This window comes from Gossypium arboreum, chromosome 12, assembly GCF_025698485.1.
Source record: "Gossypium arboreum isolate Shixiya-1 chromosome 12, ASM2569848v2, whole genome shotgun sequence".
NCBI lineage: Eukaryota > Viridiplantae > Streptophyta > Magnoliopsida > Malvales > Malvaceae > Gossypium > Gossypium arboreum.
Genome location: NC_069081.1, coordinates 80,042,044 through 80,114,132, shown reverse-complemented (window position 1 = coordinate 80,114,132; position 72,089 = coordinate 80,042,044). Strand labels below are relative to the sequence as shown.

General features: G+C 36.4%; 2 non-coding genes across 2 annotated transcripts; both read right to left on the bottom strand.

The window, feature by feature from the left end:
* Positions 1 to 12,796: 12,796 nt before the first annotated feature.
* Positions 12,797 to 12,903, bottom strand: LOC128285831 (small nucleolar RNA R71). Its single transcript, XR_008276379.1, has one exon. It is a non-coding gene; the product is annotated as a small nucleolar RNA R71 (small nucleolar RNA).
* A 12,794-nt stretch (positions 12,904 to 25,697) lies between these two features.
* On the bottom strand, positions 25,698 to 25,804 carry LOC128286017 (small nucleolar RNA R71). Its single transcript, XR_008276564.1, has one exon. It is a non-coding gene; the product is annotated as a small nucleolar RNA R71 (small nucleolar RNA).
* Positions 25,805 to 72,089: the final 46,285 nt, after the last annotated feature.

Genomic DNA, 72,089 nt, shown 5'->3' with positions numbered 1-72,089 from the left:
TCATCTAGGGTGACCTGTGCAACCTCAATAGTCAAATAGTGAAAATAGGCCCAAGGCCCATAATGCAAGCCCATGTGGGCCCACACGCCCGTGTGGCCCACAAGCCCAAATTTGGCCTTGGCCGTGTGAACTACACAGCCTAGCCCAATATTTTTCATTCGTTCGTGTGGTTTACCTGTGTGGGGCTTGTCGAAACCATTTTAAATCAAGTTTTGGAAAATGGGAATCGACTTTAAGAAAAATGAAAACGGGAGTCACCATCAATCTTTTTAGGTGTGATTGGATCACCTTATAAAATGTTTTGTTTTAAAACATTAATTTTTATCTACGAAAGTCGAGAAAACGGATTCGGGAGTCGGTTACATACGAGGAAGGGTTAGCACCCTCGTAACGCCCAAAAATTGGTACCTAATTGATTATCAAGTGTCTTTAATGTCAAAAATATGAAAGTTTTAAGATGCAAAACTCTTTTAATTAGAAGTATCAATTTTGAAAATTAAGGCTCACTTATTTCAAACCAGTCAAAACATCACATCCAGTAAGTTAGGATGCAACATTTTAAAACCTTCGAAACTACGCTCGTCTTTCGAAAATTTCTATCTCGAAACAACAAAACGCCATATCAGTAAGTTAGGACACTATGTTTTGAAATCTCGAAATAATTGTTTAAGTTTTGAAAACTCAAAATCACTTAGAAGGGTGCTTAACTATTCGAATTCAACGAGTAAAGTTGCAACCCAGTAAGTTAGGGCACTACCTTTCTCGAAGTTTTCAAACATCAAGAATTGCCTTTTAATTTTTTTTAAAAAAACCTTGGAATATTATTTTTAAATGACGTTTTAGGATGACATATTAATGCATCATGAAGCATAGATGTACAAAATATTCTAACATTTGCATACAAACATAAATAATATCATTATGACAAAACAAAGTAACATGAACATACGTTTAATGAAAAAATCATACTAGGGTAAATATAAGATAATAAACAAATAAAAACATGAGTAAACTAAAAGAAAAACATAATACATGCAAAATTATACAACAATATATATCATAAAATAGCACATAAAAGAAATAATTAAACATAGCATATAAAAAATGAAACTATGCACAAATAAGATAAATGACATACACAAAAAAAAAAGAATAAATAGAACATTTACAAATTATAAAAATATAATGCAATAGTTCAAAATACATGAAATGATAATATAATATATAATGCATAGAAAATATATATTTGAAAATAAACTATATAAAAGGTTAAATATTATAATATATAAAATACATAATCAAATGTATAAAAGATAGGAATAAATATACATATTTGAAAAATAAAGAAATTAAAATAAAAAAAGGTTGAAAAACTAAGATAGACGAAGAATAAAATAAGAACAAACTACAAAGAGTAAGAACGCAAGAGGGAGAGAAATTTGAGTGAATGCTGTCAAGAATTCTTATCGCTTCCGAAAACTCAAGTGATTTAGAATGAAGGGAGGGGCCTCTATTTATAGTTGAGCCTGCCTAAATCCAACGGTACAGATCAATTACATCAACAGTTAAGATTAAAAGATATCTACAAATTAAATCTCCAAGATTACAAGATCATATCTTCAAGATTGCATATCATATCTAAGATTGTATCATAACTAAGATTGCATATCATATCTAAGATTGCATATCCTTAAATATTATATTTCCATACGAGTCAAGCTCATAGATGGACCTTTAATCTTTTCAAGTAATGGGCCATTTCAATTGGGCCAAATTATATGTTTGTAATTTTGTACTAGACTTGGACTTTGTTTTTTTTTTTTTGAACTTATTTATGGGCCCGGGAAAAATTGAGTGTCTACAGCTGCCCCTCTTTGCTCATTGCTGTGTAACAGGAATAGAGCAAATACTAAAAAGGACCAATTTTGCCCGAGCTCGCCGAGTCTTGAGTTCTTGATCCTTGATCTTCTTTAAATGGCCTCTTGACGGCTTCAATCTGCTTCACTGCAACTCAGGAAGGTGATATCTGCTATCTTTGATCTACTCCCAGTCTAATATAGAGACGCTAAATCTGTTATCTTCAATCTGTTTTCTGACAATGCAAAGATGCCAAATCATCTTAGATCTGCTTTAGCGTAAACACGTAAAAGCCAAATCTGCTATATCTTCGATTTGCTCTTTATGAACACAAAGATGCCAAATCATCTTGGATCTACTTCAGTAAAATCATATGAAGGTTAGAACTGCTATGTATCTGCTCTCCGTCGAAATGGAGATGCCAAATCTGTTATCTTGGATCTGCTTTGGTGTGAGAACATCTGAAAGCCAAATCTGCTATGTCTTTGATTTGCTCTCCGTCAAATATAGAGACGCCCGATCTGCTATCTTCGACTTGTTCCCTGTCATTACAGAGATATCAAATCATTTTGGACCCTACTGCTTAGAGGGTTAAGGTGCATCGTCTTCGATCTGCTCCGCTACTGCTTGGGGATAAGATCTGCAAATTTAACCTGTTACCCTACTGCTTAGGGGATTAAGGCGGGTCTTCGATCTGCTCCACTCTGCTTAGGAGATAAGATCTGCAAATTTAACTGTTACCCTCTTGCTAGGGATTAAGGTGAGTCGTCGTTGATCTACTCCGCTCTTGCTTGAGCAGATAAGATCTGCGAACCTGTTACCCTACTGCTTAGGGGATTAAGGCGAGTCTTCGATCTGCTCCACTACTTCTTAGGGAGATAAGATCTGCAAATTTAACCTGTTACCCTACCGCTTAGGGGATTAAGGCGAGTCTTCGATCTGCTCCACTACTGCTTAGGGAGATAAGATCTACAAATTTAACCTGTTACCCTACTGCTTAGGGGATTAAGGCGTTGAATTTTGTAATTTTCAATCAACCTTGCTACATTGTCCATTGGGGAATCCACCTGTAGAATTGATTTCCTGGAATTTATGCTTATGCCAAATAATTAAGATGCCATGATCGAAATGAGTCAAATGCTCCTAATTAGACATATTATGATGCAAAATGTTTATGAAGATAACTCCTATTTCGGACGTCATCACTCATTCATCTATCGAGCTTTCCACCTCGTTCTTCTTGACATATCAATCATACTCTGCTCGTATGCCTCGAATCTTCTCCATCAATTTGGTCTACAGTACCATTCCTCGAATGTTATGACCCACTGAAGATGTTTATGAAATGACCATTTCTTAATATCAATATTGCTTAAAACGTCCAACCATCTTTTGGACTGAAGAAGAAAATCTCTTGAGTATCTCTAACCCATACATATGGGAATTCCTTAAACAATTGTCTTGTTTCAGTTTCTTGTATTATCTAGAAATTTCCAGAGTAATATGCAAAACTTCATTTGTGAAGATATTTTAGTTCATCTATCATTATTTCAATGCAACATGCTTTATGAATAATGAATAATGGGAGACAAATAAATTGATCCTGAGGATAATTAGATTTGGACAAATTATTGGAAGGAATGCAAAAAGATTAACCTGAGAACATATCTTTGCGAAGAAAAAGAATCCAAAGATAGTAAATAGGACAGAAATCAGATGCCCCAGATATCACCGCTTGAGCGTCTATACACCAGCTCTATGAAGACTTTCTTAAGTTCAACATGTGTTTAAAATATCCAAAATAATTCATTGATGCCTCGATATGTAACATACTTCACTTCTCGTCGAATCCGGAATAGCAAGGTCACTGCATGACTTTCCAAATTTGAGCTGCCCTTTCGGATTTTCAACTCAAAACCCTTTTGGTCTCAAGGCGCCCTTTGCGGGTTTTCACCTTGGCCTCTCCATTTTTTTTTCTTTTTTCTTTTTTTTTTTCCTTTTCTTTTCTTTTTTTCCTTTTTTTTTGAAATAGAAGTCCCAAAGTGCCCTTTGCGGGTTTTCACCTTGGCTTCCCTTCTCCTTTAGACAAAGTACTCCTTGACCAAGTCCGAATTCACTGGATCAGATAAATTCTTCCTATCCATTTCTTGTCAAAATCAGTGCACCTCTAGAGAAAGCCCTCTTCGCAACATATGGCCCTTCCCAATTCGGCATCCTTTTGCATGGGAAGGATCCCTTTCAGCACAAGGTTTCCTTTATGAAATTCTTTTGGATGAACCTTCTTTGTCATAAGTCTGTGTCATCCATTCTTGGTACATTTGGTTAGGATGAAAACTTTCAAGTTAAGTTTACTAGAGGTATTCAATTCTTGACTCCATCAAAGCTTAGAGGAAAAATCTTGATTCATAAACCCATGAGAAAGAGATTGCCCCTGCAGTAGTCCTGGCTGTTGTTTGTCAAACCCTACAAAAAGATGGTTCAATGATTCTCAGTACATAAGAATGAAGTTGCTGACTTTATCCTTCAATTTGGAAAGTTGAGGTACTGAGATTACTCTCGGAGCATACATCCCACCATGACTCAATGATGTTTCTGAAGCATCCCTAATCTTCATAAATTGCCCCCAATTGTGAAGCTGCCAAATGAGCATAGCAAATAGGATCCACAACAAATATGGCTGTGGTGATACATATAGGATAGAGAATGAACAAACTCTTGCAGATCATCAGCTGAAAACCCAGCCTGGTCTAAGAGAACATGATAGTGGGTCTGCCTCGTGATTCCAATCATTCCAGCATCGGTACCAAGGTAAAAATCATTGTTCTTTGGATGGCATACTTTGTTGTCAATGACAATACCATGTAGCACATTGTCAGGAGATCCCTACTGAAAAAACTTGGTATGATGGTTTTTTCGTACAACAATAACCACAATCTTTAGGGTTCCACTTCTCGTCAAGGAACTTGCAAGCCTTGACAACTTGATCAAAACTTGATTGAATTGAAACTCGCTAACCCCATCCCTGAAAATAATGATTTGATTAGGTTTCCTCTTCCCTGAACTTGTATAGAAGTCTAAGAGAGCTTCCTTCATGATACCGTCATCCACTTTATCAGAAACTGGTTTTGATGAAAGAATCTATCATTTTAAGCTTCAGAGACTGTGTACGGCCTGATGTCCCATAGCTGGAAATCAATGGCCACCGCCTAGAGCTAACCATTGACGGCACATCAGATTGCTCAGGAAAGCCAAACAATGCACCCATTCCAAGGATGATGGTTGGAACCTTTGAAATAACTGGAATTGAAGGTGTTTGCCCCAGCGTAAGCATAGAGAGTAGGCGGTAGTTTCTTATGCCAATTTTTACCAGTCTCGGTCATCTTCTGTAATTTGTTTTTTTCTTCTTTTTCTTTTCTTTTGGAAATCTTTGTTGTACTGTGGTATGGCGCATTATCTTTGAAAAGACTGCAAACTTTTGGCATTGTGCAGTTATATAATCTTTTTTTTTGAAATGAATGACTTTTGACTTTGTAATATTCGCATATGAAGCTATCTCCCCCTCTTAATGGAGTAGTTGACGTCCATAAATATAAGTCATTGTCAGCTTAAAACTTTTGACGAGCTCGGGCCCATAACATACATGCCCCATAAGTCTTGACTCCTTTAAATTTGGCATTCATTGTACAACTGATGCGATCCCTTTCCATGGTGGACTAACAATACCCCAAAACCTCATGTTTATCCTGGCAATTGTAAATCCTCCTGCATGCGTCTTTGGACCACATTTTTGAATTCACATAATAGTCTCAACAAGGTCTTGTTTTGTCTCCTCAGCTAATTAATTTTGCAATCTTTCCTTCCTCTAAGGCTATATTTCCTACCACCACTTCATGGGGTAAAAACCATTTTCAACAAATTCAGAAACAAGTCATAATTTCTGTCACCTTCAAAGTACTAAGATTCCTCTAAACACATATCGCACTCAAAAGGAACTCTGAATCTGTAGTATCGTTACCCGTGTCATTGATATCTAAGGATCTATGATAGGCACACAAAAGAATATACAAGGAATAAATTAATTCAAGAATGATTATTTACATGAAATGAAAATTTATAAAGAATGTCAAAGGTCAAAAGAATCAGAATGAAAGAATATTTACTTGGATAAATAATAAAAGTATGTTTTATTGAAAATAAAAATGTATGAACATGAGCCCACTTCTTAAAAGAAATCTCATTACACCTAGGCTTTAGAGCAATAAGAGTGTTTTGAATATTACTCCGTAAAATTCCTAAAGATTATAGGAAGTTCTTCTACAGTCCAATTGTTTAAAGAACTTCCCGGTTCGTAAGGGCGAATGCCCTCAAGGTTTCTTTGTTCAGTCCCTTCCTCATGTATGACATTGATGGGATGATTTTCATTTACAAACACCCCCTTCTCTAGGTAAGCTATCCCTCCTAACACAAAAGTCGGGGATATGTAAGGGAATGTCGTTAAATCCCATTCAACTTCTTTTTCACTCAGCCGTGACCCTCTTCTTTCTCTCTCTTTTTCTTTCTCTTTTTAATAACTTTAACTAATTAGGGTCTTTCTATAATTTTGAATGCAAATGATGCAATGAAATGCTATAAGATGCAAATGAATGCAAAAGGTATCGATCTCGATTCAATCTCATTTAGAAAACTTTATTAAAAAAAAGAATACCTTTAAATATAAATGGATTACAAATACACTTTCGCCCTAATGCCTAAAGTTTTAACAACAAAACAAACTCTTGGCCACGATCAGATTGTAGCTCATATTGGTGCTCAATATGTCAGCCTGTGTCGCCAATGTCTATAAATAATCAGCTGCCTCTTGAGTTTGAGCTACGACCTCACCTGTGGGGTAATCCATGTAGCTAAGGGCACCTCCTCCAATACCTGTGAAGTTGTTCTGATTATTTTGAGATAGATTAGCGAACAAGTAGGTATCCCGTTCTACAGTGTGCTACCTTAAAATAATATCCTACATCCTCAATGTTTCTTGAGAGCTTTTAGATTTCTACCCACGCAGAGCATCCTGCCTCGGTACCTTCGCAGGATAGCTAATCTCTAAAGGTCTTTGTGTGATACGGTCTTTTTTAATCGCTTTCTTTCACGCTTACTTGAGCTATCTAGGCCATCGGGGCTTGCATTTCCATTGTTTCTGATAAGTACAACAGTAAACTCAATCTTGTTGTTTGGTAGTGGTCCTATAGTAAACGAGCTTTTTACCATCATAAGCAAAATTCTTTCCATCCAACTCATTTTTGTAGGTCTTATGCACTCTATCAATCACTTTCCTTCCAATACCCTTACCATCCACATGGCAACCGTCTTCATATGAAAGAGAAATGCTATAATGGTAGAAGTGTCTATCGATACTCCTACACTCACTTTGAATTGCTCATCTATCCTCCTTTCAAGCAAATACTGCAAGTCCCCTTAGTTATTGTAGAACAACGGCTTGGCTTCATTACTCCATTGATCCCATATTTCCTTTAACTCCTGGAGATTATTTTGCGCCACGCTGATGCGAGTGTAACCCTATAATTCTGATGTGTATCCTTCAGCGTTTCCTTTGACCATTTATGGACGTTAACGTTTCCCTCCATTCTATCAAGAAGTCAGTTCTCCATAATAAAACTTTCTAACTTAAAAACTGACCGTGAATCGATACCTTTAAAATGCAAAATGACATGCACAAAAGAAAGAAAACAGTCAGTATCATATGATATTAATGAACACAAAGATAACCTAAGTATAATTCTATCTATATTGAGCTCTTACTGTTTTTCTATATGTAATTTGTTTCTAAAGTTTGAGGTACCTGAACCAGCAGATTCCTCGATCCTCACCCATTATAGGCTCATTTGAATCGAGTTCAATTCAGGGGAATAAATTTCCCTATGGCTACACGGAGATGAAAATCTCACGAAACCCTAGGTACGGATGTATCCCGAAAGTGATCCACTATCCTACACGGAGGCGAAAACCTCACGAAGGCGTAGTTTCTCACTCCCACTTAAGGGTGTGACCACAACGGTCATGCAAATGCAATGCGTATCAGAATATAGCAACACATGTAATAATACAAACACATGTAATGCAAAGAGGATTAAATTTTAAAATTTTTAATTTCCGACATTAAGACAAAAGGTAATCAATTACACGGCTTGACTCTCTTATTAGTCCCCAGCGGAGTCGCCAAGCTATCGAAACCATTTTTAAATCGAGTTTTGGAAAATGGGAATCGACTTTAAGAAAAACGAAAACGGGAGTCGCCGCCAATCTTTTTAGGTGTGATTGGATCACCTTATAAAATGTTTTGTTTTAAAACATTAATTTTGGTCTACGAAAGTCGAGAAAATGGATTCGGAAGTCGGTTACATACGATGAAGGGTTAGCACCCTCGTAACGCCCAAAACTTGGTACCTAATTGATTATCAAGTGTCTTTAATGTTGGAAATTTGAAAGTTTTAAGATGCAAACCTCTTTTAATTAGAATTTCTCAATTTTGAAAATTAAGGCTCACTTATTTCAAACGAGTCAAAACATCACATCCAGCAAGTTAGGACGCAACATTTTAAAACCTTCGAAACTAAGCTCGTCTTTCGAAAATTTCTATCCCGAAGCAACAAAACGCCATATCCAGTAAGTTAGGACACTATGTTTTGAAATCTCGAAATAATTGTTTAAGTTTTGAAAACTCAAAATCACTTAGAAGGGTGCTTGATTATTCGAATTCAACGAGAAAAGTCGCAACCTAGTAAGTTAGGGCACTACCTTTCTCGAAGTTTCCAAACATCAAGCATTGCCTTTTAATTTTTTTAAAAAAACCTTGGAATATTATTTTTAAATGACATTTTAGGATGACATATTAATGCATCATGAAGCATAGATGTACAAAATATTCTAACATTTGCATACAAACATAAATAATATCATTATGACAAAACTAAATAACATGAACATACGTTTAATGAAAAAATCATACTAGGGTAAATATAAGATAATAAACAAATAAAAACATGAGTAAACTAAAACAAAAACATAATACATGCAAAAATTATACAACAATATATATCATAAAATAGCACATAAAAGAAATAATTAAACATAGCATATTAAAAGAAAATGAAACTATGCACAAATAAGATAAATGACATACACAAAAAATAAATAAATAGAACATTTACAAATTATAAAAATATAATGCAATAGTTCAAAATACATGAAATGATAATATAATATATATATGCATAGAAAATATATATTTGAAAATAAACTATATGAAAAGGTTAAATATTATAATATATAAAATACATAATCAAATGTATAAAAGATAGGAATAAATATACATATTTGAAAAATGAAGAAATTAAAATAAAAAAGGTTGAAAAACTAAGATAGACAAAGAATAAAATAAGAACAAACCACAGAGAGTAAGAACGCAAGAGGAGAGAAATTTGAGTGAATCTTCACAAGAATTCTTATTGCTTCCCAAAACTCAAGTGATTTAGAATGAAGGGAGAGGCCTCTATTTATAGTTGAGCCTCCCTAAATCCCACGGTACAGATCAATTACATCAACGGTTAAGATTAAAGGATATCTACAAATTAAATCTCCAAGATTACAAGATCATATCTTCAAGATTGCATATCATATCTAAGACTGCATATCATATCTAAGATTGTATCATATCTAAGATTGCATATCATATCTAAGATTGCATATCCTTAAAGATTATATTTCTATGTGAGTCAAGCTCATAGATGGACCTTCAATCTTTTCAAGTAATGGGCCATTTCGATTGGGCCAAATTATATGTTTGTAATTTTGTACTGGACTTGGACTTTGTTTTTTTTTTTAAACTTGTTTCTGGGCCCAGGAAAAATTGAGTGTCTACAGGGCTCATGAACCCGTGGGGCCTACACGGCCCATTTTGGCCCAACGTGGCCCAAAATGGCCTAAGCTCATGAAATCACTCATGGTGGCCTCTACGATCAAACGCCCACGTTTATGCATTCGATTTACCTCACGAGTAAGTGTATGCCCGTGTAGCGATAATAGTCACAATTGCTGGCTTTTGCTGATTTATGAGTAGAGGCAGTGTTTCGCACACCTTGTCTACGAAAATGTGTGAAAGGACCACAAGCACTTCAAACCTAGATTTAAACACAATACACCATTAGTTCCCTAGACAACAAGATTCAACCATCCCTTCTATAACATTCATTAACATGGTTTCTTAACACTTGCCCAGATCGATCGACTGAGGATCACCCACTTAATCCATTACAAAAGGCTGATTGCAAATCCCTTTTTGAGGTATCCTGCCATACAACCAAGTCTTAAAAACCCGAACCATTAATGATCATAACTAACACATTGTACTAACCACATAACACTTACCGAATGCGCCACACTAGGAAAGGAGTAATCGGCTTTTACCCCAATGCCAATTGAACACAAACACTACTACCGAGACAAAGGCTAGTGCCAACACAACCTTAGCCATGAACGGCAGCAAGAAGAATGTTAGCATGAATATTACAACATAGAGAAAAAGAGAACAAAGAAGAAACATGCACCCACCGACTAGTCAAGAACAATCGCAACAATTGGAAACAAGATGAAAAGAGGGAGAGATACCTTAATTGGCCCAAGATCAAGATGGAAGGATAATAAGAAGAGAGTTGAGAGAGATGCAGTAAATGGTTAAAGTATTAAGATGAAGGAATGTTAAGAGGAAAGTGTCGAGAGAAAGGAGAAGAGAAGGGTAATCAGTAGTGAACACAAGGAGAAGAAATGGTAAATGAAACGATTGGGAAGGGAAAGGGCAGAGAAAGTGATAAACCGTAATTTATACATATTTTTGTCCCATGCTTAGCATATTTATGGATGGTTTCTCCTTAGATTTAGTGAATTTGATGCTCCTAATCCTTTAATTTCATGTTTTATACTTAGGTGAGCATAGGAGAGTAAAAAGAGTGAGAAACCGGCCGAAAACGGAGAAAATGGACCCACATGAGAAATCAACACGGCCTGGACTTCCTCACACGGGCGTGTCAAACGGTCGTGTCCATTTGGCAGGATCGAAGCACGACTTACATGGGTAGACTACACACTCGTGCCTATTCAACAGCCTTGACCACGGGCTAGAGTAATCGCACACGGGCGTGTCCCTGCCAAGCCCAAGTATAGTCCTATTCAGAAAAGGTCAATTTTGAGGCCTCTGAGGCATTCTAAAGCCTATTTAAACACCTGGGGAGGCACTTAGGAGAGAGACGCAGATTAGGAGGCAAGGAATTACTCAAGAAAAGTCGATTGGTCCATCTCATAAGTCGGATTCATCATCAAGACTGAAGATCTCCCTTCAATTTCCATCCAGGGGTTTTGGGTTTTCTTTATGTTTTGTATTCATTATTCTTCTGAGATGTTTTCTTCTATAATTATGAACTAAACTCCCTGAATACCTAAGGGGAATGAAACCTAAAATGGATCTTGTTATTATTATCTGAATTGTATGATAAATATTTGACTTGTTCTTAATTCTTATTTTAATATTCCAGGATAGTGATTCGAGTTAATGCTCTTATCAGAAGAGGAATAGACCCTGTCTAAGAGTAAATTTGTCATAATTAAGCAGAGTTTATTGCACGCCTAGAGATAGGGTGATAAGATTTTACCAGATTAAGGTGAAACCTAATAAGGGGATCCATAGATCGAGTTAATGCAACACTAGGGCGTTAATTAGAAAGAGATTTCAATTAATCAACCTAGGGTTAGATGTTATTAGTCTCGAGAGAGATAATAATTTAACTTAGGGATTTCTACGGATCAAGTCAAATGAATAAATCGTCTGATTCAGAGTCAAATAACAAGTGAAGTCTAGATGGATTTTTCCTTGGGTATTGTCTTAATCAATCGAGATTTCCCAAAAGCTTTTTTCCAATTTTCTCTCTGTGCACTCTTAGTTTAGTTAATTATTTTAGATAAACAAATCCCTTAATATTTAAGCTAGATAATAAAAATAAAGTAATTACTAGTACTCTTGGTTCCTTTGGGTTTGGCAATCCAGTCTTGCTAAAGCTATACTATTGTTCGATAGGTACACTTGCCTTCATCGTGATAATAGTTAGTTTCAAGAACGATTAATTATAAGTTTTTAAAACTTGTCGCGAATATCATGTATCAAGTTTTTGGCACCGTTGTTGGGGAACTAGGATATTAGGAATACTCAATTTTTATTACTTTAGCCATTCTACTTTATTTGCAATGTAAATTTTTAGTTTCTTTTCTAATTCTTCATGTATTTTCTTCTGACATTTTTTTTTAGTTTATGACCAGCTGAAACCCGTCAGGACCACTACTTTTTGACGGTGAGATCGATCGCACAGTTTGCAAAAACTAAACAGAAAAAAGGTGAAGCCTAAGATACACAGAAGAAGAGCAAGAGGATGATACTTCAACAACAACCGAAGAGATGGCTAAAAACCAAGAAAATCCGCTACCTCCTGCGATTACTACTAATCAAAATCTTGCTCCACGTACTATGTATGATTATGCTAAACCTTATTTAACAGGAACTGAATGGAGCATAATTAGGCCTGCTGTTGTTGCAAATTCTTTTGAACTGAAACCTAACATAATTCAAATGATACAGCAATTTTTTCAGTTTGATGGTTTGTAGGACGAAGACCCCAACGCTCACTTGGCAAACTTTTTGGAACTATGTGATACATTTAAAATTAATGGTGTTTCTGATGATGCCATTCGCCTTCGGTTATTCCCTTTTTCGTTGAGGAATAAGGCTAAACAGTGGTTGAACTCGTTACCACGAGGGTCAATCACTACTTGGGAACAAATGACCAAAAAGTTTTTATTAAAATATTTTTCACCGGCTAAAACAACCAAATTACGTAATGATATCTCCTCTTTTGTGTGGATGGATTTAGAAACACTCTATGATGCATGGGAGAGATACAAGGATCTGTTGAGAAGGTGCCCTCACAATGGGTTACCACTCTGGATATAGGTTCAAACGTTCCACAATAGCCTAAATTCTTCGACTCGACAGATGATCGACACAGCCGCTGGCGGAACTATCAATAATAAGACACCTGAGGATGCTTATGAATTTATAGAAGAGATGTCACTGAATAATTATCAGTGGCAAGTCATGAGGACAAAGCCAACGAAAGCAGCCGGCATTTTAATGTCGATTCAGTCACCATGCTCTCCAATCAGGTAGAACTTTTGAATAAAAAAATTGACGGTTTTCTTGGTTCTTCACAGGTTTACCTAGTAATGCAGTGAGAAGCAAGTGGAGGTGGATCAAGCAATTCAAAATACCGACCCTATGGCCACAACATGGAGAATAAGCAGTTAAATTACACGGGTAATAATCCTCGATCTCAAAATAATCCTAGTAATACTTACAATGCAGGTTGGAGGAACCACCCAAATTTCTCATGGGGAGGCTAAGGGAACCAGGGACCACCACCACCTCCTGGCTTCCAACAACCACCCTACTAACAAGAGAAAAAGTCGAATCTTGAGGAGATGCTAATAAAATTCATCTCGGTGTTAGAAACTCATTTTCAGAATGCCGAGACAACACTTAAAAATCAACAAGCATCGATCCAAGGGCTCGAAACTCAGATAGTTCAACTCGCTAAATTGATAACTGAACGACCACAAGGTAGCCTGCCGAGTAACACTGAATCTAACCCAAGGGAGCAAATCAATTCAATTACCATTCAAGATGAGGAAGGGTTAGTTGCACCTAAACCAGAACTGAGGTAAGAAGCAGTGGTAAGTAAAGGTAAGGGTGAGGTGGACCACAATGACCAGAAATCGGTAAGTAAAGAATACAAACCTCGTGTGCCATACCCAAACGCGACAAGGAAAGATCACATAGAAGAACAATTCGGTAACTTCCTTAAATTATTTAAGAAGTTACGTATTAACTTACCATTCATTGAAGCTCTTTCACAGATGCCAAACAGAGTCAAATTCTTAAAGGAGCTTTTAACAAATAAGCGGAAGTTGGATGAGGCACCGCATGTGGAACGAAATGCGGTTTGCTCAGCCATACTATAGAATAAGCTGGCCAACAAATTAAAAGATCCAGGGAGTTTTATGATTACCTGTTTAATTGGTAGCCTTGATGTAAATAATGCTTTGGCTGATTTAGGGGCTAGTATCAATTTCATGCCTTACAAAATGTTTAAGCGACTAGGTCTTGGGAAACCCAAACAAACTAGGATGAGTATTCAATTAGCCGATAAAATATTCAGATTTCCTAGGGGGATTATTGAAGATGTACCCGTTAAAATTGACAAATTTATATTCCTAGTTGATTTCGTTTTTTTAGACATAGAAGAGGATAGTAACGTTACTTTAATTTTAGGGAGGCCCTTTTTAGGAACCGCTAGAAAAATAATTGATGTTGGCACAGGTGAACTCACACTTCGTGTGGGAGATGAAACAATCACCCTTTAAGATCGTAATTCGAGTAACACATCAGAAATTGAAGGTGGTTGTATAAATCATTCTACTAAAACTGACCATGTGTTGCAACCTACTTTGCAGGAAATAAGTTTGAAAAACCTACACGAGCCATGTTCAAGCAACAACAAAGGACCTATCTGTGAAGAATGAAGGCTACAAATCGAGGAACTAGATGAATGGCGGATACAGAAACTGAGAACATCCGATAAACTGAAACTGAGCCAAGACGAGCTCAATACATCACCAAATCAACTTAAGGTTGGAGACAAAGTACTACTAGATGTAGTAGATCCTCGCATTACCACTTCTGAACCTAATGAAGAAATTCCTCTCACGATACTCAGTATTTTCCCATATGGTACAGTCGAGATAATTCACCCCAAAATTCAAAACTTTTAAGGTAAACAATACTCGTCTTAAACTTTATATTGATAAAGTTGATAGCAGGGATGAGGAGTGTAAACTCCTCGAGCCACCATGATCACACACTTGAGAGGTAAGTCAAGCTTAGACTATAAATAAACGCTTCTCGGGAGGCAACCCCAGTACTAACAGTAATGATTTATTTAAATTCTAGTTTTTCACATCTAACCTACTAACTGAGTCTTGAAACACATGGTTTTCCCATCCACATGGCCGTGCGATACGGCTGTGTGAAAATAGGGCAAATTTTTTTCCCCAACACGGGATGCGATAAGTCACCACGGCCGTGTGATAAGGCCGTAGGAGAAACTGCCAAACCAACACGGGCGTGCGACATGCCTGTGTCTTGAAATCATGGGCGAACCTGTCAATTTAGCATAGGCGTTCGACACGCCCGTGCCCAACCCTCGTGGTCGACATTGTCAAACTAACACGGGCGTGGGAGAAGCGAACGAAGCAAGACACGGCCGTGTGCACCCACACGCCCAAGGAACACTGGCGTGGGGCAAATGTTAGACGCGCCTAAATTCAAAAATCGTGAAACACACGGGCACGGCCGTGTGACACTACCGTGTGTACCCACACGCCCAAGGAACACTACCGTGGGGCGAATGTTAGACGCGCCTAAATTTAAAAATCGTGAAACACACGGGCACGGCCATGTGCCCCAAAATCTATATAAACCCCTCACTATTCATCATCCCCTTCCCTAAAAATCCCTAACCCTAGCCGCTGCAACTCCACATGCCCTACCTGTCACGCCCGTGCGCTGCCTACAACACTGTTTCCGGTAACCCAATCTTCTTCCTTTTGCGTTTGTTTACTTTTTTCACTCTATTTTCTTTAAATATTTTGCCTATTTCATGATTTCTCTAATCCATTTGACTATCTTAAGTGAATATTCATAGTAGAATAATAATACCCATGCTTGTCATTAAAGAATATTTCCATTTTTCATACTACATTCATCCATTTTTCTCGTTTCCATGGATTTTATGCTTACCCACATGTAGTTATGTATTAGATATTCCCATAGCATTATTCTCATAGTCCTATTTTAATAACTTAATATATTTGCTTTAGTTGTTTTAGTTTTGTTTACTTCATCTAGTATTTGAGTCTCATGAAATATTCCTATTTAGTTTTGTTTTTCGATGCTATTCTTGGGACATATTGGTTGAACTTCGACTTTTCAATGCAGATATACAATGTCATCCTCACGTGGTAAGAAGACCGTTGTCCCTACCTCGAAGAAGAGGAAATGAGCAGCGTCATCCTTAGGTCCTACCGCTGAAATCTGTCACCCTTTCCTCGAGTTCCCTTCGGGACCCCAAGAGGAGCTATTTTAGACATTACGGGCCTGACCTCTAGGTGTGGCCCGCTGCATTGATTGGGCCACACTTGAATAGATTCAATTAGCTGATGCGGTCCGAGCCCTCCTGACAACTGACCTGTGTGGGCTCTTATTTGAGATCGTCGAGCCGACGTATCTCGAGTTCACATTGGAACTCTGCTCGACGTTCTATCTTCAAACCGTCATGACCAACTTCGACCATCCTGGAATGGTCCAGTTCCGCCTTGGTGGTCTAGTACGCCATTTGAGCGTACCCGAGTTAGGGATTGCACTAGGGCTGTACGCGGAGGAGTTCATGGACGACAATGAACTCGACACCCCCCACCGCCATATCCACTACTCTCCCTCAAAGTGCTGGAAGGACCTCGTCCCTACCTCAGCCACCTATGATCCTAGCTGCTCTAAAGCATCAGCCCTTGCCCCATCCCTGCGATACCTACATGCCATCTTAGATACACTCTGACGGGACGGCGGGAGAGCACCAGCGTCATCAACACTCATGATGCCTATTTCTTGTAGAGCATGGCGAACAGGCACGTCTTCGACCTTGCCTACTTCATCGCCCTCGCCATCTGCCATTAGACAGAGCGACATAGGAGAGGGGTCATCTCTACCGGGCCCTATGTGACTCGATTGGCTCAACACTTTGGGCTCTTCAACACAGCAGCACAATCATCCTCCCTCACTCTCATCGGCCAAATGTCCCCATAGGGCATGTCGAGCATGCTAAACATGAGGATGATCAAGAAACGACGTGGCACCTACCCTTCTCAATACCGCCTCGTCTAGTCCACCGAGGAGGAGGATCCAGAGGACATTACTGATGTTGTCCCTCCACGTCATGAGAACCCACCGTTTCAGCCACCACCCATCTATCGTCTAGTTCATGCGGCGGCTTCATACTTTGACATCTCTGAGTGCCTTACTCGATTTGAGCAGCAATGTTTTCAGCATTTTGATCACATTGATGCTATAATTCACCAGATTTGTCAGCACCTTCACATCTCATCGCCACCACCACCTCGCGAACCATTCGGCGATGACGATGTTTAAAAACTTTTTATTTATTATTTTTATTTTCACTTCTATCTTTATTTATCTTATTTAAGTACTTTTTATTTCATTTTTCTTTAATATTATTTTAATTTTAGTTTTTATCATTTTTATTGAAAAATTTATAGTTTTGGCTATTTCATTACGAGTAATTATGCTTCCTTGTATTCCCTAAAAAGTTCCTGATCCTATCACAGTTATAAAGAGCTCTAAAGCTCATCATCACATAGGAACTGAAAACTCTACTGGGAAAGGTTCTCCACGACTGCCATTTCTTGCTCGACCACGACCATAGCTACTACTAGATATAATATTTTTTTGGCACAGGACTTATGGACTAATGAACTTCTACCACCACCGGAATATCCTCATCCACTCTCATCATTGCCTTGGCCGATTATTCTCCATAACTCCAATTCAAGGAGTTCATTCATCATTCAGGAAGTTTCACTTCTCTCCCTATCTTATGATTATTTATCTATACTTTTCACTATATTTATATTTGTACATTGAGGGAAGTGTACATCTTAAGTGTGGGGGGGTTCTTATATCATCATTGGAAATCCTTGAATTTTGTCTTATTCTCACGTGAATTACTCATATCACTATTAGAATGAATTTTAATTAATTTATGATTTTTATTAATATGTCTTAAATTAAAACATAGGCATTTATGCATTGATTGTTTAGACTTTAAGACATTAGGGAATCAAGCATGATAAGTTGATGTTTGAATAATTAAAAAACTTTTAGGTTGCTTCCCTAAGTTTAGGTATTATCTTGAGTTGAAATTCACAAGTTTAAACATCAAAAAGCCATAATTTTTTGTGAGATCTTGAACCTTTAGAGCATATTTTATTTCTTTCATGCTCACTTTTATTATGATTGCGTCAATATTGATTTGTTATTCTAGAACTTGTTCGATTATGCATGTCAAGACCACACCATTTGATTTGATATGTCAAGATGATAAAGGCACTTAGGTTTAACCCACTCACTCCACAAACGCCTACCTTCATAATTAACCTTATTGAACCCCTTTGAGCCTAACAAGCCATTAATTGATTTACCCTCAATATTAATCCATAACCTATTATTGTTGATATCCCCTAATTTGATCCCTATTTTTGTCGAGATATGATTTGAACTAATTGCTTAGGTATGTTTTGTTCTTCTATGTATTTGACTTGTTCTTAAAAAAAAAATTTACTTCAATACATATTAGTAGTAATTTGTCGTTTTTGAGCTTAAGTGTTAATTCCATATTTTGAGAAGAAGCTCACTTGTATTCAACTAATGACTAGTTTTTTTTTAGCTAGGTAATTTTTCAATTCATTCTCGATTCTAACCTTTTCCTTTAGCTTGTGACTACACTCCCTAACCAAAGCCACGTTACAACCCTCTAAAGACCTTTTTGATTGATGTATCATCCCAATATATAGTGGTGGAGATTTGATTTTCAAGTAAGCTTATGGCATATTGACTAATGAGTGCTTTAATTGATGTCCTTAAACACCTTAAGTGATTTGAGTGAATCTTTAGTGAGGATGTTAAACTCTGTGATATTTTTATCAAAGGTAATCACTTAGATGAGGGGAGACACCTATGTTTCCGTGATAAAATGCTCAACTTGGAATATTTGAAGCTTTGATGTACTTTTAGTTGAATGTTCAATGTATGAATACTTATGGATTATTTTTAGATATTATTGGTAGGGATTATAAATTGAGAAGAATTTATTTTAATTGTGAGTTGAGGATTTTGTTTGAGGACAAGCAAACGCTTAAGTGTAGGGGTATTCGATAAACCGTAATTTATACATATTTTTTCCCATGCTTAGCACATTTATGGATGGTTTCTCCTTAGATTTGGTGAATTCGATGTTCTTAATCCTTTAATTTCATGTTTTATACTTAGGTGCGCATAGGAGAGTAAAAAGAGCGAGAAACGGGCCGAAAACAGAGAAAATGGACCCATATGGGAGATCAACATGGCCTGGACTTCCTCAAACGGGTGTGTCAAACGGCCGTGTCCATTTGGCAGGATCGAACCACGACTTACACGGGTAGACTACACGCCCATGCCTATTCAACAGCCTTGACCACAGGCTGGAGTAATCGCACACGGGCGTTTCACACGGGCATGTCCCTGCGAAGCCCAAGTATAGTCCTATTCGGAAAAGGCCAATTTTGAGGGCTCTGAGGCATTCTAAAGCCTATTTAAACACCTGAAGAGGCACTTAGGAGAGAGACACAGAGTAGGAGGCAAGGAATTACTCAAGGAAAGCCAATTGGTCCATATCAGAAGCCAGATTCATCATCAAAACTAAAGATCTCCCTTCAATTTTCGTTTAGGGGTTTTGGGTTTTCTTTATGTTTTGTATTCATTATTCTTCTGAGATGTTTTCTTCTATAATTATGAACTAAACCCCCTAAATACCTAAGGGGAATGAAACCTAAGACGGATCTTGTTATTATTATCTGAATTGTATGATGAATATTTGACTTGTTCTTAATTATGTGTTCTTAATTCTTATTTTAATATTTCAGGATATTGATTCGAGTTAATGCTCTTATTCAGAGGAGGAATAGACCCTGACTAAGAGTAAATTTGTCATAATTAAGTCGATTTGATTGCACACCTAGAGATAGGGTGATAAGATTTTGCCGGATTAGGGTGAAACCTAAGAAGGGGATCCATAGATCGAGTTCATACAACACTAGTGTAACACCCCTATCCCCTATCCGTCGCCGGAATAGGTAAAGGGGCATTACCAGACTTGAAACTCATATCAGAACAGTAAAATTTTTTTTCATTTTCTTGAAGTAAAGATCATTCAATTAGAAAATTGCTAGACACAACCAGGGATAAAATTTTAAAAAAAAAACTTATAAAAGTAAACATTAAAAAGATGTCATATTCTCATAGCTTATATACATTAACCAAAATATCCTCCCACTACTAGTCTATTCAATACATGCCATAAGATAATCCAAAACATAGCAAGACCAAACAAAGGATAGTGATAGTGTGACTAGTCACGACGATCCCAGAGTCAGTAGCTTCCAAATGAGATCTATAAAACAGAGGAAACAAAGTAAACAGAGTAAGCATTACAATGCTTAGTAAGTTTTAAGCAGTGTCAACAAATAACAATCAAATTATAACATAGTTGTTCGTATTTTTATTTCACTCTTCCTTCGGGCATACCATCCCTTTACCGAATATGCACATCTCATCATATATAATAGGCAGAAAAATTCTCACTTGATAGTGATCTCTTATAAACATAGGTACATTACATATTTTCACCTAACTTTCCACATTGACCAAATGCACAATAATCATAGAACAGTCTTATTGCTTTACTCACATATGCATCACATAACGACCTTGTGATTTAGTCCAAATCAAGCTTAAATATAATCTCAAAATACATACCTGACCAACTTAACGCATTGAACGTATTTATTACCAATTGTTACTGTGAAGTCGTATAATCTTATGCTTTACTCGAATCTTCAGCGAAACCTTTAGCTCGAATAGTCCCCACACTTAGTTATCGGGTCTTACCCGGACAAAATCTCCACACGTAGTCATCGGGTCTTACCCGGACATAATCTCCACACGTAGTCATCGGGTCTTACCCGAAATATATTTCCAAGTTTCATGTACATTTAATCACATGTTACAACATTCACATCGACTGTCATATTTGTAATTCATTTGCCTCATCAAATATCTAATAATACACACCTTTCACATTTGGTCATTCGGCCACAATATACACACATCTCCTACATATTTCACATTAGCCATTCGGCTTTACCAAATATACATATCTCATACATATTTCACACTAGCCATTCGGCTTTACCACATATACATATCTCATACATATTTCACACTAGCCATTCGGCTTTACCACATATACATATCTCATATATATTTCACATTAGCCATTCGGCTTTACCACATATATATATCTCATACATATTTCATATTAGCCATTCGGCTTTACCACATATACATATCTCATACATATTTCACACTAGCCATTCGGCTTTACCACACACATATATATTTATCTTGTACATCAATTTCATCAATAGCTTATAAGCAACTCAAATAGTTTCATCAATGTTTACAACAAAATCACGTATTCACTACAAGCTGTTTTCCTGAGCAATATTCACTAAATTATTTATAACTGGAGCTACAAAACTTAAAATCTTTTGCCGTTAATATTCCCTGAATATAGACTCATATATCTTCCATCCATAAAATTTTCAGAATTTTAGGTTTGGCCAATAAATACCAGATTTTTCTTAAATTTCCCCTGTTTCACTGTTTGACTAATCTGACCAGTCTTCACTACGAATCAAATTTCTCATTGTACAGAATTCAAAATATGTTCTATTTGATTTAATTTGAAATTAGACTCATTAAGGAGTCTAAGCATATAAATTTTATCTTATAACCATTTTTGTACAAATTATAATGATTTTCTAAAAACAGAATAGGGGATTTCGGAGTCATTCTGACACTGTCTCACACAAATTTAAATATCTCTTTATAGGAAATTTCTTTGCTTACACAGTCTCTTTTATAAGAAACTAGACTAATTAAGCTTTGATTACATACTTTATTCAGCCTATAATTCCACACCAACAATTTATAGTGATTTTCTAAAATCATGTTACTGCTGCTGTCCTAAGCAAATTATTACAATTTGCTCTTAAATTTCCAAGTCTAAACACTTATGAACTTACCATTTGAGTTTAAGACATATCATGGCCACATCATATCTTATTAAATCAACTCATTATGTCCTATTATGATTGAATTTACTCAACGTTTAATCACTTAAAACTTACCTCGAAGTGGTCGACGATTTGGATATCCACGGCTATTCGCTTTACTTTCTCTTTTCCCTATCCGACTTTGATCCTCTTTGCTCTTAAGCTTAAGTAAAACAATAGATTTGCTTAAGTACTTAACTAATATTATTCACTTAACAATCACATTTGGCAATCACATATCATTTAATCTATATCTAAAACAATATATTTCAATATGTATCATATTTAATAAAACATGCCATGACTCGATTTCATGGTTATTTAATTTATATCTAATTCACATTCACAAGCAAGGAGTCACTTAATTTATCATGCTTCCTTATACATGAATTTAACCATATTGTCGAATGTCCTTATGTGTACATGGTACATACATAAGGCATATATATATATATATATATATATACCTATATATGACCATTACAATTTAAACATTTAATCATAATCGGCAAGCTTTATTTCAACTATTTAAGGTGCAAACATCAATTAACAAACAAACATTATCAACCCATTTTTATTACACGTTTTCCCCAACTTAACACCCCCAAATTATCAAACTTTAACAAGTTTAAAACTCATCTAATGACCATTTATAAACTAAGGCATCAACCATTCAAATTCAACTCATCACAACATGGTGGAATACACATTTCTCCTACTTCCATTCTAAATAAAAGTTTATCAAGCTTCCATCTTCATTTAACTATGTACCATTTAGAACTATCAATACTTTACACCCTTTAACAAATTATAATCAATTGCCAAATGCATCTTTGACAATTTAAACCACGCAACTCAAATTCTTACAATTTAAGCTTAGAAATTTCTATTCATGTAAATTTTAGCAACATGGAGTCCATTAAACACTCCAAAATTCCATTTGAACAACAATTGTTCAACCTTCTAGCATAATTTCAATCTGGACAGCAAGCATTATTTAACATTTAGGCTGTTTTATTAGACCATCCGAATAGCTTAATTAACACCAATTTATAGCCCCTTGAACAATGAATTAAACCCATTCAATTAGCAACAAAAACTAATATTTAACAACCATTGTTTTCTTTTATTTCAAACATGCAGCAGACCAATTCCTCCACATATTACAGCACATTCAAATCAGCATTTACATGCTGGAACAATTTGTTTTCAAGTTACAGTTTCCAGCGGTCATTTATGCATTTAATTGTCAAATTGTTACGTCACTACTAACAACTGAAACTTAGTAAGAATAACATAATATTTTAGCTATTAGACTCAATTTATCAACCCCTAATCGGCATGAAAATAGAACCATTAATTTGTTCAAATTTTGGACAGACATAACGAAGGCACAAAATTGGACAAGAGTAATTTTACAACTAATCAAAGAGCTTTTCTTTTCTACAACCCGCATTCATGCCTTCCAACCACAATCCATCATCATTTTTCTTTACAACAAAGTTAAAGATAGAGGGGAGTTTAGAAAGCTTACCAACTTAGGATACAACTCTTAAACAAGCTAAATCCTTAGTTTTCTTCAACATGCAAACTGTCTCCATTTTTCTTTTTGTTGCAGCCCTCTTCTTCTTCTTCGATGGATTACCGAGTTACTTGAAATTTCTGCTACCTAACTAGCTAAAATCATAGTTTTTCCTCCTTCTAGCCATCTTCTAAGCCAAAAATTAAAGCAACCCAACTTTCTTCTTCCTCCCTCAAGTCACGGCAATGGAGGAGCAAGGGTGAGACAACTTTGGTTTCTCCTCCCATTAACTAGTATTTTATTATTTCTCACACAACTTTCTAACACAAAATGTTTATAATATGTTTTAACCCATAGCATGGCCGGCCACTACCTAACATTTTGGGTAATTTGACATGCAAGTACAAGCATTTCCTAACATGCATTAATAGATCCTTATAGATTAACCTATCACATTTCAAAAGTGTCACACATAAGTCCTATTTAATAAAATTCACTTTCAATTAACAAAATTCAAACATGCAATTTTCACACATGCATATATACATATAATAAGCATTAAGTATGATGGTTAATTATTTTTATGACTCGGTTTTGTGGTCCCGAAACCACTTTCCGACTAGGGTCACATTAGGGGTGTCACAACTAGGGCGTTAATTAGAAATAGATTTCAATTAATCAACCTAGGGTTAAACGTTATTAGTCTCGAGAGAGATAATAATATAACTTAGGGATTTCTACGGATTAAGTCAAATGAATAAATCGTCTGATTCAGTGTCAAATTACAAGTGAAGTCTAGGAGGATTTTTCCTTGGGTATTGTCTTAATTAATCAAGTTTTCCCAAAAGCTTTTTTCCAATTTTCTCTCTGTGCACTCTTAGTTTAGTTAATTAGTTTAGATAAACAAATCCCTTAATTTTTAGTCTAGATAATAAAAAGAAAGTATTTACTAGTACTCTTGGTTCCTTTGGGTTCGACAATCCGGTCTTGCTAAAGCTATACTACTGTTCGATAGGTACACTTTCCTTCATCGTGATAATAGTTAGTTTCAAGAATGATTAATAATAAATTTTTAAAACCTGTCGCAAATATCACGTATCAGAAAGGAAGAGAGGATATTCGGTCATACAACAAAGAAGTGACAAGAAGCCAAAAAAAGAACAAATAGGTAGAAACCGAAAAAGGAAAATGCACATACCAACCAAGGCCGAACCTGATAAGCAAGAATCTTATTTCGGCACGCACTCCTCTTCCCTTGATCCATTCCTTGAAAATCTCCTTACAATACTTCACCCACATATTTGAATTCCACACAACTTCTATTCAAATTTTCCTCCACAAAACACTCCTCAAATCCCCCTAACAACCAAAATTCCTTAAGAATCTCCTAAAATTTGGCCACAACTCCCCACACTCTCCAAACACTTAAGTTTCGGTCAAACTAGAACTCTCCCATGGCCAACAGTAACATAAAACACTCCACGGCGCTCACCAGCATTCGAACCCTAGTCCTCTAGCATAGGTAACACGCCACTTATCCCCTAGACCAGTGGGCCCTTTCTGTCATGAAATACCCACATTTATTTAAGAAACCTACTGACTAGAGATAGAGTTTATTCAAGTAAAAACAAAATTTGAACAAGCCAAGGCTTGAACTTAGGACTTCTCCAACACTTCCCAGAACACTTAACCACTGAAGCAAATGCATACTTGTGTCACTTCTTGCACAACTAATCATTTATGTGCTGCCTCCTAACTGTTCCCATGCTTAAGACCTAATACTGCTGGGCCCAAAATTTGGGGCGTTACGTTTCATGAGCTTAATTCAGGTATTAGGAGACCTAAAATTGAGGCACAACAATTTGAGCTAAAGCTAGTCATATTCCAGATGCTTCAGACAGCAGGCCAATTTAGTGGAATGCCTACCGAAAAGCCTCACCTTCACTTAAGATTGTTTATAGAGGTGAGTGATTCTTTCAAATTAGCCTGAGTACTTGAAGATGAACTATGATTAAAGTTGTTCTCATATTCACTAAGGGACAAAGCTTGAACCTGGTTGAACTCATTGCCATAAAATTCCATTACCACATGGAAAGAGTTAGTAGAACGATTCCTTGTCAAGTACTTCCCACCTAGCAAGGATCCTAAGTTAAGGAACGAGATCACTACCTTCCAATAGATGGATGGCGAGTCCTTGTATGAGGCATGGGAAAGATTTAAAGAACTATTACGAAGATGCCCTCATCACGGAATCCCTCACTGCATCCAATTAGAGACGTTATATAACAGTTTCAATGCTCACACGAGGATGGTAGTGGAACCTTCTGTTAATGGTGCTCTCTTTTCTAAGTCTTATAATGAGGCTTATGAAATCATCAACGCAACACCCCTAACCTGTATTCATCGCCGATACTGGAGTTTACAAAGTAATTTCCTATAATTCATGTTATTTACTTTTCATATCTGAAACTAGTCATATTGTCCCTTGAATGGACCCTCGAGACCCAATTTAAACATTAGAATAAAGTCAGGACTAAATCAAAATCTCAGAGAATTTTTTGTGAAATTTAAAAATTTCTCTTTAATATAAGAATCACACGCTCATGTGAGTAGGCTGTGTGGCTCACACGACCAAGTGACATGCCCATGTCTCAAGCCATGTGGGCATTTGATGTGAGGTACACGGCCGTGTCCCAGCCCGTGTCCTTACCTGTATAACTCTCTGACTTGTGCCACACGGCCTGCCACACGCCTGTGTACTAGGCCGTATGGTCAACTTAATTTTCACAAATTAGGTACAGTTTCACACGGCCAAGACATAAGTCTGTGTTCTAGGGAGTGTAGCACACACGGCTAAGACACACGCCCGTGTCTCTGCCCGTGTGCCCAAATATGAGCATTCTATTTCTCAAATTTAAGATGTAGGGGACACACGGCCAAACCATATGCCCATGTGCCAGGTCGTGTGTCATACACGGTCAAGACACACGCCCGTGTTTATATCCGTGTGGAAAAAATAAGGCCATTTTGTAGCCTTATTTCTTACCCAAATTTAATCTTCAACCTACAATAACATTTGAATACATTTTCTTATAAATCAAGCAAACATTATTAACGTGTATGCAATAGTATCACATATTCATATGGTCAAACTTACCTTCTTGTAATGATTTATATTTTACCCTAATTCAATTTAACCAAATCACATACATATAAGCTAAACATGATATATAACCTTATAATAACATACCAAAAGAATCTATTTTTAGCCATTCCAATGGCTAAGTTACAAACAACTATTTACATGCCAACATAGGTCAAGTTAACCTATACATGCCATTATATCAAAATAAGATTACTTTTTATTTCAAATCAAGTTGGAGGATAATGTGATGATTCTCCGACCGTTCTCCAACCTTATCGAGCTTCCGAACACTATAAAATAGAGAAAATAAAACCTAGTAAGCATTTAATGCTTAGTAAGTTCCTATAACAGGAATTAAACTTACCAATCGTATTTAATAAAATAAGTATATAATAACATGCTTCCCAACAAATTGGCAATTTGCCTAATCACATACACTCAAGTGAGAAAGCTAGTCACATATTTCATTTATGCATCAATTAAACATCAATGTAGGCTCATCGTGTTACACTTTCAAGTATTTCAGGAACACTCAATATATAATTCATTTAATCTCATAATTTCTCATTTCAGGGATTTACCCGTTGAATCATTGAAATTTCGATGAATACTCAACTCAGGTAGCAAATACAAAATGTACAAAATAGTAAGCCGTCAACTCTTAATCAGGAGTACCAATTAGGTCACATAATCAAAGAGCACACTCTCGAGTCACATATCAAGATGCTTAGATGAGCGGTAGAAGAGGACACTTATCCAGGCTAAACAAGAAACTCATAAGAGTTTTACTCAGGGAGCTCATAGAGCTTATCAGGTAACTCCAAAGATTATTATTAGAAAGCACCGGATAAGGTAACAGGGAGATCAAGCCAGCCATATCAAGAAACTCATAAGAGCCTATATCAAGACGCTCACATAGAGTTGCGTTTGTGTCCGCAATATATGTTGGATCACAACCGATCGAATTATGTAACATGATGCTCAAAAAGATCTGCAGTAGTGTGCAACACAAGCAAAGTCACTACCTATCAAGATGCTTGTAGGAACTATGTAATGGGATGCTCGAGAAGGCTATAACAGGATTGCTCGCCTGAGCTATATTTTGTCCGCAACATATGCAGGACCTCATGTAATATGGGTAACCACATATACTTATCGAATTTCATTATTCAAACAGAATTTAATATTTTCCTGATATGATTGAACATATGATTATTTCATTTATTTTTAACATTCATATAGTTCATACAATCACATAGCACATTCAATTCAAGCATATAAATAAACACAATTCGGTTACACGAATTTACTTTGACACTTGTTTGTGTATAAAAATCTACTAACCCGAAACTTTGTGTTTTCCTCGATCTAGTTTCGAATTTGAGTTGTCTAAATCTATATAAATGAATTTGATCATCAATTTTATACAATTCATATGCAATTGGATCCAATTTGCACTCTAGGTAAAAATTATCATTTTGCCGCTATACTTTTCATAAATTCTAATTTCGTCCCTATGTTGGAAAATGAAATTCATGCAATTTAATCCTTATTCCAAGCCTAACCAAAATTTTCATATAACATTCACAGCACTTGTATTTCACAAAATTCAAAATTTTTTCGTGGGTTTTACCACTTTTCAATTTAGTCCCTAAATCATGATTTCATCAAAATTCTCTTTGTAAAATTTGTTTAGCTATCAACAACCTTTCATTTTAAACCATAAATTTCAAAATTTTAGCATATTTATCCATGGAAAAGTTTTTGTACTTTGATTTCTTTTCAAATTCATCCACAAAATAATTAGATTAAGTTATCTTGATCTCAAAAATATAAAAATTACTAAAAACGAGACAAGAATACTTACCCAATTAAGCCAAGAAAGCTTGCTTGAGCACTTTTCTCTTTCCTAGGGTTTCCATGTTTTACTTTGGGGAAAATTATGAAAATAAGATGATATTGTCTATTATCATCTTTTAATTATTTTAGTTTACAATTTAGTCCTTACTATTTTCTAATATTGCCATGGATGATTCATTAAAAATATCTAGTATATTTTAACGGTCTAATTACCATATAAGGACCTCTTATTTTGAATTCCATAGCTCTTTGATCCTTCGAGCTATTAGAATTCAACTTTTGTATTCTAAGCAATTTGGTCATTTCCATAATTAAGCATATAATCGGTAAAATTTTCTTTTTGGTTCGAATTTGTGTTCCTAAAACCACTGTTCTGATTTCACTGAAAATGGACTATTACAATCTAGAGGATTGCCAACAACAATTATCAATGGCCAACCAATTGAGTAGTGTTAGAAAGACGAGTCAGTGGAGTACATGAAGTGGACACTCTCACTTCACTTGTATCTCAGGTATCCTCGATATCCTCAATGCTTAAAAACTTTACTACTAATGGGTTTAATTATTTTGTAGCTCAACAACCAAATCAATTCAAAAATGTATCTTATGTTTATTTTAGGGAAGGGCACTCATTTGAAGAATACCCATCAAACAAAGAATCCATGTATTACATGGTTAACTAGAACTGAGGAAGGCAAGGACTGCAATCTAATTTTTATAACCCCTCTTGGTGAAACCACCCTAATTTCTGTTGGAGTAACCAAGGGACTGGGCCCAGTAACACTTATGCATAACCAAGACTAAACTAGCCACCTGTATTTACCCAACAAGTTCAGAAACAACCTCAAATTGAACCTTCCAATTGCTTTGAAAACCTATTGAAGGCATACATAGTGAAAAATGACGCCTTAATCCAAAGCCAAGCAGCCACATTGAAAAACTTGGAAAACCAAATAGGCCAGCTTGCAACTGAACTTAGGAACCAACCACAAGGTGTTTTGCTTAGGGATACAGAGAACCCAAAATATTCGAGGAAAGAACATTATAAAGCATTGACACTAAGGAGTGGAAAGACGATAAAGCCCAACATTGTTGAAGTTGAGGAAGAGCAAGCTGATGCTCGAGCTAAAGTGGAAGTTCAACCAAGTGTTGAAATCCTAGCTTCACCGAAATCAGAATTTGCAAAACCTGATAAAGTAACTTCTGAACTAGCCAATTTTGATAAACTAAAAACTTCGTTAGATGCAGAATTGGCATAAAAGATAAATCAGCCAGTTCAAGTTAAGAATCCTCTACCACCTTATCCTTAAAGACTTCAGAAGTAGAAGCAGGAAGTCCAGTTCAAAAAGTTCTTAGATATACTCAAGCAACTTCATATCAATATTTCGTTGGTAGAAGCTCTTGAGCAGATGCCAAACTATGTTAAATTCATGAAGGATATCCTGTCCAAGAAATGAAGACCTGGAGAATTTGAGACAGTAGTCCTGACGAAGGAATGTAGTGCATACCTTCAAAATAAAATACCTCCAAAGATGAAGGACCCTGGATGTTTTACCATACCTTGCAACATTGGAGCAACTTATTGTGGTAAGGCATTATGTGATTTGGGTGCAACCATCAATTTGATGCCCATGTCTATATTTAGAAAGTTCGGGATATGTGAAAATTAGACCTACAATAGTTACATTTCAGTGAGCAGATCGATCCTTAGCACATCCAAAAGGAAAAATCAAGGAAGTATTAGTACGTGTAGACAAATTTATTTTTCTAGCTAACTTTATTATTTAAGACTTTGAAGCAAATAAAGAGGTAACAATAATCCTAGGAAGGCCTTTCTTAGCAACTGGAAGGACCCTTATTGATGTACAAAAGGGCCAGCTTACTATGCATCTCAGAACGATCAGGTCACTTTAAATGTCTTTAAGTCTAAGCGATTCGCTGACATAGTTGATAATTGTTCTACAGTATCTGAGTTAAAGGATTTAGCTATTGAATGGAAACTCAACTTTGTTAAGGACACATTGGAACAAGTTTTGATGCCAGACCCTCCAAGTGATGAAGAGGGGGAGGAAAACTTAGCTTTGATAGAAGCTAACCAGAAGGGATTTAATCCACAATCCCATTTTGAATCTTTTGAATTAGAAAGAAGATATTATGTTCAAATAAAAGCATCAATCGAGGAGACACCTAAATTAGAACTTAAGGTACTTCCTTTGCACTTAAAATATGTTTATTTAGGTAACGCTTTGACTTTGCCTATGATTGTTTCAGCAGAGTTAACTGAAGAGCATGAACATAAACTTATTTCAGTGTTTAAACAATTCAAGGATGGACTATAGCCAATATTTGTGGTATTAGTCCATTAGTGTACATACATAAGATCATCCTAGAAGATGATGGGAAAGGGACGATTGATAGACAATGAAGACTGAACCCCATTATGAAGGACATGGTAAAAAAAAAGATCATAAAATGGTTAGATGTGAGTATAATTTATCCCATCTCAAATAGTTCATGGGTAAGTTCGGTCTAGTGTGTGGCAAAGAAAGGAAGTATTACGATTATTGAGAATGAGAATAACGAGCTAATACTGACCAGAACAATTATGGGATGGAGAATTTGTATAGATTACCGAAAGTTGAACAAGGCGACTAGTAAAGATCATTTTCCTTTATCGTTCTTGGACTAGATGTTGGATAGACTCACAAAATAACATTTACATGCCTGTACGATACATTTGCATTTAGACGCATGCCATTTGGTTTATGTAATTCACCTACTACATTTTAAAGATGTATGATGGCTATTTTTATTGACATGGTTGAGAAGTATTTGAAAGTTTTCGATAATGTTTTAGTGTTTGGAGACACTTAAGATGATTGCTTAGCCAATCTAGCCAAGGTACTAAGGCGGTGCAAAGAAACAAACTTTGTACTCAATTGGGAAAAGTGTCATTTCATGGTATGAGAAGGTATTCTTTTGGGCCACTAAATAACGGGACATGGAATTGAAGTAGATAAAACAAAGGTAGTTGTTATTGAGAAACTCCCACCTCTAACATCTGTAAAGGCTGTCAGGAGCTTTTTGGAACATGTCAGTTTCTATCGAAGATTCATCAATGACATTTCCAAAATTGCTAAACCGTTATGAAAATTATTGGAGATGGACAAGATATTCAAATTTGATGAAGAATGCTTAAAATCATTTAATTTTCTGAAGAATCGATTAGTTTTGGCATCCATTATCATCACATCGGATTGGGATTTACCATTTGAGTTAATATGTGAGGCAAGTGACTTCGTGATAGGAGAAATGATGGGCCAGCGAAGGAACAAAGTTTTTCATCCCATCTACCATGCAAGTTGGATTCTGACAGGAGCTTAACTAAATTATACAGTAAGAGAGAAAGAGTGTAACATCCAGATTTTGGGCTTAGTTAGAAAAGTGGTTTTAGGACCACAAATCCGATGAGGAAAATTTTATTTTTATTATATTTTTATGGTCTACGATTTCACGAAATGAATTCGTGAAAATTTCGTTCGAAAATTTCGACGTTTAGGCACTCAATTTAGTAAAAAGGACTAAATTGTAAAAAGTGCAAAAGTTGAGTTCTACATGTTAATGGTATCAAATTGTTATGAAATTTTAAATGGGAGGTCCTTAAATGATAATTAAACCATTGTATAACTTGTTTGACAAAAATGGCCTTGATTGGGTAAAATTTGAAAGAATAGTAAAAATGGCATTTTGGTCATTTAGTGGTAAAATAAATTAAAAGAAAAATTTTAAACTCCAAATGTGTCCCTTTCTTCTTGCTACAGTAGAATGTACCAAGAGCAGCCATGGTTAGGGTTTGGCCAAGCTTCCAAGCTTAATAGTAAGTAATTCTGAGCTCCGTTTTTAATGTTTTATGTATTTTTGAAATCCCGGTAACATGATCTGCTCATTTCTACCATTATTTTGAGCTAGGATTTATGTTTAAAAATTTACCCATGAATGATATGCATGGATTTTGATGTTCAATGGTAGTATATAAAGCTTGAAATTGTGTTAAACAACTTTTGCTAAGCGATTTTACGTGAAAACGAGTAAAACGGTATAATCGGTAAAAACACCTAATGTTCAGAAGTACATGTTAGAGTGAGAAATTGATGTTGACATAGAAGGGAAAAATGATCAGCATGTCATAAAATATAAGAAAATAGGAAGAAGTTTAATTTCCGAACCTTGGGGCAAAAGTGAAAATATGCAAAAGTTTAGGGGTCAAAATGCAAATTTGTAAAAATATGATTTTTTAGACCCATATTAATAGTGTGACTAATTAGTAGGCTAAATGTGATATTATAGATCAAGGAAATCAAGATTTGAGCTTAAATCGAGAAAATACAAGGTTATGGACTAGAATGGTAAATTGCTATTTCTAGATCCGAGGTAAGTTTGTACGTAAATAATTTATCGATTCTTTTTATTTTATTATATTTTGTTATCATATGAAATGTGACTGTCTATAGAATGATTATCTGTTGTAAATTGCAAATTGAAAAAGGACTATGAATAAATTGTAACATGTTGGAAAGTGAGGAATTTCCCGCTTGAGCCTTCGGAATAGAAACGATACAAATGATCTATTGTGAGGTCACATGTGTTGTACTAAGTGCAGGCTACTATGTGTACGGGATAATTGGTCGCATGTGTAGTACTAAGTGCAGGCTACTATGCGTACCAGATAACTTTGGCTACAAGTGTGAAAATATGTGCAGGCAACTGAGTATCATTTATTATTCCGAAGAGTTCAACTAGAAAATCGATTAAGTAAAAATACATGTGAACATGATTATATGATGAATAAGTGCAGGTATAAGTTTAAGAAAATTTTGAGCAATATGCTCGATATTTGAGTGAACTTCGATAAGACAAAATGGATTAAGTGAAATTATGTAAGAGTGAATTTTAGTAGTAAAATAGTGTTGGACAGCAGCAGTTGTGTGACTTTGAAAATTCAACAAAAATCATGTAAGTTGAATTAAATTTCAAATAAATATTGAATTAAAGATAAATGATTCTATTTTCATGTAAAAGAAACAGGGGGAGAAAAAGAGTTGTATATTATGTGATATTATAATTTTTATGAGACAGTGTCAGAATGAATTCGAGATCCCCTGTTCTGACTTGGAAAAATTGTTAAAATTTTGTAGAAAAATAATTATGGGTTATAATTTATATTCTTAGAATAGTTGATGAGTCTACCTTTAATAGAAACAAATGGAAACATTATCCGAGACTTGTACTATGAGATAAATAAATTTTAGTGAAGAAAGGTCGAAGCTGCCAAACAGCAAAACAATGGAGACTTTTAATAATAAACTGTACTTATTTGCTAGACCAAAAATTCTGAAACTTTTATGGTGGAAATATATATGAGTCTAGTTTCTGGAAAAATTTACGGATCTTAATTTGGAGTTTCGTAACTCCAGATATAAATGATTTAGTGACTGTGACTCAAGAAAGCAGCTTAACCAGAACATGTGTAAATGTACAATTGGGTTAGTTTTACTATGGAAAGCATGTTACTAAATTGCTTATTATTATTTCATGCGAGCTTACTAAGCGTAAAGCTTACCCCCTCCTTTCCATTTCTTTTAGTGTTGTCAGGTTAGGTCAGGGTTGGAGATCGTCGGAGGCAGCATCACACTATCAAGCCAACACCTTGACAGTATAAACACATATGCTAGAATTATCAAGTGAGTGGCATGTATAGGGACCTAGTTTTATAACATGTGTTATTATAATTTGGCCAAGTATATTGGTCTTTAGTGAGCTAATGATTCTGACTTATAAATCTAGCTATTTATGTTATGTTTGATATTGGTGATTTGCATATGCTTGTTTGCCATGCATGGTTGGTAATATGTTATGTGTTGTTGTGAATGTTTAAGTCCGTTAACGCCTCGAACCCTATCCCAACGTTGGATACAGGTGAGGGGTGTTACATTTAGTAGTATCAAAGCAATGGTTTAGTCGGTTCTTGGACTAACCTAGCATGTGTAAAAGTCCAACTATACATGCCACCGATCCATGATAGTGTGATGTCTCCTGATGCGTATGAGAGCCACTTTGTTTAGACAAAGGTACTCTCCAACCGAGCTACACCGACCATGTTGAATGCGATGCTAAAATATTCGAGCAAAGTATAATCATGACGAACTGAAACTTGGAAAGGTACCAATGAGGATTCATGAAATGTGTACATGGTGAAATGAGCTTATCTATGATTAATATATAATTCCATGATGTATATGATCGATTTATTTGAACAAATGCATGTGTTTGAGTAACTTATCAAAAATATTGATAAGATGAATATTCATGTATATTGTTTGGGATGATTATGATTGGTAAGCTCGTATAACTTGAGTAAATGTATTAAATTGCTTGGACTGATATATATGATTGTAATGATATGTATATGATGATGTGTAAGATGAAAGTTTAGACTGTGATATACTTATCCATGTTTGTTTGGCCCTTATATGGTATTATGTGCTTGACTTGTCTGATTTAATGAATGGATAAGTAATATGTTATTTACTCGAAATGAATGACATGACTGAAATATGATTGCTATGATAAAAACTGTGTTACATGTATATGAGAGTTGAGTCAGAGGCCCTACGGCCCCCTCGCCTTACCAAAGTGGTGTTTTATAAGGGAAATTCCTGAGATTTATGTTGAATGAGTTTCCAGGTGAGAAACCAAAGAGTTTAATGATGAAATGGTTATAAGCATGATTAGAGATTAAGAATGGGTTGATAAGTACAGACATGAGCTAGAAAGATATCGGATTGACCGAAAGATTGTTTAATTTTCGCAACATCGCAGTTAGCGAAAAAGGTTAATTTTGGTAAAACGATCTATCCTGGTATGATGTCGAGAAATGTATTGATTGAAATTCCCTGATGAATTGGGTTTCTTAGTAAAGGGAATATTATAGAATTTGGGATGACAGAAATAGTTAAAGGAATAATGTTCGAAATATGAAATGTTCAAGCATGGTAATTATAGTGAACAGTTTGTGTCTGTCTCTATTGAGATATTGTATGAAATTACCTGATACTGGAAATATTATTGGGGCTATCTAATCCCTGATGAATTCTTATATTATGAAAATGTTCATTGATCTTAACTTAAGACAAATATATTGTCAGTCTGATTGGGTTATGATCTGCATGGTTCTGTTTTTCTTTGGTATTTTGTTATATTCTGCCTATTGAGAATCGATGAGAAATTGTGCATGTTGGATTTCCTTTCTCAAGAAAGTTAACCAGAGTTAATGTATTCAGTTGAGGTATCAGTATTACTTATGTTAATGCATTTGTTAAGGTATTCGATTGGTATGATGAGTGAATTTGGAATAATGCATGTTGAATCGTTCTGTTGACTAGAAGAGAGAATTTCTTGAAATATCAATTACGAATGAATAAGGTCGACTTGATTGTTCAATCTGTATGGAATATATGTCTAGAATTTAATGAGATACGCATACTTGAGAATAAGATTTTATTTCTTCACTGGTAAAAAGACGAATAGTCTAATTAAGAAGTGTATGTTTCCTAGAAGAATCGTATACAATAAGAAGATCTGATATTGATAATGTGAAGAAAATCTGGGTATAAAAAAATGTTGAAACGATCATTGTTTATCTTTGAGTACAAATTCTTAAAATGTTGAAAGTTTAAAGATGTATAGAAAGAATCATCAGAATTATTTTTGTCGTTTCGGAATTAGAATGGAAATAGAAAAGGTTAATATGGATTTTCTTGTCTGGATCATTCCTGTCCTTGAAAGAGGAAAGTGATATGTAGCGTTGTTAAACATATGAGATGTGTAAATTATGCTAGTATACTCGAATGTCTGCTCACCAGATTCATAGAACATCCGTGTCTTTATGAATTTTAGATATCATGGAATTTTAATCTCCACTAATTGGATTGAGATCCGAGTTTCATATCATGATTTCTTTGGAAGCCAGAAGAGGCTTGAAATAAAAAGTAGCTGAGGGTTGAATTGATAAATAATTGGACTGTGTGAAATTTGAAATTATAAAGAGTATGAGGTTGAGATGAACTGACTAGTTTTACTATTCGAATTCGAAAGGATTCGGGTGCGAATGTATATGTAACATGATGGTATGGATCTGACTTTTGAGTACATGAGCTTTTTAGTAGAGATTAAGTTTCAGAAAAAGTATTGTAAAGTGAATACCACTTATGATTTTTGTATATAAAATTTAAAGAGACAGGTAGTAAAAGTTTAGCCTGAGTGAAAGTTCTTTGAAATTGATTATAGGATTGAGGATTCCAATTGAAAAACCAAAACCACTTTTCTGGTAAGATTTTTGGGGACGAAAATCCCTAAAGGGGGGAGAAATGTAACATCTTGATTTTGGGCTTAGTTGGAATAGTGGTTTTGGGACCACAAATCCAATGAGGAAAATTTTATTTTTATTATATTTTATGGTCTACGATTTCATGAAATGGTTTCGTGAAAATTTTGTTCAAAAATTTCGACGTTTGGGCACTCAATTTAGTAAAAAGGACTAAATTGTAAAAAGTGAATAAGTTGAGTTCTACATGTTAAATGTATCAAAATTTTAAATGGGAGGTCCTTAAATGATAATTAAACCATTGTATAACTTGTTGGACAAAAATGGCCTTGATTGGGTAAAAGTTGAAAGAATAGTAAAAAGGGCATTTTGGTCATTTCGGGGTAAAATGAATTAAAAGAAAAATTTTAAACTCCAAATCTTCCCTTTTCTTCTTGTTACAGCAGAATGTACCAAGAGCAGCCATGGTTAGGGTTTGGCCAAGCTTCCAAGGTTAATAGTAAGTGATTCTGAGCTCCGTTTTTAATGTTTTATGTATTTTTGAAATCTCGGTAACATGATCTGCTCATTTCTACCATTATTTTGAGCTGGAATTTATGTTTAAAAATTTACCCATGAATGATATGCATGTATTTGGATGTTTAATGGTAGTATATGAAGCTTGAAATTGTGTTAAACAACTTTTGCTAAGCAGTTTTACGTGAAAACGAGTAAAACGGTATAATCTGTAAAAATACCTAATGTTCATAAGTACATGTTATAGTGAGAAATTGATGTTGACATAGAAGGGAAAAATGATCAGAATGTCATAAAACATAAGAAAATAGGAAGAAGTTTAATTTCCGAACCTTGGGACAAAACTGAAAATATGAAAAAGTTTAGGGGTCAAAATGAAAATTTGTAAAAATATGATTTTTAGACCCATATGAATAGTGTGACTAATTAGTAGGCTAAATGTGATATTATAGATCAAGGAAATCGAGATTTGAGCTTAAATCGGGAAAATACAAGGTTATAGACTAGAATGGTAAATTGCTATTTCTGGATCCGAGGTAAGTTTGTACGTAAATAATTTATTGATTCTTTTTATTTTATTATATTTTGTTATCATATGAAATGTGGCTGTCTATAGATTGATTATTTGTTGTAAATTGCAAATTGAAAAAGGACTATGAATAAATTGTAACATGTTGGAAAGTGAGGAATTTCCCGGTTGAGCCTTCGGAATAGAAACGATACAAATGATCTATTGTGAGGTCACATGTGTAGTACTAAGTGCAGGCTACTACGTGTACCGGATAATTGGTTGCATGTGTAGTATTAAGTGCAGGCTACTATGCGTACCCGATAACTTCGATCACGTGTGTAGTACTAAGTGCAGGCTACTACGTGTATTAGATGGTTAGGTCACGTGTGTAGTACTAAATGCAGGCTACTATGTGTACCGGATAATTGGCCGTATGTGTAGTACTAAGTGCAGGCTACTATGCATACCAAATAACTTTGGCTACAAGTGTGAAAATATGTGCAGGCAACTGAGTATCAGTTATTATTCCGAAGAGTTCAACTGGAAAATCGATTAAGTAAAAATACATGTGAACATGATTATATGATGAATAAGTGCAGGTATATGTTTAAGAAAATTTTGAGCAATATGCTCGATATTTGAGTGAACTTCGATAAGACAAAATGGATTAAGTGAAATTATGTAAGAGTGAATTTTAGTAGTAAAATAGTGCTGGACAGTAGCAGTTGTGTGATTTTGAAAATTCACCGAAAATCGTCTAAGTTGAATTAATTTCAAATAAATATTGAATTAAAGCTAAATGAGTTTATTTTCATGTAAAAGAAACATGGGGAGAAAAAGAGTTGTATATTATGTGATATTCTAATTTTTGTGAGACAGTGTTAGAATGAATTCGAGATCCCCTGTTCTGACTTGGAAAAATTGTTAAAATTTTGTAGAACAATAATTATAGGTTATAATTTATATGCTTAGAATATTTGATGAGTCTACTTTTAATAGAAACAAACGGAAACATTATCTGAGACTCGTACTATGAGACAAATAAATTTTAGTGAAGAAAGGTTGAAGCTGCCAAACAGAAAAACAAGGGAGACTTTTAATAATAAACTGTACTTATTGGCTGGACCAAAAATTCTTAAACTTTTATGGTGGAAATATATATGAGTCTAGTTTCTGGGAAAATTTACGGATCTTAATTTAGAGTTCCGTAACTCCAGATATAAATGATTTAGTGACTGTGACTCAAGAAAGTAGCTTAACCAGAACATGTGTAAATGTACAATTGGGTTAGTTTTTCTATGGAAAGCATGTTAGTAAATTACTTATTATTATTTCATGCAAGCTTACTAAGCGTAAAGCTTACCCCCTCCTTTCCATTTCTTTTAGTGTTGTCAGGTTAGCTCAGGGTTGGAGATCGTCGGAGGTAGCATCACACTATCAAGCCAACACCTTGATAGTATAAACACATATGCTTGAATTATCAAGTGAGTTGCATGTATAGGGACCTAGTTTTATAACATGTGTTATTATAATTTGGCCAAATATATTGGTCTTTAGTGATCTAATGATTCTGACTTATAAATCTAGCTATTTATGTTATGTTTGATATTGGTGATGTGCATATGCTTGTTTGCCATGCATGGTTGGTAATATGTTATGTGTTGTTGTGAATGTTTAAGTCCATTAATGCCTCGAACCCTGTCCGAACATTGGATACAGGTGAGGGGTGTTACAAAGAGTTACTTGCTATTGTTTTCGCTTTTGACAAGTTCCAATATTATCTTGTAGGTACCAAAGTCACTTTCTATACGAATCATTCGACAATTAAATATTTACTTGCCAAGAAATATGCCAAGCTAAGATTGATCTGATGGGTACTTTTACTCTAAGAATTTGATCTGGAAATACAAGATTGAAAAGGGGTAGCAAACCAAGTAGCAGATCATTTATCTTGATTGGAGCCACAAGAAGGAACTTAATCTCTTGTACCTACCCAAGAGAAATTTTTGGGCGAGCATATACTTAAGGTAAATCATGTTCATAGCAGCCCTTGGTTTGCTAATTTTGCTAATGTTTTAGCTTGTGGTTTGATGTCGATTGATAAGACGATCAACAAGGGAAAAAGTTTTTTCATGATGTAAAGTACAATTTCTAGAATGAGCCATATTTGTTCAAAAGGTGCGTAGATCAAATGACCAGGAGATGCGTGATAGAAAATGAGGTATATAAGATTTTTTATCATTGTCACACAGCTCCAAGTGGGGACACTTCAAAGGTACATGTACTGTGGCCAAAATACTGCAATCTAAGTTCTTTTGGCCAATACTATTCAAATATATGTATGCTTACATAAAGAGTTGTGATCGATGCCAGAGAGTTGGAATCATTACCAACAAAAATGAGATGCCCTGAACAAACATCATTGAGGTAGAATTATTCAATGTTTGGGGTATTGACTTCCTAGGTCCATTCCCTCCTTCTTTTGGTCACAAGTATATATTGGTAGCAATAGACTACATATCTAAGAAGGTTGAGGCCGAGGCATATCTGACGAACGATCCCAAGGTTGTGATGAAGTTTTTGCAAAAACACATGTTCACAAGGTTTGGAACTCCTAAGGCTATCATCAGTAATGAGGGGTCACATTTTGTGAACAAATAGTTGAAATAGTTGCTCAATAGACATGGAGTGAAGTACAATGTTGCCACAGCTTACCATCCACAGATGAATGGACAAGCTAAATTGGTGAATAAAGAGATAAAAGGTATACTCGAGAAGGTAGCTTGTCCAAATCAACAAGATTGGTACAAACGACTAGATGGCGCTTTATGGGCCTACAGGACAGCATACAAGACACCGTTAGGGATTTCTCCCTATCGGTTGGTCTTTGGGAAAGCCTGTCATTTGCCTTTAGAGTTGGAACATAAAGCTTACTAGGCTTTCCAATAGTTCAACTTAGACTCGATATTGATAAAGAGAAATGGATGCTTCAACTTAATGAGTTAGAAGAGTTCTAAATGTTCTCATATGAAAATTCCAAACTATTCAAGGAAAGACTAAAAAGATGGCATGAAAAGTACATTCAAGTTCGGGAAATTGCAGTAGGTTAGCAAGTCTTGTTGTTCAATTCTAGATTAAGGTTCTTTCCAAGTAAATTAAGATCATGTTGGTCTGATCCATTCACTATTCATCAAGTCTTCCCATACTGGGTTGTTGAACTTTACTGTAAGGAAGGTAATTTCAGAGTTAACGTTCAACGCTTGAAACATTACTGGATGGGTGAAACTGAGTGAGATAAAATCTCGTTTATTTTATCAAATACTTAAAATTTTATTCTTCTTTTTAATAAATGAATTAGGCTATATTTTTTGGATTAGTACATTAAAATAAATTATGTCTAGAAGATTGGAACTTAAGCGGGATCGATTGTGACCTCTTTAATCTTTCCTAGGAATTGATTTTAAAATAATCTTCCAAGAAAATATTTCCTAATTGACAAAATAATTTTTTTATTTTTCAAATAAAAGGGCAAATTTTGATTTGAGTTTTAGTTTGCAGTTTAATTTTCAAATTATCTTTAGATCCAGAGACTTAATTTGAATTATTTGCAAAAAAATTGACTGTTCTTTTGTAAATATTTAAAAAACTAAAATAAATGTTTTTCATTCCTTTTAATAAATAAGATGATAATAACTAATATATAATTATATTCTTGTAATGTATATTAATTGTTATCAACTTTGCATAGGATTAGAATTATATAATATTTTATTTAAGAGTTCCTTTTTCTAATAAATAAGATAATACCAAGTAATATATTAATATGCTTTATATCATATATTAAGTGTTATTATCTTTAAATAAGATTAGGAGTTATAGTATTTTAATATTATTTCTTCTAAGAGTTTAAGTTGAATTCTCCCATACTCACACTTTAAATACCACCTTCCCATTCACTTCTTCTACCATCATCCTCAACACTATCCACCCTCCAAGCCATCTAGTGCCGCAACCCCTATCTACCTTCATCGGCAATTGTCGACTGCACCACCAGCAGCCGGCATTGCTCGCACTTGCTACCTTGCGCACACCATCGCTTGCACCTGCTTCTTGGAGCACCTACCCACACGCACAGCCCACATGTTCCACAACTCATGCCTACCCCTACTCACGCACCACACCACCACCTTGTCACAACCATCAAATACACCAACCAATTACCCTCTAACAAACCCTAAATCAACATCTTTAACTCCGCATGCTATTATTTATTTTATTAAATTTTTAATTTTATAAAAATATGGTAAGAAAATTTTCTCTTAAATTTTAAATTTGATTTAATGATTTGATTTTTCAATTTATTAAATTTTTGAGAAAATATTCGTTTCCATCTTATGTTCAGGTTAATCATGCCTCGCAAAAGAAGTTGTGCCTCTGTCCAAGTTGAAGAATCACAAAAAAAATTCCACTATGAAGAAGCCAAAGCAAGATACGACAGCATTTTCAAAAAGCAACAAATGTTCCCAAAAAAAGGCTTTACAAAGAAAGAAACTATACAAATTTCATAGTAAGTATTCGACAAGTTGCTGAAGCTTTAAACTTGAAAGTGCTTTGTAAGAAAAGACCATGTGTAGATGAAGAGTTAGTTCGTGAATTTTATGCTAATTTGACCTCGAGTGAATTAACAAAAATCTCTTGTCGTAACCATTTTTTTGAAAAACAGGAATCGACTTGGATTTTGAAAATGAACACAAAAAAACGGGAGTCGCCACCGATCCTTTTTGACTAGGTGTGATCGGGTCACCTTGTTACAGTGGTTGTTTTTAATAAATAACTTGATTTATTTAAACAACAATTTTGGTCTACGCAAATCAAGAAAATAGGTTCGGGAGTCGGTTACGCACGAGGAAGGATTAGCACCCTCGATATGCCTAAAATTGGTACCTAGTTGATTAATTAGTGTCTTAGTGTCGAAAATTTAAAAACTTGAAAGAATTTTGAAATACGATCCCTTTTTTATAAAACAGTTCAAGTGTTAAAGACCTTCTCGTCTCAAAATATGAAATATCACATCTAGTGAGTTAGGACACGACATCTTGGATTTTTGAGAACGAGCTTGCCTTTTATATAAAACTTAGGTATTTTAATTTGTTAGAAGGGTATTCGGTTATTTAGAGTAAACGAGAAAAATCGAAACCCAGTAAGTTGGGGTACGTTTTCCCAAATTCTCAAACACCGACTATTGCCTTTGTTTTAAAACAAATTCATATTTCGAGGTGACAAAATGTCATACTCGGTAAGTTAGGGCACAACACTTCGTACCTCCGAGAATGAGCATTTTCAAAACTTATATAGCGATTTAAAAGAGTAGTCCGTTATTTAGGTTAAATGAGAAAAATCGAAACCCAGTAAGTTAGGGCACGATTATCTCGAATTACCAAATACAGAATATCATTTTTATGAAAGAATTATTTTAAGGCATTGGGTAAAAACATAATGTAATTTATAGTAATACATAAAAGCAGATTATGAAATTAATAATAACGTATAATAATGAGTGATAATAATGAGTAATTATGAAAAGATGACATAGAAGTAAGGTTAGTAATACGTAAATATAAACAAATACGTGAGAAAAATGAAATGATCGAATACATGAGTAAATAAATAAAATGAATAAAACATGGCAAAATAAAAATGGCGATGATGACGTGAGACGATAATAATAGCGATAATATGAATAATAATAATAATATAACAATGTGCGATATATACATAGATGCATTGAGATATATACGTAATAATAGAAATAAAATTTATACGTAGGATAAAAAAGAATATATACATAATATACATATATATATATATAAATATATATATATATATATATGAGATATTAAAATGTATATGCATGGTAAAACATAATATGATATTTACAATATATAAAACTATAATAAAATGATATACACGATATAATATTAATTTACATGGGCATAATATGTAGTATAATATATAAATATATATTAAAAGTATGTACATATGACACAAATGTATTAACAAAACAATAATATCAAAACTAATAATAACAATAATATATAAATGTGTACGTATATATATTAAAGATATATAGTAAATATCAATAATATAGAGGTAAAAGTAGATATATAACAAAATGTACATAATAGAATATTTGAATATGTATACATAAAACATATATTAGGAATAATAATAAAACAACTATATGAATATATACAAAATATATGTAGGTATTAATTAAAACTAAAATGTATACATAATAATAAAATATGCTAATGATGATAATAAAAATACAACAATAATGAAATATAATACTATAAATAATATTAAGATTAAAATAGAATAATGAGGAAAAAAGTAAAAAAAAAGGATGAAAATTAAAACGAAGGCGAATATTGGGGCGAATTTCGAAAGAACTAAAAGGAAAACGACCGAATTGCAACACGAACACAACTTAGATGCACCGAAACTGCAATATTCCCCTTGTTTTAATATGTAGCACGTGGCCATGGACCAAGTTGAAGAGCAGGACAAATTCCTGGGTAAAATTAAAATTGAAAAGTACTTGATTGGGAAGTCATGCGAAAGCGGAGGGGCCGAAAACGCAAATAACCCCTCCGCTTCAACAACACGCGGATCCAAGGCCGGATGGGTCAGGTCGGCCCACTCCACCCCAAAACGACGCCGTTTTGCGCCTTGGGGGGAAGGGCCAAAACGGTACCGTTTTGGTACCGTCATATAACTAAAAAATTTGATTTTTTTTCATTTGCTGCATGTTCTTTAAAAAAAGGCTTCATTCTCTCTCTCTCACACCCTCTTCCTCTGCAGTAGGCCTCTATTGCCACGCAGTTGCCGCCGTGTCGTCCACCGTGCCAGCCACCTTACACGGTGGCCGGAGATCGCCAAAGGTAAATTTTTTATTCTATTTTTTTTGCTATTTTATATATGTATAGGCATGTGAATAAATAGATTAAAAGAAGAAAAGGAAAGAAGACAATGATGATGATAAAATCACCTTGCAATATTAGATTTTGATTCTTTGTTTGAACTGTTTTCTGCCTTTTGATTTTGCTAAGATTTCGGTTTTTTTGCTTTTTGATGTTGATGAAATCTCTGTTTTGTATTCTTTAAGATCTAAATGCTTTTCATTTTAAAAAAAAAACCGACCGCCCTCATGGTTTTTGATTCGGCTTTATATATAGCCATTACATGTTTTTTTTCTACTTCCTGTCTTTTCTCTATTTAATATTTGCAGGTAGTGGAGCAAGTGGGTGACTGACGTGACCGTGGCGGTAGAGCAGAGGCCACTTGCAGGCGTCGATGGCGGATGGGGTGGATAGCATGTGCTGATGGCTAGGGTTTCCTTAGCTTTTTTCTTTTGTTGTGTGTTTGGGTTGGGTATGTTTTGGGTAAATTGGGCTTCTATTGGGTATTTAGTGGGCTTGGGTTTGGGTCCAAAATTGGGCTTGTACAGCTGCCCCTCTTTGCTTGTTGTCGTGTAACGAGAACAGAGCAAAGACTTAAGAAAGACCAATTTTGTCTCACTGTGTCTGGACTTGTTTAGCACTCCTTTTCTCCAGGTAGCTTTATTCCAATCTTGTTGCATCGCTTCACTTCGCTTCACTGCTCTACTGCAACTTCAAGAAGGTAAGGTTGGTATTGATCTACTCCACTGCAACTCCATGGAGATAAGACACGTGACTTCAATCAGTTCCACTGAAACTTCAAGGAGATATGCTGTATCTTCGATTAATCCACTGAAACTTCAAGGAGATCTGCTGTGGCTTTTAGCTGCTCCAACGCCATTTCAGGGAGAAGATATTTGATTCTAAACTTGTTACCCTACTGCTTAGGGGGTTAAGGCTTGTCATCATTGATCTATTTCCCTACTGCTTAGGGGTTTAGATTTGTAAACTCAACCTGTTACCCTACTGCTTAAGGGTTTAAAGTTTGAAAATTTTGCTTTTTACCCTATTTCTTAGGGAAATAATATCTATAAACTTCAGCTTGTTACCCTACTGCTTAGGGGGTTAAAGCTTGGTGGTTTGAATCTCCTTCACTGCATTCGATGAGGAAAAATTCGATGTATTTGATCTGCTCCACTACAACTTTAGGTAGGCAAGATCTGTGATTTTCAGCCTATTACGCTACTGCTTAGGGGGTTAAGGCCCATCTTCTTTGATCTGTTTCCCTACTGCTTAGGGTGATAAGATCTGCTAATTCGACTTGTTACCCTACTACTTAGGGGGTTGAAGCTCGTTACCTTCGATCTGTTTCCCTACTACTTAGGGGTAAGATCTGTAAATCTTCAATCTGCTTCACTGCAACTTCAGGAAGACAAGATTCGCTGGATTCGATCTGTTCCACTACAACTTCAGGGAGACAAGATCTGTAATTTCCAGCCTATTACCCTACTACTTAGGGGGTTAAGGTCTGCAAATTTGGCTTGTTACCCTACTGCTTAGGGGGTTAAAGCTCATTATCTTCGATTTGTTTCCCCACTGCTTAGGGTGATAAGATTTATGAATTCACTGATTCTAGGGACATGACCTGTAGAATCAGTTCCATGTATTTATGCTTATGTCAAAGAATTAGGATGTTATGATCAAAATGAATCAAATGTTCCTAATTAGGTGCACTTATGAATGATCTATGAATGTATGAGTGCAGCATGTTGTGAGCGTGAATCCCTGTTAATGTTTAGGTTGCTATTGCTCTTTGTTCATCAAGGTTCTTTCTCTGAAAAGGTACTCTGTCTTCTTGTTCAGCTCATATTTTTAATAGAAAACCTGAAGAGGTGGTCCCAATTTATACTCTTTCTTCTCAGATGCTTCGAATCTTTGAGTTTGGTTAGTTCTAAATAATAGTCCTATTTCAGGTTCCTGTACTATTTAGAAACTTTCACAGTAATGTGCAGAACTCTTTTTTGCAAAAATGGTTTTAGTCCATTAATCATCAATGCAAAATGCTTGAAAAAGATCATAACAATGACAAAACTGAAATTTATCAGAAACAACATTTGAAGGGAATATATTAATCACAGTTAACAAACATTGCTGGAATACAAAATGAATAAAAGGGAATAGGTGCCCTAGATATCGCAGCGTGAGCTTCTCTGTACTGACTTCTTGAGGACTCCTTTTTTTTTTTGCCTAATATGTGTTTAAGGGATCTAGAGTACTCTTGCAGATGCCCCATGATGTAACATCTCTCCTCCTTGTTAATTTAGGTATTATAAGACTACCGCATGCCCCACCTTCGATCAAAATTTGAATTGCCCTTTATGGGTTTTCAATTCAAAAACCCTTTGGTCTCAAGGTGCTCTTCGCAAGTTTTCATCCTGGCCTCTCCTTTTTTTTTTAGGCGAAGTATTTCTTGACTGAATCCGAATTCATGGGATTGGATAAGGTCTTGCCATCCATTTCAGCCAATATCAATGCTCCACCAGAAAAGGCTTTCTTCACCACATAAGGCCCTTCCCAATTCGGCATCCATTTTCCTCTGAAGTCTTTTTGTATGGGCAGGATCTTTTTCAGTACTAGGTCTCCTTTGTGGAACTCTCTGGGACGAACCTTTTCATTGTAAGCTCGCATCGTTCACTTTTGGTACATTTGACCATGGCGAATAGCTCGTAGCCTCTTTTCTTCAATCAAATTCAACTGATCGTATCGGGACTGGATCCATTCTGCTTCATCCAACTTTGCTTCTGACAAAACTCTGAGGGAAGGAATCTCGACCTCGATAGGTAAAACTGCCTCCATTCCATAGACTAATGAGAAAGGCGTTGCCCTAGTAGAAGTTCTGATAGACGTTCGATAAGCATAGAGGGCGAATGGTAGCTTCTCATGCCAATCTTTGTAAGTTTCTGTCATCTTTCCTACAATCTTCTTCATGTTCTTATTGGCTGCTTCGACTGCACCGTTCATCTTCGGCCGATACAGTGATGAGTTGTGGTGTCTGATCTTGAATTGACTGTAGACATCTGCTATCGTGTTATTGTTCAAATTCAATGCGTTGTCAGATATGATCCTTTCCGGCATTCCATATCGACAGATGATTTCCTTTTTCAGGAACTTGCTAACTGTTGATTTAGTGACATTGGCATATGAAGCGGCCTCCACCCATTTGGTGAAATAATCGATGACCACAAAGATGAAACGATGCCCATTTGAAGCTTTTGGCGAAATTGGCCCAATCACATCCATGCCCCACATCGAGAAAGGCCATGGCGAAGTCATGACATGCGAGAGTGAGGAGGTACATTAATCTTGTCTCCATAGATTTGGCACTTATGACATCTTTTGGCGTAGTTAATACAGTCTCCTTCCATGGTGGACCAATAATAACCGAACCTCATAATTTGCCTGGCCATTGTAAAACCATTAGCATGTGTCTCGCAGACGCCCTCATGGACTTCTTCCAAGATTTTCTTAGCCTCAATGGCGTCTACACATCTTAATAGTACCTGATCCTTCCTTCTTTTGTACAGGATCTCCCCATCTAAGGCATAGTCACTGGCCAGTCTTCTCAACATTCTCTTGTCGTTCTCAGTAGCTCGGTCAGGGTACTCACGATTCTTCACATATCGCAGGATATCGTGGTACCAAGGGTGATCATCATTTTCCTCTTCTTCTTCGAGGTTGTAACAATGAGCCGGGGCCTCGTAAATGCTCATTTGGATTGGTTTCACATCCTCTGGTTGGTTCACCTTAATCATAGAAGCTAAAGTTGCTAGGGCATCAGCCATCTGATTTTCTTCTCGTGGGAGGTAGTAGAAGACAATATCATCTAACTCTTTAATTAACTCAAGGATCAACCTCCGGTAATTGATCAATTTGGGGTCTCTTGTCTCCCATTCACCTTTGAATTGATAAATCACTAGGGCAGAATCTCCATATACCTCTAACACCTTGATTTTACGTTCTATGGCCGCACGTATTCCCATGATGCATGCTTCGTATTCTGCCATATTGTTCGTGCAGTCAAAATCCAATTTACTAGTGAATGGATAATGATCTCCATTCAGGGACACCAGAACTGCCCCGATTCCGTTACCCACAGCATTTGATGCTCCGTCAAAGTTTAGCTTCAAGGGTGACCTTCTTGAGGGTCTTCTTCTGTGGTTGCTATGCACATTAGATCTTCATTTGGGAAATCAAAGTTCAGAGGCTCGTAGTCCTCTAGGGCTCTGCTGGCTAGGAAATCTGCTATCGCACTCCCTTTTACGGCCTTCTGGTTCACATAGACTATATCGAATTCAGAAAGTAGAATTTGCCATCGGGCCATTCTCCCGTTCAAGGCAGTCGATTCCATCAAGTATTTCAGAGGATCCATTTTAGATATCAGCCAAGTTGTATGGTACAACATGTATTGTCTCAGCCTTCGGGTTGTCCAGATCAAGGCACAACACAACTTTTCAATGAACGAGTATCTCGTCTCACACTCAGTAAACTTTTTACTGAGGTAATATATCGCTCTTTCTTTCCTTCCCGATTCTTCGTGTTGGCCAAGCACGCATCCCATAGAATTTTCAAATACCGTCAAATACAGTATCAGTGGCTTATCTGGATTAGAAGGTGCCAACACTGGGGCATTAGAAAAATATTGCTTAACTTTGTCGAAAGTCTTCTGGCATTCCTCGTCCCAACCACCAGGGTTGTGTTTCTTAAGGAGACAGAATATGGGGTCACATTTCTCGGTTAGTTGTGAAATAAACCGAGCGATGTAATTTAGTCTTCCTAGGAATCCTCGAACTTCCTTCTGAGTACGTGGTGGAGGTAACTCTTGTATGGCTTTGACTTTATCTGGGTCAATCTCAATCCCTTTTCCACTGACCACGAATCCTAGCAGTTTACCTGACCTGGCTCCGAAGGTACATTTTGTGGGATTGAGTTTCAACTAGAATTTTCTCAACCTCAAAAATAATTTCCTCAAGACTTGCACATGCTCTTATTCAGTCCGAGATTTGGCGATCATGTCGTCGACATAGACTTCAATTTCTTTATGCATCATATCATGAAATAGGGTTACCATGGCTCTCTGATATGTTGCTCCCGCATTTTTCAATCCGAACGGCATTACTTTATAGCAGAAGGTTCCCCACATGGTTACAAATGTGGTTTTATTCATGTCTTCAGGATGCATCTTGATCAGATTGTACCCCGAGAAACCATCCATGAAGGAGAAGAGTGAGTAACCTGCCGTGTTGTTCACTAGGGTGTCGATATGAGGCAACGGGAAATTATCTTTCGGGATGGCCTTGTTTAAGTCTCTGTAGTCTACACACATCCATACCTTTCCATCTTTTTTAGGGACGGGGACGATGTTGGCTACCCATTCCGAGTACTTAACTACTTGTAAGAAACCAGCATCAAATTGCTTCTTGACCTCCTCTTTTATCTTCAACAGAACATCGAGCCGCATCCTTCGAAGCTTTTGCTGAACTGGCTTGCATTCTTCTTTCATGGGGAGCCTGTGTACCACAATGTCAGTACTTAGCCCAGGCATATCCTGATATGACCATGCAAAGACATCCTTGAACTCTTGGAGTAACTTAATAAGGTCCTGCTTTGTCTCTGTGGTGATGAAAGCTCCGATCTTTACTTCTCTCCTTTCTAGTTCATCTCCCAAGTTTATGACTTCTACGGTCTCTTTGTGGGGTAGAATCTGTTTCTCCTCGTGTTCTACCATCCTTAACAAATCAGGGGATAAGTTACAGTCTCCGTCATCCTCAAAGTCCTGGGATCCCTCCAGACACATATCTCGCTCAAAAGGAGATTCTGAATTAGTAGCAACGTCACTCGCATCATTGATATTTGGAGACCTGTTGTAGGTGTGAAGGAAGATGCAAAGAGCAAGAGAATCTAAGAACAATGATATGTGTGGTATGATCATGAATGAAAGAATAAAAGAATATTTGCACGGAATAAGTCAAAAAGGTGCATTTCGTTGAAATAATGATTTCGAACATAAGCCTATTTCACAAAAAGACACTTGTTACTCCTAGGCCTAGAGCAATAAGTGTGTTTTAGACATTACTCTGAGTTAGTTTTAAATACTACAGGAATCTCTTCCGCAGTCCAATTATTCAGAACACTTCCCGGCTCATAGGGGCGAATGCTTGACAAATTCTCTACCCCCGTTCCTTCTTCATATGTGGCGTTGATGTCCAAACTCTCCATCATTCCTTCCAAGATTTCCTTTCCCGACGTCTTCCGCTCAGAGTGAATGACCCCTCCAGACACAAAAGTCTTCGATATATGGGGGAAGATCATTGGTCCCCATTCGATTTCTCCCCTGCTCAATCGCGCTCTCCTTCTTTCTTGCTTCTTCTCAGATTCCTTCTTTCTTTGTTTCATGTCCGGCTTAAACCCTAACCCAAAACGGTCTTGTTTGTCCTTCATCATTGGTACATTAATCCTTCCCTGGAGGTATCTCCCGAGTCCTCTTCCGGGTAGAGCCCCTTTTCCAATAGTTAGCCGTAGTCCCATTCTTGTAGTCTTAGATAACCTGGGCATTGGAATTTTATTTCCTTCGGTGATGAATGTCGCGTTCACAAACTCCAAAGATCGAAAAGAGCACTCAATTGCCTCATCATTTGCCTCAAGATATGGGGCGTCACTGGTTATTGTCGCGATGATATCCTCTTCAGCATTGATCGTTACTAACCGACCTTCAGTCACTAATTTCAACTTTTGGTGCAGTGATGAAGGGACTGCCCCTGCCGAGTGTATCCATGGTCTCCCCAATAGGCAATTATACGAAGGCTTAATGTCCATGACCAAAAAATCTACCTCATACGTGCTCGGCCCGATTAAGAGGGGTACTTCAATTCTCCCCATCACCTTCCTTTATGTGCCATCAAATGCTCTCACTACACTTTGGCATGTCTTCATATAGGAACTATCCACTGGCAACCTACTCAGCGTAGATAGGGGTAGGACATTCAGCGCAGACCCATTGTCGATCAATACCCCCGGTAATGTGTACCCTTTACAGCGAGTCCTGATGTGCAAAGCTTTAGTTAATCCTCGGCCCCCTGGTGGTACCTCATCGTCATTGAAGAATATGAAGTTGTCGGCACTTATATTGTTGACTAAGCGGTCCAGTTTGTTTACAGAGATATCATTAGCAACATAAGTTTCATTTAGCACCTTCATCAATGCGCTGCGATGGGTTTTGGAGCTTAAAAGTAAGGCCAGTACCGATATACGCACTGGCTGTTTGTGCAACTATTCTACGACACTATATTCGCTGTGCTTTAGAAATTTTAAGAATTCCTTGGCTTCTTTGTCAGTCACTGATTCATTAATAGTTGGTTCAGGCCCCGCTGGCTTCTCTTTCTTTTACTCAATTACTAATGATTTTTCTTTAACCTGCTCGACTTTTGTATTTGGGGTATAACGCCTTCCGCTGCGTGTATAAAAACCTTCGTCTTGAACTTCCTCTGATGCATTAATCGGGGTCTCCTCTCCCGGGAATGTTACATTGCAGCTATAGTTCCACGGTACCCTTTTGTTATCTTTATAAGGAAAAGCAACGGCCTTTTGGATCACGACCTTTGGCGCAACTCGTGCCCCTGCTTCATTCATTCTCGGACGTGATATGATAACCACTGGGTGGTTGACTTTGTAAACATCCTTCGTCGACCTCTCTTCGGAGGCACACACATCTGCTTCTTCTAGGCTCCCAACATATTCGAAGAATTCCAACTCCTTATTATCCATCAATCCTTGTACTAAAGCCCTGAATTGGCTGCATTTCTGAATCTCATGATCCTCTTGATCGTGGAACTCACAATAATTCTTCACTTCTCGAGGTCTGACCCTTGAATTCTGTGCTATCAACCCTCTTTCCACCATTTTCTTCCAAACTTCCTCCAATGGGGTATTCACTTTTGCAATACTCAGCTTAATTTCTTTCCCCGAACTCTCGATTATCGCATTTATTCTGTAACACCCTGAATTTGGGCCTAGAAGTTTTGGGCCTTGAGCATTGGAGTGGTTGAAGGCAGCTTATAATATTTTGTCGTGCATGTAAATTTCGCTAATGAAGGCTTGTTTTAGTGGTTAAATATGTTGAGAAGTGTTGGAGAAGTCACGGTTTAAACACGGACTCTAGCAAAAAATTTTTGGTTTAAGGTGAATCAAACCACAGGTGTAGTAGGTAGGCCTTAAGAATATTGTTGGAGATATTGTGACACAAAAGCCTTGTGGTCTAGTGGCAAAGTAGCGCCACATAAGAGGGAGGAAGGTTGCGTTATAGAGGTGGCAAGGAGGTCCAGGGTTCGAAACTCATGGCAAGCGAAGAGCATTTATTTTGCTAACAAGGGGTGGCAAGAGCTGGTGTTGACTTTAAACTCGATAATGGAGGGATCCCACATCGGAAGCTAACATAAGAGTGGATGTGAAGTCGGCTTTAAATAGAGGAACCATGAGGAGAGTAAAGGCACCTTTCTTGGCTGATCCCTTTCATTGTATGGCGTGCTCGTTTGGGTTGGGCGTCGGCTAAGAGTGCTCGGGCGTGGATTAACTCCAGCCTCTATCGTGTGTATTTCTTACTACTCTAGGCGTAGGATGGCTACTTGGTCGCGATGGACCGAAAGGGGTCATGTGGGCCTAATGGGCCTACAGGCCCAATTGGATAAGTTATTTGATTGTGTAGTAAATATTGGGCTAGGCTAGGTGAATCTCATATTTGTGGCTAGATTTGGGCTAAAAGGGCCACACGAGCGTGTGGGCCCATTTGGGTCGAGAATAGGCTTTAGGCCCATTTGTATTGTTATCCATGTTTAGAATACTTTAGTTTACCAATTATTGAAATGCCCTCGACTTGTAAAATTACCATTTTACCCTCGATTTACAGAATTACTGTTTTACCCTCGATTTACAGAATTACCGTTTTACCCTCAGTTTACAGAATTACTATTTTATCCTCGATTTACAGAATTACTGTTTTCCCCTCAGTTTACAGAATTACTATTTTACCCTCGATTTATAGAATTACCGTTTTACCCTCAGTTTACAGAATTACCGTTTTACCTTCAATTTACAGAATTACCAAAATACCCTTGGTTTATAAAATCACCAAAATACCCCTGGTTTGTAAAATTACTAAAATACCCTTGGTTTACAAAATTACCAAAATACCCCTGGTTTGTAAAATTACTAAAATACCCTTTGTTTATAAAATTACCGAAATACCCCTGTAGGGTAGAATTACCATTTGGCCCCTAGGGTGTTAAATGACTATTTTGCCCTTGTGGGCAAGTGGTGACTTGGACTGTGTGATATAGACAACTTTGGAGGAGCAATGAGGCTTGGAGTATCGACTTGGATAAGCTTGAATCGTATTATTGGACCTGTGAAGGTAAGCAACTTATGGTCAATAAGGGTTCTTTGGTAGAATAAGGTAGGGTGGATTTTGAGTTTGTTAAGCATAACTTGTATGCTAAAAATGGTGATGAATAATTGTAGGACATCGTAAGGGATCTCATGAGCGGTTGTCGCGAAACAGTGTGTCTAAACACCCTTTCTTAGTTTCAATTAAGAAAGTCGAAATGTCAAATCCGGCATTTCATGGTCATGTAAGTATGTGAATGCTCTCAAGTCATAGAGGAATTGTTAGATCTGGCACCGCAAGGTGGTAAGCACGTTCAGCGTGATGCTTTAGCGTATTTCGAAAAAGGGGCTTGATGGGCCAAAAGCGGGCCCAATGGGCTTCTGGACCAATATGGGTAAGAGATGGGCAAATTAGCTCATTAGGTAGATGGTGGAATCAAATTGCATAAATTGTTAAAATTACTGAATTAGCTTGAGTAATTACGTAGAACATGAAATTACCCTTAAAGAGCAAAATTACCAAAATTACCCCTAAAGAGCAAAATTACCGATATACCCCTAGGGTTTTAAATTGGTGAACGCATGATTGATCAATGTTGTATTTTACATGATATGCTTTTATTAATATCTGCTGCATGGGGTTGGGGTATTAATGGAGGAAGTCTTGAAAGTGGTTCATCCACGTCTTGGAGGCTTTGCCTCAATGATGAAATTTGAGCGGCGTTCTTTAAACTGTGGTGTGTGGTTTGGGTGGGTTGAGATATTCCCACATGGTGTGTAGGGTGGTGCAGGCGATGTAGCGGTTGGTGGGTTGAGTAGTCTCCCGAGATGGGCTTGCATTCATTATTTCTGTTGATACTCATGTTACTGAACTGGGCCTATGGGCCACACTGTTATGTAAAAGGGGCTAAGGCCTTGCTCTTGTGATTCGAAAAGGGCTTGACCTCGTGTGTAATCATTATCTGAATAGGGCTTAGGCCCAATGGGCTTGAGCTGAATTGGGCTTTGGATGGGTTTACAGATACACTAAGTTTTCCAAACTCACCCCTTCCTCTTCCCTCCTTGCGGTGAGCCCTAGTTGGTAGACTTGGAGTGGCGGGATTCAGAGTGGCCATGAAGATGGATTGCCAATTTTAAATAAGTTTAGCATTTAATTTGGATTATTTTATTTTTATTATGTTTAAAGTTGTAATAAGGCCGCTCTTTTTAATTATTTTTATTTTGGGGATTATTAAACTGGTTAGCACTAGGGTTCGTTTTATAAAAACTACTTGATTTTTAAAAGATCACGATGACGCGTAAAGTTTCCACAAAGTAAATGTTTTTCCAAGGAAATAAATATTTTAAACAAACGTTTTCAACTTAAACATTTTCTTAAGACGGACATAATCAAACGATTTTCTCAAAATTATACGAGATGTTAGAGTGTGGCAATGGTGGTGTGCATGTCTAGGATTGGATCCGGAAGAGCTTGGTACTTAGCGGTCCGACGGACTCACCTCCTCTTTTTCCCGGTTTCCTACCGGTGCATGACTTCTATTCACTTTAACCTACCTTTAAAAGTGTCTTTACAACACCAACTCAGCTTTTCCAAACTAAGTAATACTGGAATGTTTTGAACGCATCAATGTGGCGCATCAGATCCGGTCATAACGTCCAGGCCGGGTTTGGGGTGTTACATATTCCCTTATCCCCATGGTTAGGTAATGGGTTCTCTGTATTGGATGCATCATCAAATTTCACAATCCCCATGTTGATGAGTCTTTCAACCAATTTCTTAAAAGTGGTGCAGTTTTCTATTGAGTGTCCTGTGGCTCCCGCATGGTATTCACATTGGGCATTTGCGTCATACCATTTGGGGTATGGAGGTTGCATTGGCTTTAGATAGAAGGGAGACACGACATTTGCATCAAATAAACTCTGGTATAACTCCTTGTACGTCATTGGAATGGGCGTAAATTGAAGTTTCTCCCTATTTTATTTTGAGTTGGGCTCTTGCTGGGTGGGCCCTGCTGTCCAGTAGTTGTCGACCTTGGTTGGCTTACAGTGATCGATTTCGAATATGAGCTCAAATTATTCACCTCGTGCTCTTTCTTTCTCGGCGTTGTCCTCTTAGCGTTTTCCCCAGCCTCTATTTTCCCACATCTTATGGCATTTTCTATCATTTCTCCAGACATTACTATGTCCGAAAAACTCTTGGTTGCGCTACCCAGCATGTGGTTAATAAAAGGTGACTTCAGGGTATTGATGAAGAGCATAGTGGTTTCTTTTTCCAACAGAGGGGGTTGGACCTGTGTGGCCACTTCTCTCCATCGCTAGGCGTACTGCCTAAAGCTCTCATTATGCTTTTTCTCCATATTCTGTAAAGTGATTCTATCAGGGGCTATGTTTGCCACATGACCGTACTACTTCATGAAGGCTTGTGCTAAATCTTTCCATGAACTGATCTGGGCGCGACTCAGCTAGTTGTACCCTCTAGAAGCGGCCCCAACCAGACTTTCTTGGAAGCAGTGAATTAATAGCTGGTCATTGTTGACATGGCCTGCCATTCGTCTGCAAAACATAGTGATGTGAGCTTCGGGACAGCTAGTCCTATTGTATTTCTCAAATTCCGGAGTTTTGAACTTGGGAAGGAGTACCAGGTCTGGAACCAAACTTAATTCCTTAGCGTCAATTCCACCACGATAGTCGGTGCTTTCCATTTATTTAAATTTTTCTTCCAACCATCTACACCTTTCTTCAAGCTCTCTCGGGAGTTCTACCCTTGTCTTTTCTGCTTCTATTACTTTATCAAGATTGAGGACTACAGGGTTGGTCGGATTGTCCCCCGGATTAAAGCCCGAGCCGGCCTGATAATTCATCGGTGCCGAAGCATCGGCCTGAAATGGTTGGGGCATAATTGTGGCCGGTGGCCTTCTTGGGTACATGTCAGGTTCTGTCTGAACGTCTGCTGGGGCAAAACCCGGAGGGTAGGTAGGATCTTCATTACCTTCTTCCGCATTGATCAAAGGGCTTTTCCTTTTTTCTAATCCGCCAGCCAATAGATGAGTTAATTGGTCCATCATGCTTTTCTGGGATTCCAACATGTGGTCCCTCATATCTTGCTGGATTTTGGCAAGCTGTTCTTGCATACGTGCTTGTAATTGATCCTGCATCTCTTTTTGCATTTGTTCCAATCTCTCTAACCTTTGGTCCATTGCCCTTGTTTTTCCCCTTGTACCGTAACGATGTTCTAGGGTAACTACCATGATTTTTAGGGTTTCTTGTGAGTTTTAGTTCGTATGATGCAATGCTGATGCATGAATGCGATGAATGCGATGAATGTAAAAAAAAAAAAACGTTGATTCCAATTCGATTCCATTAGAGTAACTTTTCTAGAAAACAAGTTTCTTTACATAAAATAGATTACATATAAGGCTTGGCCCTGATGCTTAAGGCCTTGACCTGATGTAGTGTTATGCAAGCGATACTGATACAATGACCTTTCTAACTCTGATACCCAGATCTTTAACCCCTCTTTCTCATTCTGGCTTTCTACCAAACTTCTTTTCAGAACACCTTCTCGACCTTGAACACCGCAAAATTTTTCCTCCCACTGATTGGCTTTGCTTTGTTCTTCTTTAACTTCATGTCGCCATTGTTCGGATGTTTTTTCCTAACCCAGCGGTTCTCATTGATCTGCGCAGCTTCTTATAGTCCGTTTTCAAACTGTCTAAGTCTTCTTCAGCCTTGTTTTTCCCTTTTCTGAGTTTTTCAGCTTCTAGTTTCTAGACATCGACATCTAACCCTAACTGCATCTTTTCTTCTTCCAACTGCTCGATCCTTTTTTCTAGCTCCAGACTCTTTCTCTCGAAATCTTGCCTGATGATTTCTAGCTCAGACGGGATTACTTTCAAGTGCTCTTCTATCGACTGAGGATTCCCTTGATCTGATGTAGGGATGTTGTCGTTAATCCTCTGATTCCACCATCGGTCGTGCTCAAAAGTAGTCATGGGATTGGCAGCAAACTTCTTCATTCTACGAGTCTGGTTCCAGGCATTTGATATCTCGCGAACTTTCTTTTTATAATTATTCCCTGTGAACACGAACTCACACTGGGCTAACCCGTATGTTGGTGGTGTGAACTGTCTGGATCTGTATTGTCGTAATGCTAGTAGAGGAGCATACCCGACGGCCCCCCATACTCCTAACAAGGGAACCCAATCGAAGTCTCCGCATCGGTATAATATTTCATCAGGAACCATCCATGGGGCTCTCCATTCAACATCTTCTTCTTGCAGATTTTGGAGCACCGTCATCCAATTTTCTTCTGTCACATCATCTTGCCTAGGTGTAGCCACTAACTCTTTCAGCAGAGAGTAATTTACAGAGAAGATGCGATACGAGACCTTTTCCACTTTCCAAAAATGGCTGTGGAACTAGGATAGCAAGAGCTGTGCACATCCAATAAATCTCCCTTCACCCGCTCTTCTACAAGCGTTTAATGATCTGAAAGTCTCAGCCAAGATTGCGGGTATAGGTGTGGTTCCTTTACCAAGTCTGTCAAAAAGGTCGGCAACAGCCTCATCTACATGTCCCAAAGCCTTGGGGAAGATGACCAGTCCATAAATGCTCAAGGCGAAGACATCTACCTTTTTCTTCACGTCGGGGTGCGCTAAGATTAGATCCCTCAGGTTCCTCCAAGAAATACATCTACAATCTCCTTTTTGTTTGATCCGGGTTGTCACCCACTGTTCGCTCATCCCTGTGATGTTCATCAGCTTTTTCGAAAATGCTGGGACGTTAGCAGGTCTGGCATAAATTCTGGCAACCTGAACCTTTGGGCAATGAAGCAAGGTCGTGTATTCTTCTATAGTAGGTACCAAATCTACTTTCCCAAAGGTGAAGCAACTGTAAGTAGAATTCCAATATTGGGCAAGGGCTCGAAACAAGTGTTCATCTACCTTGACATCGAGCAGATAAGGTAAATCACCGTAATGACAATAGAATAGCTGTTTGACCTCATCATCCCACTGACCCCAAATTTCTTTCATCTCTTGGAGATTATTCTGAGTTACGCTGATCCGAGTAAAATTCCACAATTCTGACACGTACCCCTCGGTAAGACTGTCACCTTTCTCTTGTTGTGTTGTCTCAGCCCATATCCGGACAGCCGCGTTGTCTTCTACTTTATCAAAAAACCCCTTTTCCATGATAAGCTATCTATTTAGGAACCGAATGTGAATAAACACCTTTTACAATGAAAATGCCATGCAAATACAATCAAAGTAAAACAAAGCAAGTCAGTAATTTATACGCAGTTCAAAGCAAACAAAGAATAATAAATATAGCACTTGCTCAAGTGACCACTAGGGTTTCGGAGTGGCTCTACCTAGGGCGGGTTCTTAAGGCTCGCTACATGGGGTTTAGTTCTAGAGTAAGGGTACCTGAACCAGCAGATTCCACGTTCTTCACCCATTATAGGCTCATACAGACCGAGTTCAGTTCAGGGGAATACATTTCCCTATGGCTGCACGGAGATGAAAATCTCACGAAGGCATAGGTACGGATGTATCCCGAAAGGGATCCACTATCCTGCACGGAGGTGAAAACCTCACGAAGGAGTAGTTTCTCACTCCCATTTAAAAGGGTGTGACCACAGCGGCCATGCAATGCAATATGCAAAACTATTTAAAGACTCGAAACAACGCAGCAGGTATTGTACCACAAAAATAGCTGATGAAATGTAATGAAAGGATCGTATTTCAAAACCAAATTTTCAATTTTCGATAAAAAGACAAGAGTTAATCAACTTGTGGCTTGACTCTCTCATTCGTTCCCCAGTGGAGTCGCCAAGCTGTCGTAACCATTTTTTTGAAAAACAAGAATCGACTTCGATTTTGAAAATGAACACAAAAAAACGGGAGTCGCCACCGATCCTTTTTGACTAGGTGTGATCGGGTCACCTCGTTACAGTGGTTATTTTTAATAAATAACTTGATTTATTTAAACAACAATTTTGGTCTACGCAAATCAAGAAAACAGGTTCGGGAGTCGGTTACGCACGAGGAAGATTAGCACCCTTGATACGCCCAAAATTGGTACCTAGTTGATTAATTAGTGTCTTAGTGTCAAAATTTTAAAACTTGAAAGAATTTTGAAATACGATCCCTTTTTTATAAAACAGTTCAAGTGTTAAAGACCTTCTCGTTTCAAAATATGAAATATCACATCCAGTGAGTTAGGACACGACATCTTTGAAATATCACATATATTAGGAATAATAATAAAACAACTATATGAATATATACAAAATATATGTAGGTATTAATTAAAACTAAAATGTCTAAATAATAATAAAATATGCTAATGATGTTAATAAAAATACAACAATAATGAAATATAATACTATAAATAATATTAAGATTAAAATAGAATAATGAGGAAAAAAGTAAAAAAAAAAGGACGAAAATTAAAACGAAGGCGAATATTTGGGCAAATTTTGAAAGAACTAAAAGGAAAACAGCCGAATTGCAACACGAACACAACTTAAATGCACCGAAACTGCAATATTGCCCTTGTTTTAATATGTAGCACGTGGCCATGGACCAAGTTGAAGAGCAGGACAAATTCCTGGGTAAAATTAAAATTGAAAAGTACTTGATTGGGAAGTCATGCGAAAGTGGAGGGGCCGAAAGCGCAAATAACCCCTCTGCTTCAATAACACGCGGATCCAAGGCCGGACGGGTCGAGTCGGCCTGCTCCACCCCAGAACGACGCCGTTTTGCGCCTTGGGGGGAAGGGCCAAAACGGTACCGTTTTGGTACCGTTATATAACTAAAAAAATTGATTTTTTTTCATTTGCTGTATGTTCTTTAAAAAAAGGCTTCATTCTCTCTCTCTCTCACCCTCTTCCTCTGCAGCAGGCCTCCGTTGCCACGCAGTTGCCGCCGTGACATCCACCGTGCCAGCCACCGTACACGGTGGCTGACGGTGGCCGAAGATCGCCAAAGGTAAATTTTTTATTCTTTTTTTTTTGCTATTTTATATATGTATAGGCATGTGAATAAATAGATTAAAAGAAGAAAAGGAAAGAAGACAATGATGATGATAAAATCACCTTGCAATATTAGATTTCGATTCTTTGTTTGAACTGTTTTCTGCCTTTTGATTTTGCAGAGATTTTGGTTTTTTTGCTTTTTGATGTTGATGAAATCTCTATTTTGTATTCTTTAAGATCTAAATGCTTTTCATTTTCAAAAAAAAAACCGACCCCCCTCATGGTTTTTGATTCGGTTTTATATATAGCCATTACATGTTTTTTCTTCTACTTCCTGTCTTTTCTCTATTTAATATTTGCAGGTAGTGGAGCAAGTGGGTGACTAACGTGACCGTGGCGGTGGAGCAGAGGCCACTTGCAAGCGTCGGTGGCGGATGGGGTGGATAGCATGTGCTGACGGCTAGGGTTTCCTTAGCTTTTTTCTTTTGTTATGTGTTTAGGTTGGGTATGTTTTGGGTAAATTGGGCTTCTATTGGGTATTTAGTGGGCTTAGGTTTGGGTCCAAAATTGGGCTTGTACATCTCTGTCTGAGGAATCAAGGTACCAATTCAAACACTATTAATGAATTCTTTGATTTACCTGATTTTGAAGACAATGAATTTTTTCCTTAACGGAAAATATTGAGGCCAAAAAATTAAAAGAAATTCTTGAGGAACTTACAGTTCTGCGATCTAAATGGACTGTGTCAAAGCACAAAACTCACACTTGTCACAAAGAATATTTGACACCATTAGCGAAGGTTATAGCCAAGACACAATCATAGATTGGGATCTCTACGGTGTAGCCAGAGATTCTATTATGCAGCAAAGACTTTAATTGAGCGAGGATCCCAAAGAAGACCAAACCTGGCATGGCGACCTCAACATTTAGAACTCATTAGCCTTGCCCAAATCTTTGTCATGAGCTATCAAAGTTGATGGACCTAATGCAACATATGTAGTGGCAGTAACAAGCTTACTGGAGATATTCAAAAATACGAGATGACTTAATAAGAAGCGTTTTACGAAAACATTCCATAACACGTTTATTTTTGTGCCTGAGTTTTCAGATTTTATATTTGAACCCTGGAGTCCAATATCAAAGAGGGACTAAAGCGATTCATACAAAAAACAAGGACGATAGAGCAAAAGATGAGATGATTTTTGAGGAATCTACAAATAAATAAAAGGAGGGGATGTTTCCTTTATTTTCTTTCTTAGGATATTTAAATTTTTTAGGATTAGGTTCTTTTAGGATTTTATTTCTCACAAAATAAAATAAGAGGTGGAAATCATCAATAAAATGGAACAAATTGCAAAATAAGAAGTGTGGCCATAGATATATACATATTTAGGATTGGATTTACTTAGGAAAAGCTTGGTATTTAAGCAGCCAAATTTGACTCACCTCCTTTTCCTAGGGTCCTACCTGGTGTACAGTATCTATTCACTTCTATATTTTCATTCTCTTTATTGTTTTTAACAATGGGGACATTGTTCATCTTAAGTAAGGAGGACCAAAATTGATATTTTTTCAAAGATACATTATTCTTATAATTGTGATTAAGTTATATTTTGTTTAAAAATTTGAATTTTGTTAATTATTATAACTTCTAGTATAAATAAAGTTCTATTATCTCAATAATTGCTATGTCAATTGAACTATGATATAATGTTACTCTTACTAAAGTTTGTAAATCATACCATAAATTTTTTTTCTTTAGGAGAGTTAGATATGCATGAAAGTTTAAGTCTCTAGAATTGACTTAGTAATTTCTTGAGGCGAAATCCTAAGAAGCATGGAATTTTGAAAATGACTTAGGAAAACTTTTGTTTGGATTGTTTGAGCCTTTCAAGCCAACCTTAATGAATATTTATCCCTTGAAACTCAACTTTGAGACTATAAGGCCTAATTTTATTTGAACCTTTGCAATATTTAGCCATCACTTCTCTCATAATTATCTCCAAATTGTCCTGAACACTAGACTCAGTATATCCAGAATATTTTGTAAAAATAAGTTTGGGGGAGTTGAAAAGAAGTATCAAATGCTCAAAAGAAAAAAAAATTGCAGTACATACAGTAAAATGCTCGTGTTCTAAAAAAAGAGCATATGTACCCAAAAGAAATAGATGTATAGAAGAGCATGTGAAAGCAAAATAAGTATGTAAATTGAAGGTACTTATTCCAAAAGTCTGATACAAGATGAGTCTAGGGTTTTTAGCTTCAAATTATCTATCCTTTACCTACCCCTAGCCCAGCCACGTTACAACCTATTTAAAAGAACTTTTGATTTAGATTTCTGTGATGCCTACATTAGTGGAGAGATATTGCTAAGTTCAATATATGAAGACATAAGTTAAACTTAGTGAATGTAGTTTAGTCTTAAATAAAGGAATAAAAATTAAGTGTTAAGAATTAACATGTCTTTATTAAGAAAAAATTTAGTCTATTCTTGCTAGAATGATAACAATTGAGAATAATTCGAACAATATGTATACTTGAGTTGCATAATTGCAAGTTTCTTATTCTTGAGCATAATTACACTAAACTCATAATTGTGAGGGAAATATATTCTACAGACATTTATCAATGGTAATTTCAAGCACTCCCTCTTTACAATTTGTGCATTACTCGGAAGGAGCAATGAATTAAGTTTGGGGTGTGGAAACACAAAAATATATAGACTTTTTCAGCATCTTTTGAACACTAATTCATGCAGTTTTGTAGTAAATTTTGTCGAAATTCATACTTTAATTATAAAATAATTAATTTTCACTTAAATTATTAACATATTGAATTTTAATTATTTTTATAATAAATTTACACAAATTTTTCTTATTTTTGACAGTTTTACACAAAGGATAAAAGTTGGCTCGACAAACACTATGGAAAGCTTGAACTGTTGGGTGATTCTTCGCATCAAATGGAGCAAGAAAGAGACTAATTAATTTTTTCAGCAATAGACGATCCAATAATGAATATAATACATGTTATAATTATTTTTAATTCACTTCATGTTGGGTTAAAATTATTAATTATAACATGAATTAAAAAAAAGGTCCGATTGTGCTAATAAAAGAAGACTGATCCAACAAGAGAACTGGCAACCCAAAACCAACCAATAAGCTAACCCAATTAGGTTATTTAGATAATTTTATTATTTTCAAAACAGCCCTCAAATTTTCTTTAAATTCCATTCAAACCCCTCTACTTTTTGTGACTTTGAATATTTGCCCCAAGCTAAATATAGCAAAGTTCGAACTTTCTCCTTTTGTGCTCGGCCAAGGAAGAGTGTATGGCTGCTAATTATATGCTATTTTTAGTAGCCACTCCCACCTATAAATACCACCCTTTGTTAACACATTCAACAAACCATTCATTCCTACACATCTCTATCTTTTTCACTCACTGTCTCTCTTCCATCCCCTTTCTTGTTTCTCCATTTCCCTTGCTGATTTCCCTCTTGAAAAAAAGCCTTCTTCCACCTTGGAATAGCAGCATTCAACTGTTCATAGAGGCCTTGGTTTAATAGAATGAGTACAGAAGAATAGAAGCACACTAGTCTAGCTTTAGAGAAATCTTGGTTTTGCTTCCTAGTTTCCTTCTCTTTATTTTTCTTGTTTATGTTGTGATTATGAATATGAATAATTGTTGTGTTGTTTTTCTTGTTCTAATTAAAATGTCTTAAATTTAATTCATGTTAGATTGATTGCATTATGTCCTCGTAAATTATTAAATCATGTTTGTGTTGTTATAAGCCTTAGTAAGTTGTTTAATTAAATAAAGTCATACGTATGTTATACTTGCATTGTAAAATGTAAGATAAAAATGAATTGATTATTAAGTGTATTGAAATTGTAATTAACTAACAAAGTCTTTAATTGGTGCATGTTTAATATTCTAATGTAGCTGAAGGTTAAATTAGTGACGGTATTAAACAATACATTAGCCTTACATAACTTGCAAGATTATTGTGATTAAACTATTTTAGTATAGAAATATATTCTTACCTTACTTAAACTTATATGTTCTTATGAAGGTTGATTAATTATTTGAATTAGCAGTGAGAAATGTTGAAGAGATTGTTTAATTTAGTAAGTATGTATATGCAGTAGTTAACAAATTTGTAACACCCAAACCCGGCCTGGACGTTATTGCCGAATCTGGCGATGTCACATTGGGTGTTTTTCATAAAGTGAATATCGTTGAAAAACCTGTTCTATATTTAACCTCTTTGTGATCTTAAAGATGATTTTAGGATGTCTCGTTCATTTTTAAAATATAAGTCATTTGTCAAGAAGTTAATCATATTAAATCGTCATTAATTTCTAAAACGTAATTTCTTGCAGAAGCTCTTAAAATAGGTTGCGTATTCATGGTATTTTTGAAAAAAAATTATCCTTTTGAAAACCCGCATCTTTTCCTCCAGCTAGCAATTATAAATCAAAGCAAATAAAAATCTCAAAATAAAATCCAAAGAGGCTTTCTTACAATAAAATACCCAAAAAAATTGCTTGTAATTTAAAAGTCAAATAAGAAAGTATGTGCAGTTATGTGGCCATTTTTGAGTCCCTCGCAGCATTGATCTGCCTAAGACTGGGGATTACCTGTACAGTTAAAATAGGAGGGTGAGTTTACGAAAACTCATTGTGAAATCCCTTATAAGAAAACAGTCAGAAAAAAAGCACAGTCTGGGCCTAAGCCTTTTTTAGTAACAGTAACAATATCAGTGTGGGCTTTAGCCCATCTCAATATAGAAACAGTCATGTGTTTGGGCGTTGGCCCATTACAGTAACAATAATCGGTGCAGTAATGTTTAAACAGTACATAAGTCCCACCCATCCAGCCTCTACACCCTAACTGCATCCAACCCTACACTCCATGTGGGGATATAATCAACCTACCCATCCCTACACTCCAGAAAGTACCGAAAGTGGCACTATACAGTAATATGTAGCTAGGCTACCAGTAATTTAGGCTTGAAGCATTTCAGTACACTTCCTCCAATCAGTATAAACCCATCCCTATGCAGTGCATCATACAATCATGTCATGTCATATCCTAGAATCATACATATATCCATTACAATTTAAATAGCATGCTAAAGTACGGTCATACATGTACATATATATATACATCACAAAGGAGCAAAACAACCATCTTACCATATCAGGGAAAAATAGTCATTTACCATATATAAGGTGTCTAGGTAAACTTACCGACCCAACAGTAGGTCCACAGTCGTCTCGAGTGACCCGTGCAACCTCAACAGTCAAACAGTGAAAATGGGCCCACAGCCTATATTGCGTGTAGCCTACGTAACCCAGAAATGGCCTTGGTCGTGTGTATAACACAGCCTGGCCCAATAATTTCTACACGTATGTGTGGTTTACCCGTTTAGGGCCCACATACTCGTGGGCCTCACACTGCCCAACTTGGCCCAAAATGGCCCAATACGGCATCAGCCCCCGAAATCGCTCATGACGGCCTCGTCAACCATCAGCCCATGTTTAGTCACACGGGCTACCACACGAGTAGCCGTACGCCCGTGTGGTATCGACTAATCGCACTTTTCAGCTTTTTACCGATTTATGATTTCAGAATTATGTTTACACACCTGTGTCGACTACGGCTCGTAAACACTTTAGAAGAATACCTAACCTAAAGATTCCCATTAATCACCTTAATGGTTGAAATAAAACCAAACCAAAAACTTTACTCAATTTACAAGTGACCGAAACATACCCCTAATGCCTCACTCCATTTGCTTACGAAGAGGTATGGGAAGGGTCTCAATCCACACAATTTGCTGCTAAAAACAAAGCGTAGTCACTAACAGAAACACAAGAAATAAAAAGAATCAGTTTTCACCAAGTAATGACTGCCACAAATCATTATAACCTACCCTTCACTTACCGACATATAACCAGCAGAGGAGGAACCACTCCTTGTATTGAACAATCGAAAAGGATGCACTAAGATGAAAAAGATTCAATGGCAAAATTGGCAGCACCAGAGAAAAGGGACAAAAGAACAGTAGGGATAAAGGAAAGCGCTAGAAAGGGAGAGCATAAAGCTGAAAGGGGACATAAGTAAATCAGAGAATTACCTATCTATATGTAACACCCCTATCCCGTATCTATCGCCGGAATAGGTAAATGGGGCATTACCGGACTTGAAACTCATATCCAAACAGTAAAATTTTTGAATATTTTTTTTTATAAAGAACGTTCCTTTAGGTAAATACTAAAGACAGTCAGGGATACAATTTAACTGCTATAAGTACACATTCAAAAGATGCCATTTTCGCATGGCTTATATACATTAACCAAAATATTCTTCAGCTACTGGTCTATTCTTTACATGCCATAAAATAATTCAAAACATAACAGTAACAAGCGGTGGATAGTGATAGTGTGACTAGTTGCTGACGATCCACGAGCACTGTAGCTTCCTAATGAGATCTATAAAACAGAGGAAACAAAGTAAGCGGAGTAAGCATTACAATGCTTAGTAAGTTTTAAGCGGTGTCAACAGATAACAATCAAATTATAACATAGTTGTTCGTATTTTTATTTCACTCTTCCTTCTAGCATACCATCCCTTTACCGAATATGCCCATCTCATCATATATAATAGGCGATAAATTCTCACTTGATAGTGATCTCTTATAAACATAGGTACATTACATATTTTCACCTAACTTTCCACATTGACCAAACGCACAATAATCATAGAAACGGTCTTATTGCTTTACTCACATATGCATCACATAACGACCTTGTGATTTAGTCCAAATCAAGCTTAAATATAATCTCAAAATACATACCTGACCAGCTTAACGCATTGAATGTATTTATTACCAATTGTTACTGTGAAGTCATATAATCTTATGGTTTACTCAAATCTTCAGCGAAACCTTTAGCTCGAATAGTCCCCACACGTAGTTATCGGGTCTTACCCGGACAAAATCTCCACACGTAGTCATCGGGTCTTACCCGGACATAATCTCCACACGTAGTCATCGGGTCTTACCCGGACATAATCTCTACACGTAGTCATCGGGTCTTACTCGGAATATATTTCCAAGTTTCATGTACATTTAATCCCATGTTACAACATTCACATCGACTGTCATATTTGTAATTCATTTGCCTCATCAAATATCTAATAATACACACCTTTCACATTTGGTCATTCAGCCACAATATACACACATCTCCTATATATTTCACACTAGCCATTCGGCTTTACCACATATACATATCTCATACATATTTCACACTAGCCATTCGGCTTTACCACATATACATATCTCATTCATATTTCACACTAGCCATTCGGCTTTACATATACATATCTCATTCATATTTCACACTAGCCATTCGGCTTTACCACATATACATATCTCATATATATTTCACACTAGCCATTCTGCTTTACCACATATACATATCTCATACATATTTCACACTAGCCATTCGGCTTTACCACATATACATATCTCATATATATTTCACATTAGCCATTCGGCTTTACCATACACATATCTCATACACATTTCACACTAGCCATTCGGCTTTACCACATATACATATCTCATACATATCTCACACTAGCCATTCGGCTTTACCACATATACATATCTCATATATATTTCACATTAGCCATTCCGCTTTACCACACACATATCTCATACATATTTCACACTAGCCATTCGGCTTTACCACATATACATATCTCATACATATTTCACACTAGCCATTCCGCTTCACCACACACATATCTCATACATATTTCACACTAGCCATTCGGCTTTACCACATATACATATCTCATACATATTTCACACTAGCCATTCGGCTTTACCACATATACATATCTCATATATATTTCACACTAGCCATTCGGCTTTACCACGTATTCACTACAAGCTGTTTTCCTGAGCAATAATCACTAAATTATTTATAAGTGGAGCTACAGAACTCAAAATCAATTTCCGTTAATTTTTCCTGAATATAGACTCATATATCTTCCATCCATAAAATTTTCAGAATTTTAGGTTTGGCCAATCAATACCATATTTTTCTTAAAATTTCCCCTGTTTCACTATTTGACTAATCTGACCATTCTTCACTACGAATCAAATTTATCATTGTACAGAATTCAAAATATGTTCTATTTGATTTCATTTGAAACTAAACTCATTAAGGAGTCTAAGCATATAAATTTTATCTTATAACCAGTTTTGTACAAATTATAATGATTTTCTAAAAAGCGAGCAGGGATTTGAGTCATTCGACCTTTGTCTCACACAACTTTAAATATCTCTTTATAGGAAATTTCTTTGCTTACACGATCTCTTTTATAAGAAACTAGACTAATTAAGCTTTGATTACATATTTTATTCAGCCTATAATTCCACACCAACAATTTATAGTGATTTTCTAAAATCAGGTTACTGCTGCTGTCCTAAGCAAATTATTACAATTTGCTCTTAAATTTCCAAGTCCAAACACTTATGAACTTACCATTTGAGTTAAGACATATCATAGCCACATCATATCTTATTAAATCAACTCATTATGTCCTATTATGATTGAATTTACTCAACGTTTAATCACTTAAAACTTACCTCGGAAGTTGCCGAACGATTACGACGGCTCTTCGATCACTTTTTCCTTTCCCTTATCCAACTTTGATCCTCTAAGCTCTTGAGCTCTTCCTAAACATCAACCAACCGAACATGAAGCAAGAGAATCCTCTTCTTCTTCCTTCCTCAAGTCATGGCAATGGGGGAGCATGGATGAGACAACTTTGTTTTCATCACCCCTCCCTTTTCATTACTTTATTACTAACCTTTTATTTTAATATTTCTAACATAAAACATTAACACAAAATGTTTATAATATGCTTTAACCCATAGCATGGCCGGCCACTACCTAAAGTTTTGGGTAATTTGACATGCAAGGACAAGCATTTTCTAACATGCATCAATAGGCCACTTTAACATTTGCCTAGCACATTTCTAAATTTTCTCACACAAGTCCTATTTAATAAAATTCACTTACAATTAACAAAATTCAAACATGAAATTTTCACACATGCATATATATATATAATAAGCATCAAATATGACGGTTAATTATTTTTATGACTCGGTTTTGTGGTCCCGAAACCACTTTCCGAATAAGGTCACATTAGGGGTGTCACAACTCTTCCCTCCTTTAGGGATTTTCGTCCCCGAAAATTTCTACCGATGCCTAGTTTCAGATAACGTCCTCTTATTGAATTATATCCATATAAATATTAGCTCATCGATAGCAATTGTAATTCATTACTGATTTCGCATCGATCTATAAAAAACATTTTCTTATCTTAAAACAAATACATAAACATTTCTACAAGTATGCACATATATCTCATTTTCTTGATTTCATAAGCAATAATCACTTAATTTAATTCACAAATGCATTTCAAACACATATTAAGCACATATTAACATGTAAAATTCACATCATCAACCCACATATTTGTAACCCACATTTTCATTCATGTATAAGCTGTAACCTGACCGAAAGTACACATATACTCAAACATCCCAATAAATATCCTTTATAACTCCATCATATCTCACTATTCAACTTAACCTATTTCCAACAGAAAATCAACTTCCACATACCTGAACATTGAATTCATTTAGCACATAACCCATATATCCAAAATTATCAGCATTCATCAAAAATTCTTACAGACTTTCAAATGTCGAACTTAATCGAAATAATTTCTTGAACATGATTAACAAAAATAGGGGTCATTTAGCAATAGCACATATGACTTCATATACCAAGCATTCCATAAACTAAATCTGTAACACATTTATAACATGAATTCATTTCTTAACAACATATCCACCATCTTAAATCAATGCCTTCGTTCCATACGAGGTCTTACATGAATCTTGTTTTACTCACTTAATGTCTGCTGACCGATCTCGCACACATAGTGCTCGGTTGAAGAACTCGCACTCTCAGTGCCTATAATCATTTGCACATATAGTGCCCCTATTCATTTGTTGTTACACATTGAAATGACTTAACCAAGTCTATAAACATCATGTATGTACACTTTTAAACATATCCTTTCATTTAAATTTAAATTCGTATAGTAATGAACACTTAAACTTTGCTCAAATTACCGGCACGAAGCCTACTAGGCACGGAGGCCGAATGCACATCACCAAAGATGATTGCTCTTGGGACCTAGCAGGATATAACACCAGCACGGATGCTCTTCGTGACTTAGCCCGGATATAACACTAGCACGAATGCTCTTCGGGACTTAGCCCAGATATAACACCAGCACGAATGCTCTTCGGGACTTAGCCCGGATATAACATCAGCACGAATGCTCTTCGGGACTTAGCCCGGACATAACACCAGCACAAATGCTCTTCGGGACTTAGCCCGGATATAACATCAGCACAAATGCTCTTCGGGACTTAGCCCGGCTATATAACTCTCAATTCTCATGTACATATACATATATAACAATACACATTACTATATCATTTACATTACTTGAATACAAACACAACATGCTTATCGGCCATTCAACTTTCAGTTCCATAGCCACATACAAAGATCACATTTATAGTCGTAACACTCTTTCAAAATTGCATCACTTATACCCTTATAATTCAACCCAAATCAAAATTCAAATACGAGTA